The sequence below is a fragment of the Emys orbicularis genome, chromosome 2 (genome assembly GCF_028017835.1).
Source record: "Emys orbicularis isolate rEmyOrb1 chromosome 2, rEmyOrb1.hap1, whole genome shotgun sequence".
In the NCBI taxonomy this organism is placed as follows: domain Eukaryota; kingdom Metazoa; phylum Chordata; order Testudines; family Emydidae; genus Emys; species Emys orbicularis.
The window spans coordinates 256,579,191-256,650,620 of record NC_088684.1 but is presented as its reverse complement, the minus strand read 5'-3'; the positions used below and the strand labels follow the sequence as shown (position 1 = coordinate 256,650,620).

Here is a 71,430-nt window from a genome sequence, read left to right as displayed (position 1 = left end):
ACAGTGGACCAGGTCAATCAGCACTCCCAAGCTGACCTCTTATATGTCCCTGGACTCAGCAGGCTGGGTCGAGCAGCTCTTCCAAACTTTCACCCTTATATGCCATGGGCACCGCACCGGAATACAGTACCCTTTAACAGGCTGGGTCCAATTCCACATTTACAGCCATAATGCCAAACTCAGTACCATTTTGGCACTGCTTAAATTTTAAGAAAGTGAATGGAAGGGATTCACCAGTGACTTTGATGCTGTTGTAAGAAAGATCAAACCAATACCAGAAAATTATGACCAATGTGTCAATGCGGTGCATACTGTGTTGAAGAAGTATATTTCACGAGGCTGCAGAACAAATTACGTGCCAGGACTAACATCTGAGATATTGGATTGGGATGCAAACTTCAAAACAGACCCCTCCGGCAAAGAGCTGGTCTCTGCACTAAAGGAGGAAAAACAGAAAAACGAAGTCATGGAAGAATCTCATTGGGAGCGTGGACATGACCCACAGCAGTAAGAGAGCATGGATAATCAACTGGAAGCTTAACATCTTCCAAAAAAAGGCAGAGCAACACGACAATGTTACTGCAGATGAGGTCACACATTAATTCCTAGAAAATAGCAGAGGACTAATTCTTCCTCCGTTACATGGGGCCGAATCATTGATTGCCTGCATGGGAATTTGTCCTGCTATGGCTTGCAAAATCATTCCCATGATTACATTCTGGGTGAGAGCCTGAGCTTGCTCAGATGCTGAGGTCAATGAGACATTATTCTGGAGGGACTGTACACCAGACATCATTAACTCTTCATCTTTTTCTCTGAGTCTTTCGCACCCAGGAAATACCTTACTTATTAACTGCTGTTCCTCACTTAACTGTTTTAAAGATGCTGTTAATGGGGTTCCCATCTTTCCTATATTTTTGGTGGCATATGATAGTTTATTAGCCAGAACTTCTATGTTTGCAGCATCAACTAAAGAGATTCCTGTTCCTACAGGTGCAATCCAATCACTTAATTCCCTTTTTACTCTATTTACATGGTCGGCCCCTTGCCATATTCTTACCCATTCATCCCAACCCTTATGGCTAGTTCCAATCAAGGGAGTGCATACAGGTGCAATGTGAGAGATATTCATGCCTTCTAAGTGGATTTGAACCTCCTTCAGAGAAGTCTGAGGTTGAAGAGCCAAATGTTCTTGTTGATCCAATTTCAACACATGGGGACCTGAAATTGGGGTTCTTAAACGTCAGAGGGGAGCGAGATTTGTGATCAGAGGATCTGTCATAAACAGACAGTTAAGGGTTAACTCCTCTTTTACCTCTAAAGGGTTAAGAAGCTCACATAACCTAGCTGACACCTGACCAGATAAGAAGATAAGATATTTTAAAAGAGGGAGGAGGGAAATCAATCTGTTGTCTGTTCAGTAAATTTGTGCCGGAGTGAAGGATCCAGGAATCAGCCATCTAACATTTCTTAAAAGTAGTAAGTGTTTAGAGAAGGAATGTATTAGATTATGTTTATTTTCTTTTGTGACTTTTTGCATAGAGGGAGAATCAAATTGGGTTTCTTTGTGTAACTAAAGTTTTGCCCAGAGGGACATCCTCTGTGTTTTGAATCTGTTGTCTGTGAGATTATCTTGCATGCTAATCTCACAGAGGTATCCCTTTCACCCTTTTTCTTTAATTAAAAGTCTTCTTTTAAGAACCTGATTGATTTTTCCTTGTTTTAAGATCCAAGGGGTTTGGATCTGGACTCACCAGGGATTGGTGGGAGGTGAATCAGTCTCAATCCTGCCAGGAAAGGGGGGATAAAGACTGGGGAAATATTTGGGGGAAAGACAGAGTTTCCAAATAACTCTCCCATAAACGTTTGTTTAAACTATTTGGTGCTGGCAGCTACTAGATCTAAGGTGGTAAATAAGCTTAGGGGTTATCTCATGCAGGTCCCCACATCTGTACCCTAAAGTTCAGAGTGGGGGTGTGTAGAAGGGCTCGGCCGAGGCTCGTCCCTCCGCGGGGCTGTGGGGTATCCCACCGCCTCACAATAGTTCGCTATGAGCCCAGGCCCTGGGTCAGGGCAAGGCAGCAAACAAACAGTCAGGAGCTCAGGCCCTTAGGCAGGGGCTGAGCCAATACTGCAAAAGAAGCCCAGGCCCTGGGTCAGGCCGGGGCAGCAAACAAACAGTCAGGATCTCCTGGTTCTGAGCGTCTGGTGCGAGGGGGAGACTGCCACCCGTGAGTGGGGTGGCAGGGGGAACGCAGGCCCACCCACTCCACTGTGTCCCAGCCCGGGGCCCTAGCAGCGGCAGAAGACTCGCTGCTGTGTCAGTGGAGATCCTGACCGCAACACACTGACATTGGTTCTGGCAGTGCTGTGGCCAGACCAGGGTTGGCTGCCCCCGGGCTACTTCCAGACTCCCCCTCGTAAGGTAACTGGGTTAGGGCGGTGTCCTCGGAGGTTTCCAGTACCATCAGTTCCTTGGGGTAGCTAGCGAGGGGTAGGCTTGACTGCTCCTCGGGGTAGCCAGCAAGAGGCAGGCCCGACTGTTCCTCGGGGTAGCTGGCCAGGGGTAGGCTTGGCTAGCCCGGCCAGTCCTCGGGTCGGCCGCAGCCTGCCGGCGTCTCCCAACCCGGAGCTAGACCACAGGCATCTGGCCTCTCCACCAGCTGTCTTTCAAGTGAGCTCTGCAGTTGGGCTTTTATACTTCCTGTCCTGTGCCGTGACCTCTGGGGGGCGGGCGCAGGATCCACTGGCTCCGCCCACATTGGTGCTAGGGGAGGCTCGTCCCTCTGCGGGGCTGTGGGATATCCCACCGCCTCGCTACAGGGTGACACCTTGACAGAATCAAAATTTAAAACTGTTTTTTGTTGTTGGCCCAATTCCATTCTGTACAATCCGGGCTCATGGTATCCCTCCAAAATGGCAATGCGCCCATAGAATTTAAACCAAATTGTTGGCATGAGCTTGTCACAATGTGTACTCTTTAATGGAGCTACCCAGTCTGGGGGACCTTGCTGAATCAGGTCATGTCCAGCTAAAGTCCAGTTCAGCAGTTCCCAGTTTATGAGGAACCGTGTGACATTCTTGCCTGCTGGCGTGATCAGAGACAGCTGCAGTTCATCTCCGGGTAATGGAGGCATCTGGGTTCCGACGACAATGACACGTAGGGCCATGGTTGCTCCCCAAACAGCGGAGGAAACCAGGACTATCCTGCACCTTCTGCCTCCTGGGAGGCTGTCACTGGTTGTGTTTGATGGTGTACATTCCTTTCAAGACCACAACGGCTTACAGAAGAATGAGACCGAGTCTGGTGTGGTCTTAGTTTCATAACAAAGCTTGAGTGACTCCCTGTGGCACTCTGCGTGCAATTGGCAATGCTTTCCCAGGGGCAACCTGAAGAGTTGCCAACAGCATAGAACTGATAGTGACGCTGCAGGGCCAGGGGGTTGCTCTCATTCCCATAGAATCCATGCATGTGGCACAGCAATTTTACTTCCTGGGCGCCAGCTGGCAAGCACCTCCAGAGGTTCAGAGGGATCACAGGTACAGCATAGAGCCTGGACAACATCAGACTCCAGACACTTATGAACAGCAGGGTGCTGGTGCACGGTGGGATGTCATGGCTCATGTTTGGGACCTGTGAGGGAGCAGAGAAGAGAGAACAAACTCCCACACTCCTCCCATATATACTGGGAGAATCTGGGACCAATATTGCAAGGTGAACATGAAGCAGTGACCTACATGAGGGTGGCTATAATAAGTCGAGGACTTCTCTGTCCTTTTCCTGCCTCAACATTGGGATAGGCACTGACAATCTCACCCGACGCGTATTTTCCAATGGCCACAAGCCGTTCCTTCTTGCTAGCCAAGAAGAGTGGTTGGCAGGATGGAGAAGACAGTTTTACTATTCCTTGTGGGTCAGGTGCTTTACCCTTCCACTCTTTGAGCTGTGAGGAATGAAACCATTTCCGCCAGGGTTTCCCATTTTTTCCATTCAGGATTTCTACCTGATAAACACTGGGTCTGGCCCAATTCACAATAAAGCAGGGGCCATCCCAGGTGTGTGTCAAAGAGTGCTCCTTCACTGAAAACCTTCTGTACATTACTGGTTGGCCTAATTCCCATATTAAAGGAGGTTTTACCCAGCCTAGTTTTTTGTTCATGTTTTTCTGTACTATGCCTAGCTGTGCTGCCACTTGCTTGTGTAAAGCAGCTATCGTCTCTACTAAGGTTTGTACCCATGCATCTGTTACCACCTTCCCTTCCCAGGCACTAGGCAGTTCCACTCCCAACCACCAACTTTCAGGCATGCCCATTTGCCTTCCAGTCATAACTTCAAAGGGAGTGTACCCATGTATCGCCTTAGAGCCTCTTCGAGCCATTAAAATGATTGGTAGTTTTTCATCCCAATTCCTCCCTGAGCTCTTTACTTGTTTTTTCAAAGCTTCCGTTAGTGTGTGATTGGTTCGTTCAACTTGTCCTGAGGACTCAGGGTGTCCAGCTATGTGGAAACATTGCTTAATGCCTAAAGCCTTACATAGCTCTTGCATAACATCTCCCACAAAATGGGATCCCAAATCTGAATCAATTACTCTGAGAATTCCCATTCTTGAGAAAACTATGTTAAAGAGCTGCTTAGTGGTGACCAAGGCAGTGTTGGTTTTAGTAGGGATGGCTTCCACCCATTTGGAGAAGGGATCTACTATTACCAGGCAGAATTTATTCCCTCTACTGGTGGTGGGTAAAGGTACTATGTAATCTATCTGAATCTGGGACCAGGGACCCTCTTTCTTTGGTGCCCCAATGCATTTTTTTGAACCTGGCGATCAGCATTAACTATGGTGCACTACAGGCAATTATCACACCACTGATCTATATCCGTTTTCATGCCTGGCCACCACCCTGTATCTTTAACCCTATTTAAAGTACCCTGTTTTCCTCTATGCCCTTGCTCATGCACAAACTGAATCAGGTTCCCCCCACCCCCCCGCTCCCGTACCTGGCTGGGGACTATCCAGTGCCTTTGATCACCTGCATCCACTGCCCACTATATGTCTCCAACCTGCTCAATTCTGAATTTTCCTGTGGGATCTTTCCCTGTCTTGTTTAAGGACTGGATTTCTGTATCCCCATCTCGAAAGGTACTTAAATCCAAGGTATCTAATTCTTTTGCCTAAGGTTTTTCACTGGGTAGTTACTGCCTCTATTTGCTCTACCTGGTCTGTCTCTCTAGTGCGGTTTCTAGTAGCAGCAGCTTTGGCTAAGGCATCAGCTCTGTTGTTCCAGTGTGCTTCTTCTGAGTGATTTTTCTGATGCCCCTTTGTGTGAGTCACCCAGGTGTCCCCAGTTCTTTCCTTGATAACCTGTTTATCAGTAGGTCTCCCGCCGAAGATCCACCGAGGACTTAGAATGTTTGCTGATGCCCTGGTGTCCGCTAGCTATTGGGCTAATATCCCTGGGTTCCCTGCTGTAGCCCTCACAGTGGGTCTCCCCCATACGTCACACTGAAGTCTTGTGATCAGCTGGGGAGACCTGCGGGGAACCGGGCACCCCTACTGATTGGCTGACTCCCTCAAGTGCCTCCACTCAGAAGAGGGGGCACGGATCTGATTTTGACAGGGAGTGGGCGTGGGGGAGTACCGGGGCAGTGGGCCAAGGGGGGGGGGGGGCTCCCTGCATTAACTCGGTTCTCCGCATGACCTGAGACAAAGCATTAATCAGGATGCTGAGGAGCTGGCGATCATATTTTCCCATATCCTCCCCTAAATTCACCAGCTCCTCCCAAATCATGTTCCTAAGGGTTTCCTTGGGTCGGCGCTGTCCAGGGTTGTGGGAGGTAGGGGGATTATAATTCGGAGGGCGACTGGCAGGGTGAGGACCATTAGTCGCAAATGCGACAGCCTGTACTGGCTCTGAGGTAGTCTTTTTGCTGATTTGTCTTTTTAAGACACCAGTCTCTCTCAGCAAATCCCCTGCCTGTTTGATTTTTGCCACTAGTTCATTCCAGGTTAGGTGTTCTATATCCACAGCCCCCATGGTCATTTTTGTCTGAGAATTTAGTCCTGCATAAATGCTCTGTACTAATTCAGATCCCTGATAATGGGAAGTGATAATCCCATTCTCATCTGTCTGGGGTAATGAATCAGAGAGAGCTGCCAGCATCTTTTTTCGAATTAGGTAAGCTTCAGGGGCCACTCCTGGTTTCTGCTTTTCCATTATATATAGTTTCTTGAGGAAAGAAGTAGGCGGTAATATTTTGAGAGCAGCCAAGGTTTTTTTCCTCCAGCCATCTCTACTTCCCTTATCTCACTAATGATCCCTGCCAAAAGCCCTTTCACACAGTCACAGTATTGCTCTAAAATCTTTACGTTTAAGGCACAACTCTTAACTCCTTATTGCATGGTCCTACAGTTATTCTAAGCACGATTCTTAACTTAAAAGTTACAGGACGTTATCAAATATTCTGTGAGCGAGGGACTGTTAGCGGGCTTATTCCTTCACTCTCCCATTTCCCTGGTCCTTCTCGCGTGAACAGAGAGCAACAATACCCCAAGTCCAAAGGCGCAAACAATTCGATGTTTATTGGGGTGAACTTCCAGCAAGTTAAATCCAAGTTCCTTTTTCCTTATTTTTGAATCCCAACTTACTTCCTGTTTGCCCCTAATTTATATAGTAATATTCTCAGGTATACAGGGCCGTAGCAACAAAGAACGTGGCCCCCTCCGAACGGTGGCCCACTCCGAACATATGTCCGGGCGGGGCCCCTTACACTGCAGAAACTGGAATGCGGTATTTATTTTGCCACTTTTAGGGGCCCCCTTCCTTGCGGGGCCCCCTCCGGTCGGAGGGTACGGAGGGCGCTCGCTACGCCTCTGCAGCTATACCTTAACCAATCATTTTACTGAAATTTACCTAACCAATCCTAATATATTGTAACATGATTAGCTAATCAATTATATCCCACCACCTTAATTAGTTTACACCCAGCAAAATTAATTATACAGCAGACAGAAACAATCACAGAACCAGACAGAGACCATGCAAATAAACAATAGCAAAGTGGGAACTATAATGACAAAACAATACAGAAGTGAGGATTTCACAACTACATCTATAAAGACATAAGGGTTTCCCAACTATGTCTATTGATAAGTGAGTTCTTACCAAACAGAAAACTATCAAACTAAATTTCCTTTTACATCTTCTAGGCTCCTCCCTTTAGCTGGCGGTGATAGATCAGATCACCTTTCTAACAGCCCCAGATTGCCTTATTTCAATATGACTGGTTTGAAATATGTGATGACGTGACCGTACGCTTTCCAGCTTATGGCTGCTCCTACTGCTTAGCCAAATGCCTTAGCTTAAGAACAGGGCCTCAGACTGTCACAGTGAGAGAAGGCCCTTACACAGGCAGACAGTGATTTTGATTCTTTCTTTTATACCTCTATAACTAGCTAAATGATCAACATAGACTTTGCTAAAGGAGCTTAGTCTGAAAAAGGAAGGGAGAGTTTGCTCAGGTCTGTGCCTCAGTTTCCCCACTCCGCAGCAACTACTCAACAAGTACCATGTGATTAGGGTCACGTGCTGCTCACATTCTCCACCAGTTTCTTACCAGGTTTGCCCGTGACTTTGGGGTACACTCATTTATTAGGGTTACTCTTCGGGGCGGGGGGGTTTCTGTAATTCTATCAATGTACTGCTTGTGTCACTTATATGTTCTCATGCGGAGCTCTACTTCTCCCTGCTACAAGTTCCCTCCCAATGGAGCTATCCTGCAGGACCTAGGTTCCCCAGGGCTGGGGTCTTCCAGCCCCAGAATCAGATGAACACACACACTGCGCCCAGGTTCCCCAAGAACACATAGCTGATAGGTAACAACACCCCCAGCCTCGCTCATCCCACGGGGACCCCCCCGCGGACACGCCCTGGCCCCGCTGACCCCACGGGGACCCCCCCCGCACACATGCCCCAGTCTTGCTCACCCCATGGGGACTCCCAACACACACACAGACTCCCAGGCCTCGCTCACACCACGAGGACCCCCCCCACACACACACACTCCCAGGCCTTCATCACACCACAAGGACCCCCCACACACACTCCCAGGCCTCGCTCACCCCTCAGGGACCCCCTGCACACATGCCCTGGCCTCACTCACCCTATGGGGAACCCCCTGTACACACGCCCCAGCCTCACTCACCCCACGGGGACCCCCCCATACATGCCCAGGCCTCGCTCACCCCACAGGGACCCCCCACACACACCCAGGACTTGCTCACACCACAGGGACCACCCCCGCACAACTCCCTGGCCCCACTCACCATACGGGGACCCGTCCTGTACACACACCCTGGCCCCACACACATGCCCTGGCCCTGCTCACTCCACGGCAACCCCCTCCCCCACACACACCCAGGCCTTGCTCACACCACAGGGACCACGCCCGCACACACTCCCTGGCCCCGCTCACCGTACGGGGACCCGCCCTGTACACACACCCCGGCCCCACACACATGCCCTGGCCCCGTTCACCCCACAGGGACCTGCCTACACAAACGCCCCGGCCTTGCTCACCCCACGGGGACCCCCCCTGCACACACACCTGGCCGCATCCACCCCATGCGTATACTCCCACACCCCCACACAGCTCCGCTCACCCCACAGGAACCACTCCCCCCCACACACCCCAAACCCCATTTAGCTCATGGGGACCCTCCACACACACCTAGCCCCATTCACCCCGTGGGGATGCCCCTGCTCACACATTCTGGCTCACTCCTCCGCTCATGGTATGAGGATCTCGGCCTCCAGAAGGAGGCTGCAGTGGGTTCCTTATGCCCAGTTCCTTATTCAAAGGCCAAACTTATTTAAAAATACCTCAACATAAGATTAAAGTTTTCAAGATTTCATCAAATTAATGCAGTTGAACCTGATAAAAATTTAAATGACTAATTAATTATTTGTAAGCAGGGTACTTGTAGCCATGTCTGACCTGAAGAAGAGCTCTGTGTGGCTCAAAAGTTCTTCTCTCTCAGCAACAGAAGTTGGGCCAATAAAAGATATTACCTCACCCACCTTCTCTCTCTAATTAATTATTTGTTAATTAAATAATGAAATAATAGAATCATAGAATATTAGGGCTGGAAGAGACCTCAGGAGGTCATCTAGTCCAATCCTCTGCTCAAAGCAGGACCAACACTAACTAAATTATCCCAGCCAAGGCTTTGTCAAGCTGGGCCTTAAAAACCTCTAAGGATGGAGATTCCACCACCTTCCTATGTAACCCATTCCAGTGCTTCACCACCCTCCTAGTGAAATAGCTTTTCCTAATATCCAACCTAGACCTCCCCCACTGCAACGAGACCATTGCTTCTTATTGTGTCATCTGCCACCACTGAGAACAGCCTAGCTCCATCCTCTTTGGAACCCCCTTTCAGGTAGTTGAAGGCTGCTATCAAATCCCCCCTCACTCTCCTCTTTTGCAGACTAAATAACCCCAGTTCCCTCAGCCTCCCCTCATAAGTCATGTGTCACAGCCCCCTAATCATTTTCGTTGCCCTCCGCTGGACTCTCTCCAATTTGTCCACATCCCTTCTGTAGTGGGGGGCCCAAATCTGTACGCAGTACTCCAGGTGTGGCCTCACCAGTGTCGAATAGAGGGGAATAATCACTTCCCTCGATCTGCTGGCAATGCTCCTACTAATACAGCCCAATATGCCATTGGCTTTCCTGGCAAACAGGGTACACTGCTGATTTACATCCAGCTTCTCGTCCACTGTAATCCCCAGGTCCTTTTCTGAAGAACTGCTGCTTAGCCATTCGGTCCCCAGCCTGTAGCGATGCATGGGATTCTTCCTTCCTAAATGTAGGACTCTGCACTTGTCCTTGTTGAACTTCATCATCTTTTCGCCCAACCCTCCAATTTGTCTAGGTCCCTTTGGATCCTATCTCTACCCTCCAGCATATTTAGCTCTCCCCCCAGCTTAGTATCATCCGCAAACTTGCTGAGGGTGCAATTCATCCCATCATCCAGATCATTAATAAAGATATTGAACAAAACTGGCCCCAGGACCGACCCCTGGGGCACTCTGCTTGATACCAGCTGCCAACTAGACATTAAGCCGTTGATCACTACCCGTTGAGCCCGACAATCTAGCCAGTTTTCTATCCATCTTATAGTCCATTCATACAATCCATACTTTTTTAACTTGCTGGCAAGAATACTGTGGGAGACCGTATCAAAAGCTTTGCTAAAGTCAAGATATATCATGTCCACCGCTTGGCCCATATCCACAGAGCCAGTTATCTCATCATAGAAGGCAATCAGGTTGGTCAGGCATGACTTGCCCTTGCTGAATCCATGTTGACTGTTCCTGATCACCTTCCTCTCCTCCAAGTGCTTCAATATATATATAAAAAAATCAAGAGCAGGGTTTCGCCTGACTCTGCAACAAAATAAGACTGGGATTTCCCTAAATAAGAACATAAGAACGGCTGTACTGGGTCAGACCAAAGGTCCATCCAGCTCAGTATCCTGTCTACCGACAGTGGCCAATGCCAGGTGCCCCAGAGGGAGTGAACCTAACAGGTAATGATCAAGTGATCTCTCTCCTGCCATCCATCTCCACCCTCTGACAAACAGAGGCTAGGGATCTGCAACTGTCGGACTGTTTTGAAGGTGCTGGGACTCATTGACCTGAAGCTGTGTTCTTAAGCAATATGCTGTCTCATGTTCCAGCCCCACCCCACTTCCATATTGTACACAGGACTTGAATAAGGATCTGGGTTTTGACAGGCTGTATGTGACAAAATATACTGAGCAGAGGTGAAAGTAAGCCGGTACAGCATACTTGTAAGAAAGTGGCCGCCGGTGCGGGCCAGTACACAGCCGACGTTAAAGCGCTGTACCAGCAGGGCCGTTGATGGGGGGGGGGGGGGGAAGGGGCAGCTGCCCTGGGGCCTGGCGATTTAAAAGGGCCTGGCTGAAGCCCCGGGCCTTTTAAATCGCTGCTGGAGCCTGGGCAGCGCAGGCCGGGCAGTGCTGAAGGGCTGTCTGGGGGAGTCTGACCCCAGCCCCACTGCTTACGCCTGAGGCCCTGCCCCTTCCGGGGGCCCAGAGGCCCCCCCCCCCCGCTTGCCCAGGAGCCCAGCTGCCCTGCGTACCGGTAAGTCCTTTAGGTTACTTTCACCCCTGATATTGAGTCTCCCCAAATGATACATCCCTGCCACCTTTAGTTCATTATGAAGAAATGATAATATGCTCGCCCCAGAGGTTAACCTTTATTTTAGTCTCACAAATATTTTACCTCAGTTTTATGTTCTGTTTTCTTTATTACTTAACATGCAATATGCAATATTCATGTAAAAATCATCAGAAAGCAATATTCAATCAAATTGCAAGTCCAGCTGCAATGTTTTCACAGAAATTATATGATAGTTACAAATGAAGAAATCTATAGGAACTTTGGTTTCTTAGATTAATTAAGAACAGGAAAAATGGTGAAATTAATCAAAATTTGTTTAATTCTATTACAGATTTTAAAACATTTGGTATGATTAGAAGTGTGTGCTTTGCTTGTTACACAACAAAAAGACTAAGATGACACTTTCAGCATAGTTGGCTCCCGAATAATCATTTTTATTAATTATATGCAAACATATAAGGCTTAGCTTAATGCATACTGCTGCTCTGAATAGTTTCTGATGGCTTCTAAAATACAGAAAACTGAAAACCACTAGAGAGCTCACAAACTACTAGGAAAACTACCCTATTTCTAAACAGTACAATTAGTTGAAACAGCTAGTGTCTTTTGTGTTGCTGTGGGACTCGTACAGCAGCAATGTGGCTTGATATACTTTAATGGAATTTGGAGAACTGTATCTGTGGCTAGAGTATCTCCATCTCTGTTACCTTTTAATTCCAAAATTCCATCACAAAAATGCCAACCCTCAGTGGAAAATTACAAACTGGCTCCTAGTGTTGCCTATTATCTGGACATCTTTGTACCAATAATGACAGTACCTTTCTTTAATAAATTATACTGTATGCAAATCATTTTGATGACTTCCATTGAACTGATCAATATTTGAAACAGTATTAATGCTATATTCAAGTTACATGGAAAAGTGCTACAGAGAGGGCAGATGGAAGTTTTTTCCAGGATAGGGACATTTCAGTTTTGTCTGAATAGTCAGCAGATGGCAGTTGAGAAGACACAGGTCACTACTTTGAGATGCATCCACCAAAATGCATCTTGTTTTCTTTCAACTTATGTGCTATCATGCACAAAAATCTCTGATGGAAATAGCCAACAGTCAAATTTTTGAGTCTTTCTGTGATCAGACGTAACTGCATGTGTAATGAGTAAGATGCATGGTTCACCATTAATGAAATGATATGTACTCGATTGATGTAATCCATTACCCTTTTTCACTGTGATTCTGAAATTGTAAAATAAGTAAAGAAGGTGATATTTATTATAAAAACATTTTTAAAATTAATTGAGCAATTGTTGCTGTTGTTTGTGCTGATCACTAATGACACCTATATTTAAGCATTCCTAAGGATTTGTATAAGACTCTGTTTTCCACAGAATGGAAGTTTCTTCATAAATTTCTGCATAGAATTTCTGTATAAATTGGTGCTTTCTACCTCTCCATAAGCAAGGTTTATGATCTGTAATCCTGACATGACCAATTACTGCACCAAATATCCACACGGAGGGGAGAACTTTGATAAAGTGTGTGCAGAAGGGCCGGTAACAGGTTTCAGAGTTTTCAGGCCAGAAGAGTCTATTAAATCATCTAGTCTGACCTCCTGTATAACATCATAGAATTTCATCCAGTTACTCCTGAACTGAGTCCAGTAACAAGTTGTGTTTGACTAAAATATATCGTCCAGAATGGCATCCACTTTTGATTTTAAGACATTAAAAGAGGAAGAATACTTTACTTCCCTTAATAGTCTGTTCTGAAGGTTAATCACCCTCACTGTTAAAAAATTGTGTCTAATTTGAATTTGTCTGGCTTCAGCTTCCAGCCATTGCTTCTTGCTCTGCCTTTCTCTGCTAGATTAAAGAGCCCTCTAGTCCCCGTATTTTGTTCACATGAAGGTATTTATACACCACAACCAAGTCACATCTCAATCTTGTTTTTAATAAGCTAAACCGATTGAGCTTTTTAACTTTGTCACTGTAAAGTATTTTTTCTAGCCCTTGATTTAGTTTTGTGGCTCTTTTTCTGTGCATTCTCCAATTTTTCAACATCCTTTTAAAAATGTGGGCATCAGAACTGGATGCAGTATTCTAGCATCGATCTCACCAATGCCATAAAAAGAGGTAAAATCACCTCCCTACTTGTTTCTCCCATTTATACATCCAAGGATCTCATTAGCCCTTGATGCCAAAGCATTGCACTGTGAGCTCATGTTCGGTTGCTTGTTCACTTCATTAATTACTTGATTAATGGAGTGGGGGAGTATACTTGTAAAATTTGTGGTGACACCAAGCTCTTTGGCAGAGAGGGTTAGAATTCAAAATGAACTTGACAAATTGGAGAACTGGTCTGAAAGCAACAAAATGAAATACAATAAAGAGAAGTTCAAAGGACTACACTTAGGAAGGAAAAATCAAGTGAACAAATACAAAATGGGGAATAACTGACTAGGCAGCAGTACTACAGAAAAGAATCTGTGGGTTATAGTGTATCACAAATTGAAGATGAGCCACCAATGTGCTGCAGTAGCCAAAAGGCTAGTATAATTCTGGGGTGTAATAATTGGAATGTCATGTATAAGATTTGGGAGGTAATTGCTCTGCTCTGCTTGGCACTGCTGAGGCTTCAGCTGGAGTGCTGTGTCCAGTTTTGGGCACTATACTTTAAGAAAGACATGGTCTAATACAGACATGGGCAAACTACGGCCCGCAGGCCACATCCGGCCCATGGGACCGTCCTGCCCGGCCCCTGAGCTCCCGGACGGGGAGCCTAGTCCCCAGCCCCTCCCCCACTATCCCCCTTCCCCCGCAGCCACACGGGCCGCGCTCTGGCCCCCCGCTTCCACAGGGCAGCATGGGGAGCACAGCTGGCTCTAGCTGGGTGTTGCGGCTGCGAGCTCCTGCTGCTGGTAAGGGGACGGGGAGCGGGGGGGGGGTTGGGTAAGGGAGCAGGGGGTTCTAGGGGGCAGTCAGGGAGGAGGGGATGGTTGGATGGGGTGGAGGTTCTGGGGGGGCGGTCAGGGGATGGGGAACAGGGAGGGTTGGGACTGGGAGTCCTGGGGGGCCTGTAAGGGGACAGGGAGCAGGGGGGGTTGGATAAGGGGGTGGGATCCCGGGGTGCAGTTAGGGGCGGGGGGTCCCAGGAGGGGGTGGTCAGGGGACGAGGAGCAGAGGGCGGTTGGATAAGGGGTGGGAGTCCTGGGGGGGCTGTCAGCGGGTGGGGGTGTGGATAGGGGTTGGGGCAGTCAGGGGACAGGGAGCAGGGGGGTTGGATAGGGGGCGGGGGTTCTTGGAGGGGGCGGTCAGGGGACAAGGAGCGGGGAGTGTTGGATGGGTCGTGAGTTCTGAGGGGGGCAGTCAGGGGGCGGGAAGTGGGAGGGGGCAGATGGGGGCGGGGGCCAGGCTGTTTGGGGAGGCACAGCCTTCCCTACCTGGCCCTCCATACAGTTGTGCAACCCCAATATGGCCCTCGGGCCAAAAAGTTTGCCCACCCCTGGTCTGATAGGAGAGAGTCCAGAAAGAGCAACAAAATGATAAAAGGTTTAGAAAACCCAACCTGTGAGGAAAGATTTAAAAAACTGGGCGTATTTAGCGTGATGTATATGGCAACGCCCTGCCACAACCTTAAGGTGGGGGCATGCAAGGATTCTAAAAATTAATACTGGCCACTCCAGGCTTGTATTAAACTCCCAAGGTTACAGTTTCTCTCTGACCTTGGATGGGTAGATGCTGCCACCACCCAAATGCAGAACCCTTTAGAACCCAGGAAGGCGCACTTCGGAATTCCTTCCTGTGGGGTACCCTCAAGCCCCATCACTCCCTCTCCGGGGAAGAGCTGAGAAAGAAAACAAAGGGAATTAGCTGTTGCCTCCAGCTAATTAAACAACATATGCACAAATCTCTTAGGACACCAAAAATCCAATCCTGTTCTTAAAAAAGGTAGATTTTACTAAAATCAAAAAGAAAGAAAATACATCTGGAACTTAGGCTTTTGCTAGATTTAAAAAACCCACTTAAAAAAATTAAACATCAAAAATAACCTTCTTGAGGTCCAGCTTAAAGGTTACAAGCAAAACAAAAGGCATTTGGAGTTAGCACAGAGGAGTCTACAAGCCAATAAGAAATAAACAGAAATAAATCTAATCGCATCTTTCTAAACATTTCTGATCTACTTACATATCTGGGTTGTTAAATAAGTAGTTCTAGATATGATCTGATGATTTTCATATCTGGCCTTCAGCTTCTCACAGCATAACTGCTCCCTGTTCCCCTCTTTCCTGGAGAACAACAACACACAGACAAAGGGGAATCTTGTTTTCAATTTTAAAAAGTTCTAGCTGTCCCACTGGCTCTTTTGGTCAGGTGCCCACTCCTTTTCTTTTACGTATGCTCGGAGACTTTTTTAACCCTTTACAGGTAAAACAAGCAGAGAACAGCCACCAAGAGGGACTTTATATCTAACTCACTGGCTGGGTGTCCATAAAAGGGAGCTCCCCCCCACCCCCGCACCTCTTATTTATCACAATTGCGGGTCAGGATTGTATGTAACCTCTCTGGGCGGAGATGTGACAGATGTGAGGCCTGGGAGTTCAAAGGGCTATATTGAAAAAGTGCCGCAAAAGAATTGACTTTTGGGACAATAAATGTAAAGTGTATTTGCTGGGGAATACTCAGGGAGTGGTTAATATAAATTGCCCACCTCCAGTTATGCAAAAACCCAGCCTTTTGAAGCTAGAGGAGGAGAGGGTGATTGTCTGCATCTGTTCCTGGAAACTGGCAATCCCAAGATGCATAAAGAAATAGGTTGATCTGCCTAGCCTCTGTTCTGGTTCTGAATATGAGACAGTTAACCACTGGGAAAACCTTATTGTGTGTTTTGAAGGACTGACACCCATCAGACACCCCAGGTTGTAGTTGGGGGTGACTTCTGGTAAGCTTTTTTAGTGTGGGTGTAGGTCTTCTGTTGTTTTTCATATGCTTTCTCTATAATGCTTTCACTTTAAGAATAAATGTGCTTGCTTAGAAAGAGCCATGTAGTAACTTGTAACCGTGGGCAGTTACACAGTTCATAGCCTTCAGAGAGAAAGCAAAGTGCAGACACTAACCTGTTTAGGCAATCTGGGAGTATCACAGTGTAGGCAGGGATCTGTGCAGCCTGGAAATACACTGGTCAGGAGGGAGTGGAGACGCAGGTCTCTGCCATAGAGAGCTGATGACCAAGAGCCAGAAACTTAAAAGTGGGTGCCCTTCATGAACTACAGAGGGAGAATACAGGTGCCATAGCCCTGAAACTGTGACATTTAGTCTTGAGAAAAGAAGACTGAGAGGAGACTTAATAGCAGTCTTCAGATATGTTAAGGGCTGTTATAAAGAGGATGGTGATCAATTGTTCTCCATGTCCACTGAAGGTAGGACAAGAAGAAATTGGCTTAATCTGCCCAGCATGGGGCAGAGCGGTGTCTGCGGGTGGGGGGACCCCCTGCGTTGGTGGAGGGTCCTGCCGGAAAAGGGAAGAGTCCGTCCATCTGAGGCGGAAGGGCAGCCTGGGTCAGCCTTCCCTGGCATTAGTGGATGGGGGGCACTAGGACCCTGCGGCGGCAGTTGATGCTGGGAGCCGTCGGAGCAGAGTGCAGCATGAAGCTGCAGGGGACAGCCGCCCGCTGCCCAGGGTGCAGGCAGGGACGCTCAGGGGAGGCGTGCAGGGGCGGCAGGCGAGGCCGGGGGGAGAGACTCGGCCCTGAACATTGGTGGAGCCGGGCCCCCAGGCCCAGAATATTGCTGGAGCCCGGGCACCACGGGCCCATATAACTCACCGTCCCTGCAGGGCCGGCGCAACCCATTAGGCGACCTAGGCGGTCACCTAGGGCGCTGCGATTTGAGGGGCGGCGACCGCGGCGGTATTTCGGCGATGGGACCTTCCGCCGCCTCTGTGGGGGGGCGGCATTTCGGGGCGGGACCTTCCGTCGCCTAGGGCGGCGGAAAAGCTGGCAGCGCTCCTGCGTCCCTGGCAAGGGAGATTTAGTTTAGATATTAGGAAAACATTCTAACTATAAGGGTAAACTTCCAAGGGAGGTTATGGAATCCCCATCGTTGTTAAGACTAGATTAAACAAACATTTACCCAAGATGGTCTAGGTGTTCCTAGTCAGAGGGGCTGGCATAGATGACTCTTGAGGTCCCTTTCAGCTCTATATTTCTATGATTCTAAAAGGCAAAAATATCAAGAAAGCAGAACAGTTCACTTACCTGGGCAGCATCATACTAGTCAGTGGAGACATCAAGAAAGAAGTAACATCAAGGGTATGTCTACACTACGAGAGTAGTTCGATTTTACTTAAATCGAATATGTGGAATCGATATTACAAAGTCGAACGTGTGTGTCCACACTAAGGACAGTAATTCGACTTTGTGAGTCCACACTAACGGGGCAAGCGTCGACATTGGAAGCAGTGCACTGTGGGCAGCTATCCCACAGTTCCCGCAGTCCCCACTGCCCATTGGAATTCTGGGTCGAGCCCCCAATGCCTTCTGGGGGAAAAAATGTGTCGAGGGTGGTTTTGGGTAACTGTCGTCATCGAACCGTCACTCCCGCCCTCCCTCCCTGAAAGCGCCGGCGGGAAATCAGTTCACGCACTTTTCTGGTCAGTGACAGTGCGGACTCCACAGCACTGCGAGCATGGAGCCCGCTGCGACCATCGCTGCAGTTATGGCCGTTATCAACACCTCGCACCTTATCATCCACCTTTCCCAGAGGCAGATGCTGAGAAATCGGGCGAGGAGGCTACGGCAGCGCGGTGAGGACCTGAAGTCTGAGAGTGGCACAGACCTGTCACAAAGCACAGGACCCCGCACCGAGGACATCATGGGGGCAATGGGTCATGTTGATGTTGTGGAACGGCGATTCTGGGCCCGGGAAACAAGCACGGACTGGTGGGACCGCATAGTGCTGCAGGTCTGGGATGAATCCCAGTGGCTGCGAAACTTTCGCATGCGGAAGGGGACTTTCATGGAACTTTGTGAGTTGCTGTCCCCTGCCCTGAAGCGCAAGGACACCCGGATGCAAGCAGCCCTGACTGTCCAGAAGCGAGTGGCCATAGCCCTCTGGAAGCTTGCAACGCCGGACAGCTACCGGTCAGTCGCGAACCACTTTGGCGTGGGCAAATCTACCGTGGGGGTTGTTGTGATGCAAGTAGCCAACGCAATCGTTGAGCTACTGCTCTCAAAGGTAGTGACCCTGGGAAACGTGGAGGTCATCATAGATGGCTTCGCCGCGATGGGATTCCCAAACTGCGGTGGGGCTATAGATGGAACTCACATCCCTATCCTGGGACCGGACCACCAGGCCAGCCAGTACATTAACCGAAAGGGCTACTTTTCAATGGTGCTGCAAGCACTGGTGGACCATAGGGGCCGTTTTACAAACATCAATGTCGGATGGCCGGGCAAGGTTCATGACGCTCGTGTTTTCAGGAACTCTGGTCTGTTTAGACGGCTGCAGGAAGGTAACTCTTGGGGATGTGGAAATGCCTATAGTCATCCTCGGGGACCCAGCCTACCCGCTAATGCCCTGGCTCATGAAGCCCTATACAGGCGCCCTGGACAGTGAAAAAGAACTCTTCAACTACCGGCTGAGCAAGTGCAGAATGGTGGTGGAGTGTGCTTTTGGACGTCTCAAGGGGAGATGGAGAACCTTACTGACTCGCTCTGATCTCAGCGAAACCAATATCCCCATTGTTATTGCAGCTTGCTGTGTGCTCCACAATCTGTGTGAGAGCAAGGGGGAGACCTTTATGGCGGGGTGGGAGGTTGAGGCAAATAGCCTGGCTGCTGATTACGCCCAGCCAGACAGCCGTGCAATTAGAAGAGCCCAGCGGGACGCGCTGTGCATCCGGGAGGCTTTGAAAGCTAGGTTCCTGAGTGAGCAGGGTAACCTGTGACTATTAAGTTTGTTTACAGAGAAGCTGAACCTGCCCCCGTTTCTTTACCCAGTAAATGTTCACTATCCTCTCCACTTACATACCCCGTTCACCCCGTTCACCCCCTTCCAACACACGTTTAAAAATAAAATCACTTGAAATTTGTTAATGAAAACCGTTTTCTTTATTACTGTTTTCGCGGGAAAGTGTTGAACCTGGGACGCAGACTGTGGTGGGGAGCGGGTGTAGTGTAGTGATGCAAAGGACGCTTCTAAACTCCAGGAATGACAGGCTCCGCACTGGTGGACTGGTTGTTTCAACGGAGCCTGCCACCCCTCCTGTTCGGGACTCTGTGTGTGGGGGCTATGTGACTTTGTGGCAGGGGGAGGACGGTTACAGATCCCCTGCTGCGTGGCTCTGTGATCCAGGATAAGGACCGCTGCATAAGATCTCTAACCGCCCTCCCCTGCCACAAAGTCACATAGCCCCCCCTCCACACAGAACATGAAAACCACCTCCCAGACTGACCAGGGTAACTAGTGAATGCAATGTGTGTGTGCCCTGCTGCTGAACCTGCCCCCGCGTCTGTACCCTGGTAAAGGTGACTGTCCTGTCCAATTACCAACCCCCTTCCCCCCCTTCAAACAGACTCTCCTCTAAAAGAACATGATGGAAACAGTAATTAACAGAAACGTATTTTTTATTAGCAACTACACATGAAACTGGGGGATGAAACTGGGACGGGGGCTTGGGTGAGGCGGGAAGGAAAGGACTTATCAAATTTTGGGGAATGAGAGCCTTCTGGTACTTGAGCAGTCTGCAGGGGTGGAGTGAGAGTTTTCACGGACTCTGCCGCCCCTCCTTCTTGGGACTTTGGGTGAGGGGGGTATGGGACTTTGTGGCGGGGGAGGGCGGTTAGAGATAGACTGCAGCGGGGCTCTATCCTCCTGCCTCCGGTCCTGCAGAACATCCACAAGGCGCTGGAGCGTGTCCGTTTGCTCCCTCATTAGTCCAAGCAGCGTTTGAGTCGCCTGCTGGTCTTCCTGCCGCCACCTCTCCTCCTGTTCCATGTGTGATTGGTGCATTTGGGACAAGTTCTCCCTCCACTGGGTCTGCTGGGCTGCCTGGGCTCGGGAGCAGCCCATAAGTTCCGAGAACATGTCCTCCCGTGTCCTCTTCTTCCTACGCCTAATCTGCGCTAGCCTCTGGGAGTGTGATGCCAGGGTAGTTCGGGAGACAGTCGCAGCTGTGGGATGGGAAAAAGGGAGTGAATTCCTCTGAAAGATAAATTTTTGGGTGAACAAAGAACATAGTCTTTCTCTGTGAACAAGACCATGCACAGCACCTATCACATGCGCACTCAGGACAAGGTCGAATTTTCGGCCTTCGCATTCAGTGCCTGGGGTCTTGCAGTGCAGATCAGACAAGCGGGACAGGACAGCGGAATTTGGGTAACAGGCTGACATGGTAAGCCGTAGACTTGTGGCTGCTTAAAACTTTAATAATAGCACTGGTCTCCTTTCACGTTCAAAGCAATGCCAGTCCCTGCTGCCAGCAATCCGGCAAGCATGAACTCTGCCCCTGTCCCACCCCCTCGCGGCTGTCCCAGGGAAAGATCCCTGTATGCTGCTCCTCTCCCGCCTCCACCGCGTGGCTCTAAACCGCCGGTTACAGTTCTGTAAAGGAACAGGCAAGCAGTCCCAATACTAACATCCCCCTACCTAATTCAAAGCAGGTCACCATGAGCGACATCACTCTGATGAGGATTTCAGAGACGGAGAAAGAACGGATGCTTCGGGAAAGCCTGCAAAGACCAGGGCCGTATGCCGCCATGCTCTGCAAGGCAATGATACCCGAGTACTTGATTGTCTCCTGGCGCGGAAACGTTTCCTACCAAGGAGGACCCAATAAGGCCGCTCTCCACAGGAACCTGATGCAAAGGCTTTCCAATTACCTCCAGGAGAGCTTCGTGGAGATGTCCCAGGAGGATTTCTGCTCTATCCCCGGACATATAGACCGGATTTTACTGTAGCTGCACTGGCAGGGACTAAACAGTAGAGCGCCTAGGGCAAAACAATCATGCTAAACCGGACATTGTTAGATTTTTTTTCAGTAGTTGCACTGCCAAGGACTGAAACGTTAAGCGCCTAAGGCAAAGTAATTATGAAAAACCCATTGTTAATATTCCTGTTCTGTTAAAAATAAATGTTTACATGTTTAAAACACTTACTGACTGATCCTTCCCCTGATTCTGTGTCCGGGTTAACACCTGGGGACGGTTGGTAGGGGATCTCTGTAAGGGTGATGAAGAGATCCTGGCTGTCGGGGAAATCAGCGTTGTAAGCGCTGTCGACTGCCTCGTCCTCCTCATCTCCTTCATCTTCCCCGTCCGCTAACATGTTCGAGGAACCGGCCGTCGACAATATCCCATCCTCAGAGTCCACGGTCAGTGGTGGGGTAGTGGTGGCGGCCGCACCTAGGATGGAATGCAGTGCCTCATAGAAACGGGATGTCTGGGGCTGGGATCCGGAGGGTCCGTTTGCCTCTTTGGTCTTCTGGTAGCCTTGTCTCAGCTCCTTGATTTTCACGCGGCACTGCGTTGCATCCCGGCTGTATCCTCTCTCTGCCATGGCTTTAGAGATCTTCTCGTAGATCTTTGCATTCCGTCTTTTCGATCGCAGCTCGGAAAGCACGGACTCATCGCCCCACACAGCGATCAGATCCAAGACTTCCCGATCAGTCCATGCTGGGGCCCTCTTTCTATTCTGAGATTGCATGGCCATCTCTGCTGGAGAGCTCTGCATCGTTGCCAGTGCTGCTCAGCTCGCCACGATGTCCAAACAGGAAATGAGATTCAAACTGCCCAGACAGGAAAAGGAATTCAAATTTTCCCGGGGCTTTTCCTGTGTGGCTGGTCAGAGCATCCGAGCTCGGACTGCTGTCCAGAGCGTCAACAGAGTGGTGCACTGTGGGATAGCTCCCGGAGCTATTACTGTCAATTTCCATCCACACCTAGCCTAATTCGACATGGCCATGTCGAATTTAGAGCTACTCCCCTCGTTGGGGAGGAGTACAGAAGTCGAATTTAAGAGACCTCTATGTCGAACTAAATTGCTTCGTGGTGTGGACGGGTGCAGAGTTAATCCGATGTAACGGTGCTAAATTCGACATAAACTCCTAGTGTAGACCAGGCCCAAGGGTAGATAAGGCATTCACTGCATTTGCTAAGCTCCTCAACATATGGAAATCACAGATATACAATACCAAATAAAACTGAGAATTTTCAACTCAGTCGTAATCATAGTGCTAAGCATAATCTTAATGGAGATCTTATCAAATGTTAGATTACAAAACTAAATGCCTTTGAAAATAAATGCCTATGAAAAATTCTAGGCGTTGGATGCAAAAACTTTATTACAAACAAAGAAAGCTGAGAAATTACCAGCCAGCATCTTGGCTCCACTAGAAATAAATGGAAGCACTGGACAGATTTGGGGCATGTACTCTGGGAGCCAACATACCATCTGATTTTTAAATTAAAAAATGGGGAGGAGGATTTTAAGCTTATTAGTGTTCTTTGGTATTTATTTATTCATTCATTAATTTCTTTATTTGTTCAAACAATGCCCCAAAGCATGCTACTAAAACAGGTTCCTGCATGAGGGCCTTACAATCTGAGTAAATAATATACAAACGGAGGACTGGATTACGAAGCAACACTGCACCGCTTAATCCTATTATAGTTTGGTAAACCAGGCCTGACTGTCCCAACATACAGTACTTTACCCTTTAGTGTTTCCTACTTGGCCTGCTCTATCTTATTTTTCCACTGGTAATTCCAGACAACCCTTGTTCACTTACTCACTGTCTTATTCCAAACCTTGTCAACCCACTGATTTTAAGCCTTTCCTAAATTCAGTCCTTGCCCACTCTGTGAAACCCTAAAGGATAGGGTAATATTGGGGCAGTTAGGCATAGTTTCGGTAATTAATAAGGATAGCTGAGAGGCAATGTTGTTTCCTTCTTTATTTCTTTGTCTGGTTGCCCCACTCTACCTGCCCACATTGTTGCTTTTGCAGCACCTACTTCTTGGGTGGTATAGTCCCATGCTCTTCCCCTCCACCCCACTTGAATAACATCTTTGAAAAACTGAAGAAAACTTCAGTAAATTTGGATTGTCTGAGAGAGACCAATAAGGCTGAAGACTTACAGTATAAATCCTTTGATTTTGAGTAACATCCTTCTAGTACATTCATAAACTGCCCGATTATCAATTATAAGCAAGTAGGACTTCCCTTCACCATTTAAAGCACATTGGTCCCTACCTCCACCTTTCAAGTGCTGGGGTGTGGGTCACAGGCCTCTAATATAAGAGGCGCTATTCTCCGATATGAAGGGCACAACATGAAACTTCATTCTCATCACAGTAACCCTTGCCTCCATGATTCCTTTCCTGCTCTATTTTCCTCATTCCACATCCTAATCCCGGTTACCTGCTAGCTTCTTTAGGGGAAAATGTCTTGTATTCTAATTCCCATTTGGTGCTGGATCATTTGAATTTTGCTGCAATATACTGTGGCCCATTGTCTGAGCATAACGTGCCAGGTATGCTAGACCTTGCAAAATGACCGTTCAGTTTCCTGATCACAATGTCCTCCAGATAGTCTACCTCCCAGAAATTGGAGTAGTAATCTACTGTGACCTTGTAGTTCCTGTTATTGACAGTGAACACGTCTGTTCTGACCTTCTCTCAAGGCTGGGTGTCGATTTCATGGTGCTGTAAAGTCTCTTGAGTCTTCTGTTGTTGATCACTCTAATCTTTGCATATCTCACACTGTTCCATGTACGCTGTCAATTGGGCATTCATGCTTGGCCAGTAGATATATTTCCTGGCTCATCTCAGAAGTGCCTCTATATCTAGGTGTGAAGCATGGATCTGTTTCATGATGTCATCTCTTAAATCTGGGGGATTACTGCTCAGTCCACTTTAAACAAAATTCCATCTTGCACACAGAGCTCATCCCTCATGTGGTGGTAGGGTGTAACCTCCTGTGGCACTTGCTCCTAGCAGTCTGGTCAACTCTGGAGTATGAATCATTTTACTGCCTGTTGTGTCCCATCTTGTTCAGTGCTTTGTTGGATTGCCTGGCACCTCCTATCAGAGACATGAAGGCTTTGAAGCAGGTTGAGAGACTCTCTCTTGTTCTGCAGAGCCATCGGTCTTGTATAACAGCATGCTTTGTAGTCAGTTGGGTGCACTCAGCAGTGGCTTGTTCATGATGCTTTCTAATGGCTTGTGATCAGACTGCACATCCACCCTGCACCCAGAGATAAACTGATGGAATCGTTCCATTCCAAAGAGCATAGTCAGTAGCTCCTTTTCTAGCTAAGTATTTCCCCTTTCGGTGCCTGTCAAGGTTCTACTAGCAAATGGCTTTGCATCACTGCTGCTCCTAGGCCTCCTTCTGAGGCATCACACTGTAATTCTGTGTCACAGGGTTGTAGTACTTTAGGACCCGTGCCCCACTTATGATTTTTGTTACTCTTTCAAATGCCATTTCTTGGGTCTGTGACCATTCCCATGCTGAATCATTGAGTAATAACTGTCTCAAGAGTTCACAATCTTCTACTAGGTGTGTGCAGAATCTGAAAGGATAGTTGGCCATCCCTATAAATCACTGGACTCCCTTCAGATCCTTTGATCTGGGCATCTTTTTTAATGGCTCTCAATTTCTTGGTATCTGGCCAGAGCCCCTCAGGGGTAAACAGATGTCTGATGCAGGTGACCTCAGTTCTCCTTAGCTTCAGTTTGTCAGCATTCAGCCTAATATTCCAGTCATGGTACTTGTTTAGGAGTTGCTTCAGTTTGGTATCATGGTTGTGGATTGCCTCTTCCTTATCATTTCCATTTCCTCTAGTGCCCAGTTTAGTTTACCCTGGAACACCACTGAGGCTGGTATGATGCCCATAGGTATTAATACCCAGCAATATCTGCCAAAAAGTGTGGCAAAGGTTGTCAAATGGCTGGACGGCTCATCTAACTCAATATGCCAAAATTCATTCTTGATGTCACAAACACTGAACACTTTTGCCCTGGATTGATTGGTAGAAAGTCTTCAATCATTGGTAATGGGTAGTAACTCCTTTCCCATGCTTGGTTAAGTAGATCAATGCAGAAATGTTTACCAGTTTTCTTACCATTTCGATGCTACTGATCCACTGTGTGCTAGTTTCAGCAGATGTAATGATGCTTCTAATTTGCAGCTTGCCAGTTCCTTCTTCAATGGCTCCACTAGGGCTAATGGCTCTCTATGTGTCTGTAGTCTCATGGCTGCACATGCGGGGGTCTATTTCTAACTTCAACTTGGCCTCTAGGCATCCATTTTCTTGAAATATGGCCTTATACTCTGCTAGCATGCTGGACAGGGACCATGGTGACTGTTCTCCCTCCTCTCTTAGGTTGAGGATATTGTGGTCTTGCACTACCATGGTGCATAGCAGTGGATAATACTCCTGTATGTCAGCATTTATAAATTCCCAGAGATAGCATCTCTTGTTTCCTGGGTTTCTTATCAACACAACCTGCATTTGCCCACTAATCCTCAGAATGGTTTTATTGTACATCACCAGTACTTGGTCACATTTCTGTAGTCCAATCTTGATCTGTATTAGTGTAGCTGAGATTACATTGAAGCTGGCTCTGCAAGTCAGATGGAATTGAACTGGTCACTGATCCAACAACACAGCTATAAATATGGCAGTTGAATGGCAGGAAGTCGTCTTCTGCTAAAGTCACACTGCAGACATCCTTCTGTTCATTGGAAATCTCTACATCCCATCCTCAATCACTGTATGCGCTACTTATTTTTTTCTTATTGATGTACCAGTGGCATTAAGACATAAAGTGTGTGGCGACGACACAGGAAAGGAAATAGAACACCAGGTTTCTGGTAGCCAGAGAGCTTCAAAAGCCTCAAGCCAAAAAGCCTCCAGGAAAACTTTTCCTGGGGGTTTTATTTCTCTCCTTACTTTGTTTACAACACTTCTTAGTGGTTACATTCCTGCGCATAGAAAAGCCAGGCAGTATACAGGCACACAAGATAACAGACCCATCTCTTGAGCGCGTGAACACCAGCTGCGAGGGTAGGAATCAAATCAGCCAAAAGTTTCCCAAACACAGACACTGAGGCGAAGGTCACTCCTGCCTTGTGGCCATGGAAACAGTGTGCCGTAACCATGGCTAACAATTTGGGAGCTAGCATTCCTACAAAAGTGGTTTTATTTCCTATAGCTCTTGCACAGTTGCCCATAGGTGGGCATTTTTCTTTCTGACTCTTGGTAGGCGGAAAGGTATACACACCGAGCCATGGTGCCTGCATTCTCAGTCAGTCTGTGTCTGTCCTGCTTCCTGGGTTCCTTTAGCTTGAAACTGTGTACTTGTTCTGCACTAACGTTAGTCATTGTTTTGATTCTTTCCCTGGATAGTTCAGCTGCCCTTGCTATTTGGAGGCATTTCTCTAGGGTTAGATCTGTTTCTTTCAATGATCTCTCTTGTTAGCTGGAATCACATGCTTTATAAACTATCCTGTCTCTAATTAGTGAGTCATTTATGTCTCCAAAGTTACATTTAGATGCCAGATGTATAATATAAGTATCTATTCCCTATTCTGTTTCTTGGTTTCAGATTAAAAAATAAACCCAGTATCTCTCTACAGTCTCATTCTGTCTAGGGTCACAGTATTCCTCAGACACCTTGATTAGCTGTTCCAGTGTTTTGGGCATTGTTCCTGGCAATAGTGTCTCACTCAGTTCTATTCTTTTCCCCCAATGAGATAGTAAACAAGCTTTAACTTCATTGTTTTATCTTTATCCCCCATAGTCAGCTCTATATACAGAATCAATTTTTGCTTCCGTGCTTGTGCAAGGTATTTTGTCTGTAAATCCAAATTTCCCAGTGGTCCGAGTCCCTTTATGCCCCCTGCCTTGCTCTCTTTCTAGATGGTGCTTTGTATTCCTTTTAATCACATTCTTTGCCTTATTGTGGGTCTTACGAGACTGACTGCAACCACCATGTTTCTTGCACCACATGTTGTGTGATAACTTAGAAGACTGTGCTTGTAAAACTAAACTGGCTCTTTATTAAGAGAACTATTTAAAGAGGTACAAGGTAGAGCAACTACAGCTAGCATTCAAGCCATGTGTATACGGATCAACATCCTGGTGCCTCCCCCAAACTCTTCCTTCTGCAACCTGTGCTCCTCCCTCCAAGTTCCATGCAGGTTGCTACATCTGAGATCAAAGTGTATTCTTTAGAACCTATATTGTGGGATTTTGGTGGGACTCTTTCCTGAAATAAAATCACTGGAAAAGTGAACCTAAATTAAGGGTTATTTAATAATTGTGTGTGTTTCCAGGAAAATTAATATAAATTCAGTAAATCATATCTGCAGAATCCTCCCTTCTGCCTTGTCCCATACTATATCTGACATTTTCTGAAAGCGTGTGGCACTACAGTATTACATCCTGTAATATACATAAGTTGTATGTATAGGGACTTATTAATGTACATGCTAATGTTTGTTATTGTTTATACAAACATTTGCTTTACTCTCTAAAATTTGCAAAGTTTTATCTATCTAGAGTGGACAGGAACATTGGAAATCCTGTATGCTATAAATCAGTGCAGCGTGCATACAATTAAAATTACCATTACTTAGTACTGTGATGACCAACCTGCTATTATTTTTATTATTCATATCGTGGTAGTGCCCAGAGGCCTTCGTCAGGATCCAAGAGCCAGTACGCCGTGCCGGACTGGACCGGCTTCCGCGGCGGTGATTTAAAGGGCCCAGGGCTCCAGCCGCTGCGGGGAGCCCCGGGCCTTTAAAGCGCCGCTGGAGCTCCAGCAGCCGGGCTCCCACAGTGATTTAACGGGCCCAGAGCTCCTGCCACTGCGGGGAGCCCCAGGCCCTTTAAATCCCCGCCGGAGCTCCAGCAGCCGGGCTCCCACCGTGATTTAAAGGGCCTGGAGCTCCACGGCGGCCGGAGCCCTGGGCCCTTTAATTCGCCCCTGAGCCCCGGGGCTCCCAGCTGCCTCTGCAGCTGGTAGCTCCCGGGTGATTTAAAGGCCCTGGGGCTCCCAGCCACAGCCTGAGCCCCAGGGCCTTTAAATCTTGAAAGGCCCTGCCTCTTCCGGTTGAGGCCACGCCCCCACTCAGGACTCCGGCGTACCAGTAAGTTACTTTCACCGCTGCCCACTGCCCAGAGCATTGCGCTGGCGGCAGAGCGAGTGAGCTGAGGCTGCAGGGGAGGGGGGACAGCAGGGGAGGGGCCGGGGGCTAGCCTCCGAGGCCAGGAGCTCAGGGGCCGGGCAGGATGGTCCCGCGGGCCGGATGTGGCCCGCGGGCCGTAGTTTGCCCACCTCTGGAATAGATTCACTTGTGTTTTGGCTGGGTTGGTGTGCAATTGGCTCGTAGTGTAATAACTAGAGAGCCCAGACACCACCAATGTTAGCATTGCGTTGATCTGTGCAAAATTCTTGGCTTGAGCAGTGACGCACAGGTCATCAGCATAGATAAAACTTCTTGTGCAAAGATGGATTGGTTGATCATTCATGTAGATGATGAAGAATATTGGTGAGAGTACACTCACTTGTGGTAGGCCATTTTTCTGTTGCCGCCAGCAGCTCTGCTTCCTGTATAGTTCAATGTAAAAATGTTGGTTCTCTAGTAGAGATTGTATCAATCGTATGAGGTCGTGATCTTTCATCATGTTGTATAATTTAGTGAGGAGACTTAGATGATTCATTATGTCATATGCTGCTGATAGGTCGACAAACACAGTACCTTGTTACCATACTACTTCAAAGCCATCCTCGGTGTATTGAGTGATATTCAGCACATGACTGCTGAATTACTTGCCTGGCTGGAAACCAGCTTGCTCTGGGATTCGAGTGCTTTTCAACGAGTGGTGATAGGTGGTTAAGGATGAGACACTCATATAGTTTGTAGAGATGACATAGTCATGATATAGGTCTGAAGTTCTTTAACTCAATTGCATTCTTTCCCAGCTTCAGAAGTGCCATAACACGTGCTCATCACCAGATCTTGGGTACTTTGTATGTGGTTGAGCATGTGTTAAACAACTTGAGTAACCAGTTCTGTATTGCTGGTCCGAAGTACTTGATTTGTTCAGTATAAATGTAATCTAGACAGGCAATTTTGCCATTCTCAAAGGTGTTAATTCCAGAAGTTAATTTGGTCATTGTATACTGTGCCCCAAAGTTATATGTTTTCTGGTCTTCTTGACAGATAAGCCATATCTTGGTGGAGACTAGTTAACACTTTGTACAATCACCACCAGCAAAGCTTGCAGTTATTCCTAATAATTGTGGCAGGCAAAGAAATTAGAGTAATCCACCCAGTAGTCCCACTGGGATTACAGATTAATGGTAACTCAGTAATGTACTCCAGAGATCCTAACACTTGGGCCTGGCAGAAAGATAATGTGTGGAACACAGTAAATGTAAAAGGGTGTAGAAGAAAAGAAGGTTTGGGCTATATCTGTGAAGACCAAGCATTGGAGGAACATGATGAATGCATCTTCCCACAACCTGGGAATAAGTCTCACTGTTCCTTCGATGTTATTCAGGAAGAGAGGTCTGTTATTGTCTATGTTGGTAAAGCATGTGGGTGTGAGTAAGAATGAGATGTAATATTGTATTGATTAATGGACATTGCATTCAACCCATGGTACCTTACGTTAATCGCTGTTTCTGTAATGTAACCACTATTGTTAGTTGTGATATTAAGTTTACTGTGCCTATATGGACTGTAAAACATTTGAAAAACTATCCTGAGCTCTACAAGGAGGTTTTCCACCCTTTCACTGGGCCTGGGTCTCACTGCCATTAAGGTACTATTAACTCATCCCTTCTTACAAACTGAGCTGCAGAAGCTCCAAACTTTGGGGGAGAATAGCAAACTTGAGATTCAACACCACAACCAGGAGATCTCTAGGCTAGCAGCTACACTTAAAAACACAGGCCATCACTCCTGGTGGGAGACTTTGCTTGGGTGGAGCCCCAGTGCAACAGGTTTTTTCAATATCATGCTTCACCCCATTGTGGTGATCATCGGTTTCCAAATTATACTAGCAATTGGTCTGGTTCTACTGGCTTGCTGGATCCAACGACTGATGAGGTGGCTGCAATGGATTGAAGATCAGACCTCGTATCACGGAGTAAGGATGTGATGGGGATACTTGCTCAGCGCAAGCACCCCATCAACGTGGGAACTTGTTACCTACCAGCTCTGTGTTCTTGGGGAACCAGGGCGCAGTACCCAGCCTGTCTGACTCACGAAAGACCTTCTCCACCCCCAGCCTCTGCTTCAACCAAAGCCGATCAGAAGAAAGACTTACAAAAAGCAATGAAAAGGCAGTGAGAGACACACCTAAACCCATCAGGACAAAGTTGACAGAATTAAGGAAACTCCCCTAGCCTCATTTGCATCGAAGATGGGACACGGAGGCATCTCTATTAGCATACAGAATGGAGAACAGAGATTCCCAGGCAAGAACCGCACTGAACTCTGGGACCAGAAAAGCAGGGAAGCACTTGCATGATGGGGGATCTCTGCTCCAGATGTTAATGAACCCATGCCTGCACACACCCAGCTCAGTAGTTATCAGACCAATTCTAGTAATAAATCCTTTATTGGTATCCAAAATACTGAAGTTGCCTAATTGCATTGTGAGCTCCCTGAAAGGAACACCGCCCATAGCCAGGAATGATCAGTTCCTATTGTCTAGCCTGAACAAAACAATTTTGGTATACTCCCTTGAGCCATCAGTTTACCCATAAACAAATCTAGTGTTCTCCCTTGAACCATTGTTGTTTCCCTACAAAAACCCCTACCCATGCTCAAGTAAGTGTTCTGATGCCCGGATCTAAAATCTGCATCAGTTCCATTGGGACTTCATCTTCTCCTGACTGCGTGCTGGGGGCTCTGCCTGTCTCCAGCACTCTGGTCCCTCTGCTATCACGACCACCTGGGAACCCCAACTGGTTCAAGCTTCACGGAGTGGTGAGAACCCAACTCTCTCTCTCTAGGTATAGCCTTCTGACCCTGACTTGTGTGATCAGTTATAGTTCTCTAAACCTGACTTTTATAATCAAATGTATGTTAGATTTATTATAACCATTTTGTTTGTTTGGCTCCCCTTGTATGGTTATTACCTGGCAATAAATAACTTTCATGGTTAAGCTGGTTGCTTCTCTCTCTCCCTCTGCAGCAATGCTCCTTGTACCTAAGCTAAAAGATCCCTGCAGTGCCCAAAAATCCTGTGGGGTTTGCTCATCAAGTGGGTTACTACCATAACAATTGTAACGTGAAAGTGGGGATAAGAACGTGCTGAACCTGGGGCATAGGGGGTTGGCAGCTTGGAAGTGTTGCTCGACCCAGCCTGCTCAGGTGTACTCTATTCTGGTGCGGTGCCCACGGCATATGAGGGTGACAGCTTGGAGAACCTGCTGAGACCAAGGACATATAAGGAGTCAGCTTGGGAGTACTGATTAACCTGGTCCTCTCAGACGTGCTCTGTTAATGTGTGTGTTCGTCTGATTCTGGGGCTGGAAGATCCCAGCCCTGGGGAACCTAGGTCCTGCAGGATAGCTCCATTGGGAGGGAACTTGCAGAAGGGAGAAGTAGAGCTCCGCATGAGAACATGTAAGTGACACAAGCAGTACATTGATAGAATTACAGAACCACCCCCACCCCAGAAGAGTAACCCTAATAAATGAGCATACCCCAAAGTAACAGGCAAATCTGGTAACACTGTGGGGTGAGCGAGTCCAGGGTGTGTGTGTGTGGGGGGGGGCGTGGGGTGAGCAAGGCTGGGGCGTGTGTGTGTGGTGGTGTCCCCATGGGGTGAGCGAGGCCGCAGGGCTGGAGCATGTGTGGGGACAACCCCCGCAGGGTGAGCAGGGATGGATGTGTGTGTGCGGGCGGGGTCCCCATGCGGTTAGCGGGGCTGGGGCATGTGTGTGGGGAGGGGTCCCAGTGGGGTGAGCCAGACCAGGGTGTGTGTGCGGGCATGGTCCCTGTGGGGTGAGCGGTGCTGGGGGATGTGTGTGTGGTGGTGGTGGGGGGGTCCCCGCAGCTGCAGGGTGAGCGGAGATGGGGCATGTGTGCAGGGAGTGTCCCCGTGGGGTGAACGGGGCCGGGGCGTGTGTGTGTGGGGGGTCCCACTCCCCATGGGGTGAACGGGGTCCGGGCGTGTGTGTGTGCGGGGGGGTTCTGGTGGGGTGAGCGGGGCCGGGGTGTGTGTGCGCGGGGGGGGGGGTTCCTGTGGGCTGAGCGGGATTGGGGTGTGGGTGTGCGCGCGCCCGGGTGGGGGACTTCTGGGGGGCTGAGCGGGGCCAGCAGCGACTGGGGCTGTGACACATTCCCGCCGGCTAGCGGAGAGCGGCTTTGGGGAGCGGCGGCGTTTCAGGGAAGCGTGTCTCAAGTCCCTACACAGGGCGCGGCACACTGCCTCCCGCCGCCCCGCCTAGTCTGAACAAGGCGAGGCCTCGGCGGCGCTTGCCGCTACTGTGCTCCACGTCACTGTGCGGCTGCGGGGCGGCCGGAGCTGGCGGCGGCGGGCGCGCAGGGGCGAGGTGAGCTCGGCGGAGGGCCCGCTGTGGGGGGGATAGTCCTCTTGCCCGGGGCCTGCAGCGCGAACCGGGCAGCGCCCGAGCCCCGTTCGCTGTTCCCGCCGGCAGGGCTGCCCCGAGCTGGCGGCTGCTGCAGGGGGGCGAGGCCAGACCCCCTCGGGCACGGCTGCCCCTGCAGCGCGGGATGGGCCCCGGGGAGGGAGCCTGAGTGCCCGAAAGGCCAGGGCCGGGGCATAGCGAGCTGCCTGCACGTACTCACCCGTCAGCGCCGTGTGCCTCGGCCGGGGAACCGGGCCCCAAACAACCCCTGGGGCAGAGCTCTTAGAAACTCCAGCACCTTGCCCACAGCTGACCCCGCTAAACTACCCCAGGGCCGCTCGTCTGGCTAGCCACAGGCCCAGGAACAAACTGAGTAAGGCTAATGTCCGCTCCCCGCTGCCAGTCTGCATACCCCTGTCCTGTGCCCAGGCTAGGCTGAGGCCCCGTTGAGTATGTTCCTTATTTGTTCCATGCTTAGGTGTGCCTGGCGTTTACAGACTAATGCAAGGGGCAGGCCACAGCCTGTCTAAGGTCTTGTCTGCAGTTAAAAGGCTGCAGCTGCGTGGCTGTAGTACTTTAGTGAAGTATCCGGGTAGCCTGATGAGAATGCCTGCATTTGTAGTTTTCACTCCATGCATCTGAAGAAGTGGTTTTTTTTACCCACGAAAGCTTATGCCCAAATAAATCCGTTAGTCTTTAAGGTGCCACCAGAGTCCTCGTTGTTTTCACTTTAGTGAAGACGCTACTTATGCCCATGGGAGGGCATCTCCCATCCACATAGGTAATCCACCCCCACCTTCCCAGAGTGGGTAGCTATGTCCATGGGTGAAGCCCTCCTGTTGGCATAGTGCTCTCTGCACCTAGAGTTAGGTTGTTATAACTCCATCACGCAGGTGTGGAAAATCCTAAGCGATGTAGCTATATCAACATAATTTGATAGTGTCGACCAAGCCTAAGTGTGACGTAACACTATAATAAAGGAATTACAGTAGTACAAAGGTTATAGAAAAGCAGTATTTGTTATGTGCACATTTAAAAAACAATATCTTGGTTTTAAAAAATCAAATATAAAATGTTATGGATGGTGTTTAGACTGTAAAACTGCAAAAACCAGTAATGAACAATTAATATCTGACTGTAAACAAACTAATATGAATTACGAACACAAAGGGTAAGTGCTAGATGCTTTCCATCTTTCCCAAAATATATTTCTAGCTCTAAAATTTTACTGCTTACATATTTCATTACTGGAGCACCCACTGGACCGGGATGGCCAACCTGTGGCTCCGGAGCCGCATGCGGCTCTCATAGGTTAATATGCGGCTTCTTGCATAGGCACTGACTCCGGGGCTGGAGCTATAGATGCTAAGTTTCCAATGTGCCGGGGAGTGTTCAGTGCTCAACCCCCTGCTCTGCCCCAGGCCCTGCCCTCACTCCACCCCTTCCCCATAGCCTGTCATGCCCTTACTCTTCCCCCCCGCCCATGCAGAGCCTCCTGTGCACCGCGTAACAGCTGATCGCAGCAGGCGGGAGGCACTGATTGGTGGGGCTGCCGGTGGGCAAGGATTGCTGCAGGTTGGAGTCGGGGGAGCGGATGGGGGGCTGCTGACATATTACTGTGGCTCTTTGGCAATGTACATTGGTAAATTCTGGCTCCTTCTCAGGCTCAGGTTGGCCGCCCCTGCACTGGACAATTCAGTACCCCTGAGATGTTACCAGAGGAACTGTAAACAGCCTCTAAGTAATAGATTCCCCATCTTGTTTTGGGCATCCCTCCCCCATTCTGAGTGTTGTGCCACCAAGAGACTTTTCTGGCCCTGTTACCGTTGTGTTGTTTGGTTTCTCTATTAGATATGTCCTTCCTTAGCGCAGGGGGCTGGGCTTAATGACCTTTTCTAGGTCCCTACACAGGGGCGGCTCCAGGCACTAGCGCACCAAGCGCGTGCCTGGGGCGGCAAGCCGCAGGGGGCGGCCTGCCGGTCGCTGTGAGGGTGGCAGGCAGGCGGCTTTCAGCGGCATGCCTGCGGGAGGTCCGCCGGTCCCGCGGCTTCGGTGGCAATTCGGCGGTGGGGACGCCGATGGTGCGGCACCGGCGGACCTCCCGCAGGCAAGCCGCCGAATCCGCGTTACCAGCGGATCGCCCGCAGGCGCGCCGCCGAAAGCCGCCTGCCTGCCGTGCTTGGGGCGGCAAAAAACATAGAGCCGCCCCTGTCCCTACATTTCTGTAATTCTGTGTTTTACAATATAAGAGGCAGAAATCCAAGCAAAATAGTTAAAAGTGGAGTGGGGATATGTAAGCGTTCTATCTAATTCAGGCTTCATAATTACTATTTTGCTTCAGATCCACATCATGGAAAACCAAGTGTTTGAATCCTCTGAAGAGAGAACCTTCCAGTACCAGAATTCTCTTCCTTCACTGCCAGTGCCTACTCTTGATGAATCTTTAAAGAGATACCTCAATGCAGGTATAGCTGTTATAATCACTTAATAAACTTTTCTCTTTTAAAAAGAACAGGAGTACTTGTGGCACCTTAGAGACGAACAAATTTATTAGAGCATAAGCTTTTGTGGGCTACAGCCCACTTCTTCGGATGCATATAGAGTGGATTCTGCACTCTATATGCATCCGAAGAAGTGGGCTGTAGCCCACAAAAGCTTATGCTCTAATAAATTTGTTAGTCTCTAAGGTGCCACAAGTACTCCTGTTCTTTTTGCGGATACAGACTAACACGGCTGCTACTCTGAAACTTTTCTCTTTTAGAGAGGTAAAAAAATTGTTGGAAATAGGTGTTTGTTTGCTTGTGGCTGCCTTTGTTTGTCCAGCATCCCCATATAAACAAAGATTTCAAGGCACTTTTCACATTTGTAATACATTTTTTTGTTACTGTTATTTATACAGCTCCAAAAGTCTGCTTGAGTCTTTTGAGAAATCTCACTTGGCAAGGCTCCTGCCCTAAAGAATTTACCATCTAGTAAACAAAATATCACAAAGGAAAAGATGACAGGGAGAACACACATATGAATGTGCTCTTCTTCTGTTTTATGCCAGATGGAATTGGCTGATGCATAAATCATAGGCCTCTATTCTGTCAGACTCTTATACAGTAACTCCTCGCTTAACGTTGTAGTTATGTTCCTGAAAAATGCTACTTTAAGCGAAACGATGTTAAGCGAATCCAATTTCCCCATAAGAATTAATGTAAATGGAGGGGTTTAGGTTCCACGGAAATTTTTTTTCGCCAGACAAAAGTCTGTGTGTGTATATACACACACACACACACACACACACAGAGTGTCAAGTATCAGAGGGGTAGCCGTGTTAGTCTGAATCTGTAAAAAGCAACAGAGGGTCCTGTGGCACCTTTAAGACTAACAGAAGTATTGGGAGCATAAGCTTTCGTGGGTAAGAACCTCACTTCTTCAGATGCAAGTCATCTGAAGAAGTGAGGTTCTTACCCACGAAAGCTTATGCTCCCAATACTTCTGTTAGTCTTAAAGGTGCCACAGGACCCTCTGTTGCTCTGCACACACAGAGTATAAGTTTTAAACAAACAATTTAATACTGTACACAGCAATGATGATTATGAAGCTTGGTTGAGGTGGTGAAGTCAGAGGGTGAAAGAGGGTAGGATATTTCCCAGGGAATGCCTTACTGCTAAATGATGAACTAGCACTCAGCTGAGCACTCAAGAGTTAACACGTTGTGAATGTAGCCTCACACTCTACAAGGCAGCCTGAATGGCAGAGAGAGACAGACACACACACTGTGTGTGTGTGAGAGAGATGCACACCAGTGGCGTAGCCAGGTTCTAAGTGTAGGGGGAGCAAACATAAAAAAGGCACCCCTCCTTGGCTCCTCCTCTGGCCACGCCCCCCCTGGCTCCTCCCGTTTCCCCCCCAGATTAACCCTGGGGCCCGGCTCAGGACCCCCGCGGTCCCGGGAGAGTCTCTCCTGCCCAGCCCGCTCTGCAGGTGTCCCCCGCCGGGCTGCGCCGCCCAGCCCCACCCGCAGGGTCCCGTCCCCCCCGCCCCAGGCTCCTGCGCCGCGCCAGGGCCCCCGTCCAGACAGCGCGGCCTGCACCCCTGCCCTGCGGGCCCAGCCCCGGGGAGCCCCTCGCCCAGATCCCCCAGTGCAAGGCACCAGACCCCCGCCGCTCACCTTCCGTCCTGCGCCGCCGCCTGTCCCTGGCTGATCCTAGCCCCGGCTCGTGAGTCGCTGGCTGAGCCTCACTCCATGGCGCATTAGCAAGGGGCGGGGAGCGCTTGGCCGCCGAGTCCTGAGCTGCCGCAGGAGGTGGCTGCGGCGATGTTGGGGCTGCGCTGAGCGTGGGGCGCGATGGCCGAGGAGCCAGCCCCCTCGCTCCTCCGGCCGCGCCTGCCGCCCCCCTCCCCCCTCCATGGCTCCTCCAGCCATGCTTCCCCCAGCGCAGGCCCGGCAGGTGCTGCTTTTGGAAAATGTGCTGAGGGGAAGCGGCTGCTTCCCCTGCACCCCGCTAGCTACGCTACTGCCGCACACACACCCCATGTGTATGAGAGAGAGAGACGTGCATTGCCTCTTTAAATACTCTGGCCCCACTCTAAGTACACTGCCTTTTTAAGTAGATCAGCAAGTTGAGACTGCAGCTGCTGCCAGCAAACTCCCTCCTCCTGAGCCCTGTCCTGTCTCTCCCTCTCCCCTTCCCGCTCTGTGGAGTTGAGGTACAGGAGCAGGGGGAGAGGGACACTTTGACATTAGCTCCCCTTTTTTCTCCCTGCCCCCCGCAGAGCAAGCAGGAGGTTCCCAGGAGCAGCTCCAAGGCAGAGGGCAGGAACAGCACATAGTAGTGGTGGGAGGGACACCTAAACTGCCCGGCAATTGATAGCCTGCTGGGCAGCTGCCACACAAGGAACTTAGGGGAGCGGGGAGCTGATTGGGGGGGATGCTGGTCCATCCTGATTTCAAGCCCCCACCAGCTAGCTCCAACGGGCTGCTCTTTCTGCAAGTGGTGGACAAAGCAGGCAGCTGCCAAACAACATTATAAGGGAGCATTGCGCAACTTTAAACAAGCACATTCTGTAATTAATCAGCAATGAAGCAACATCCCCCAGGATGATGTTAAGTGAGGAGTTATTGCATAGTAAACAGGTCACAGATATAGGAATGAGCTGTCTATATGTGGTTTCTTTCTAAAGAATTCTGTCCTTCCTTAAATCACACCCAGAATTCTGAGACTTCTGAATTTTTCTTTGCAACTACTGCAATTTCTCCTGCTAACCCACCTGTAATGGAAAAACTTTACTTGAGCAACTGCCTTGGAGGTGGGGCTCTGACAGCCCTACCCAGCTAGAAACAAACATTATGCCATAATTCCTAGATCCACAGAGGGATCAAGTACTGTGGCACTAAGCATTGCAAAGCCTAACTTTTAGACACCTAAGAAAAATCACAGGAACTACAGTGCAATTCACAGAGCCTGAGTTAGGTGGCTAGGTTTTCTATAAAATGAATTGAGAGAGAGAGACACCTTGGAATGGGATCCACAAAAACTAGCTAACAGGAGATGCCCCTCCCCTCTCAGGAAATAGGTGACTCTCTGCAGCTTGGACTTAGTTAACAATCTCTGCTTGCAATCCATGGCTGGGAACACTTCTCTTCAAGTCAGGTGGCTTAAGAGTCTAAGCCATTTCTTGTGAGAATGAGTAGGATGTAGGAGAAACAGGTGGTTCAGCTTCCCCTCTGCTTGATGGAGAGAAAGGATTTGAACAGGGATCTCCCACACTTAGCTATGATATATACTGGTATGGGTCTCCTTCAGTGTCTCCTGTTGAAGCTGTTCCACTTTGGATAAATTATTAGAGTCATTGGGCGAGAGAGAGAGAAAGAGAATGACATTCTAGTGGGGGGGGGACGACCCAGAGTCCATTTCCCCTGCTCCATTCACTCTTTCATTATTTATATACAGTAGAACAGCTGCAAAATAATGAGAGCAGTTGGAGTGGACCCTGGGTCTCCCACCACCCAAGCAGCTGCACTAACCACCATGGCTATAGAGTCATTCATTCTCTCTCTCTCCCCCCTCACCTCCCTAACTCTAAGTATTTATCCAAAATGAAACCGCTTCAATAGGAAAAAGAACAGGAGTACTTGTGGCTTCAATAGGAGACATTGAGAGAAACCTATATTAGAATATCCCATAGCCCAGTGGTTAGAACACTCTCCTGAGAAGTTTGGGAGGTCTTTGTTCAAATCCTCTTTCTCTCTCTCTCTGTCTGAGATGGCTGTTGAACCTGGGACTCCCTCATCCCAGGTGAACACTGTATCCAGTGGGCTAAAAGTTGTAAGGTGGGTGGTGATGGCACCACCTCCTCTGGTGGCTGGATTTGGAGTGGGACCTGATCTGGTAGGCGTCTTCTGAGCACACCTACTGGATTGGGGCCCTCGGATGAGATAGGCTGAAGCCTCTCTCACCCCCAGATCATAGATTGCACTGAGGCTTTGGGAGGAGATAAGCATCTGCATGCCTAGAGTGATGCAGCAGTGTATGTGCTCAGAGGCAGAACATAGGCACCTAGGGAACTTTTACAGCAGAAATGTAGGCACCGAGCAAGGTTAGATAGTAGCTGAACAAGAGTTTTGTGGATTGCAGTGGTGCCTAAAACTCAGACTTAGGCCTCCATGTATCTTTGTGGATCTGTGCCCAAATCCCCAAACTCACTTTGCATCCAATTCTGCTCCTATTGAAATCAGTGGAAAAGTCCCAGTTGGCTTTGTGGTTGCAGGATCTTGCCCCTTATGGGTGTGTCTTTCCTGCATTGTTAGCTCAAGCTATGAGTTTTGTCCCTAACCTGACTCCCATCCATATAAACACACAAGTTTCTAGCTCAACTAAAGCAGTGCTTTAAGCCTGAGCTTGCCAGCCTGTTGGGGTATGTTTACATTGCGTTGTAAACCCGAGACACTGGGACCCAGGCTTGTGGACTCGTTGTTTCCAAACTTGTGCTTGAGTGTTCATACTGCATTGTAACCCTGGTTTTACAATTGCTGGACCTGTGTCTTTTAGCCATGCTGATACATCCAGACTGCACTACACAGACTTTCTGACGCAGGTCTGCGGCTTAAGCTACATCCACACTACAAAATGATAGGGCTTGGACCTGAGTCACAGCGGGACTCAGACTCTGACGTAGTTCTCTAGCAAGGGTCCTAGGACCCGAGCCAGATTGATTTGCGTGTGAATAGAAGTGGGCTTGGGATCAAACCTGAGTCAGAGCCTGGGCTTAGTATGCAGTGTAGAGACACTCACAAGGTATGTCTACACTGCAATAAAGCACCTGTGGCTAGCCCGTTAGCTGATTCAGGCTTACCCTCCCCCTTCGGAGTCCCAGAGCCTGGGCTTTGAGCCTAAACCTCTACACTGAAATTTTATAGCCCCGCCAGCCTGAGTCAGCTGACTTGGGGCAGCCACAAGTGTTTTATTGCAATATAAACATACTCTCAGAAGGTGGGCTGAAGTCATAGTGCTACTGATGCTCTAGCTTGTAAAGCAGTGGGAGTGCTGCTGCTCAAGTTACAATTCGTCAGCTGCTATTGCAATCATTCTACTAATCAAATCACTCTGTGTAGCTCAAATGTTGTTTTGCTGTGTGGTCACCTTCACTTGAGCTAGAGTATCTTGAGTGAAGTAACTTGAGTATACTAACTCAAGCTGACTGTTGCAATGAAGACAAGCCCTCGGTTGCTACGGTTAATTGAGGGTATATCTGTACTACAAATGCTACAGCTGCAGTGCTCCAGCTACACCACTGTAGTGTAGGTAGACACTACTGCAAAGGAAGGCTTTTGCCTGTCACTGTAGTAAATCTACCCTATCGAGAGGTGATATTAGGTCGACAGAAGATTTCTTCCATCAACCTAGCTTAGTCTACAGAGGGGGTTAGATCAGCTTAACTACATCACGTAGGGCGTGATTTTTCACAGCCCTGAGTGATGTAGCTGGGCCTACGTAAGGTTTAAGTTTAAGGCTATTATGTCACTCTTTTTGATGCAGAGCGCTAAATTAATGGGTATATTGTTTAAAAAGAAATTGAAGTGTCTCAAACATTTGTTTGTGTCTCAAAAATAACCCCACTTTAATTCTAGTGAACTGCACTACAGGGAGAAAATAAAGATGTGCTGTGATTGTGGGCAAATTGTAACATAGAAGAATTGCATACTAAAACTGAATTTTGGAAATCAAATCTGCCTCTCCAAATTAATAAATAAACTGTATCTGAATGAATTAAAGCTCTCTCAGAGAGTTTGCACACTTTTGCTCTTGAACTGTATATGCAGTTTAACTTGACAGGTCTCAACATTATTAATGAGGTTAGTTCAACTATTTACCCTCACACCCACAGAAATCCCAAAAGGTCAAACAGCATAGGTATATTTATCAATCTAGTATGATAAGACTTTGAGAGAAAGATGCAGCTTATGGTCCTAATCCTGCAATGAACTCCATGCAGGTATAGACCATTGGTCTCGGTCAGTATGTGTAGTGTCCCTTTCTATGCTTGAGCCGCACAAGATGTGTGTCTGTTACAGCTCTCAGCTTGCAATCCTGTCTCTTTAGCTCAACTGTAGCTCAGCCTTGTCTTTCAGGTCTGGAGGCAGGGTAGATAAAACAAATTATAATTAAAAAAAAATACTTACATTTTATTTTTTTTATTTATTTTTTTCTTTTTAACAATAAACCTGTTTAAAATGAAATCTAAATTTAATACAAAATGTTAACGCCTACGATACTTATAATCTCTTAAAACATTTTAAATAAAAAATATACGCTGAATCCATAAGCCTCTATCAAAAACTTTGCTTTAAAGGCTCAAGGTTAAAGGCTGTTTTTCTATATAAAGAAAGAATCGGGGAAAATATCTAACTTTTGAGGTCAAGCTTTATGAATATGACACAACAGGTCATGTGCTGCATTAGGAGCTTGTTTTGTTTAATAAAAATAAATTTTATGCTGTGTTGCATATTTAATTAAATTCCAGTTGCCATCTTAATGCAGCTTGACACAAATCATGAGCAAAAAGTTATCTAGTAAATAAGTAATCTTTCATTTTCCATTTTCTAACATACTAAAAACGTACAATTTATCAGAATCTGAAAATATTAAGCTATATCTTTACTTCAGTAAATGTATATAGTTATTGTGTACCCTCCTAGGTAGCAAAAGGATATACCAAATCTAGTGTAAAGGCTCTATTTCTTTGTAAACCAACATGTTTAATGGTTAGATTAACCAGTGAGAATGCATCTTTCTTTAAAAAATACCTGAAGCCACACTGATGTTTTTATTAAGCAAAATTATGTTGGTGTAAAAAATGTGCTGTTGGACTATACAAGGAATCAAACTCAAATATGTTCATAAATAGTCATAAAATAAAAGGTAAGAGTGATTGGGGGGGGGAAATTCCATGTTTCTGGGTGTGTTATGTATATTCATCACAAAACCAGAGAGGAAAAAAGGAGCTTTAATCTCAGGCTATGTCTACACTAGCACTTTTGTCAGTAAAACTTTTGTTGGTTACGGATGTGAAAAAATACCTCCCTGACGGACATAAATTTCACCGACAGAAGTGCTGGTGTGGACAGCGCTATGTAGGTAGGAGACACTCTTCTGCCGACATAGCCACCGCCGCTCATTGGGGGTGGTTTCTCCTGCTGGCATAGAGTGGCTACATGAGGTCTGTAGTGTAGACATAGCCTTTGTAAACAAGAAGTTACTTTGGCAACCCCATAAGAAGTATATACATACACACAACAGCACAGGCTCCTGGTTAGCCAAATGGGATACCCAAGGCTTGTGTAGTGTAGAACATCTAGTTTCTCTGAAAAACGTTGTCCATGCTGCATTAATGAAAAATCACCTTCTTAGATGTAGGGATAATTACTAAGGAGAGATCAGTTGTTACATTGGAAATCTGTCAGATCCCATGCTACCCAGTACAAATTCCAAGATACCCAAAATATGATGATTGAGAAATATGATTCAGCAACCCATATGGATAGATGTTTGGAGAAAGACTCCATTAGACCAAAATCCTGCCTTCTACTCCCACACAAGGATTGACCTTTTTTCCCTGCTGCTAGGAACATAGTAGAAAATGCAGTCTAATCACACAAATAGATAAGTGTCAGCAGAGCATACACCACTGTTCTGTGCTCTAGAATAACTTGTACGTGAGACTATGAAGCATGAGCACTATGTTTGTCAAATGACAAACCAGATAAAGGAATATATTGTATAAAATATAAGTGAGGGTGTTACACTTCTGGGGTGAAAAGCCTACAAAACAGAAATATATAAAGTTTTATATGAAGCCATAATAATCTTTCCACACACACATTGAAATTTTGAAAGCACCAAAAAAATAAAATAAAATGGAGACTAAATTATACAAAACTGAAAAAGAATGCCAGAAAAATACATTGGACCCGACCATTATAGCTATATTTTCATTAAACATGTCTTATGAACATACAAGTAAACTTGGAAGAGTATTAGCCAGTATAAATGGTCATGCAATCTCAAGGGTAATATAGGGATCTTACTTACAAAAGCAGCAGCCTTGCCCAAAGTATTTCAGAAGTATTGAGCTACTAAATCAGGATAGCAGAGTTGGACATCCACTTTGTACTCACTTCCCTCAGGTGTAAATGGCTACAAAAGGTGTAAAACATTGGAGAATCAGGCCCCTAGATTTTAACCAAGGAGGTTTTGTGATGAGAAGGAGACTATCAGGAACCTAAAGAGGTTATCTAATTTGATTAATTATAAAGCCTATCTATGGCTGCTAAGAGAGTATGAACAAAAAAGATGGTCCTTGCCCCAGAGAGCTTTCCAGCCTGAGTATAATATCCAACAGATGATACAATACAGATGGAGGAGTACAGGAAAACAATGAGACGGTATTGGTCAGCATGATAGGCAGTGGTCTTAGCACACCTGTTATCAAGTTTTTGTAGGCATCATGGCAAAGGAGAGTTTGAAGGAGGAATTTGAAGCAGGATAATGAGGTAACTTTGCAGATGTTTACAGGGCGCTTCCAGGGCCGGCTCTGACTTTTTTGCCGCCCCAGGCAAAAAAGCCTCTCGCCGCCCCCCGGCGGGGAGCGCAGCAGGGGAGGGCGGTGAGCCCGGCCGCGGCCCCGCTCTCCCCGACCGGCCGGAGCGCCGGGAGGAGGGCGGTGAGCCCAGCCGGGGCCCCGCTCTCCCCAACCGGCCGGAGCGCCGGGAGAACGGCGGAGAGTCCGGCCGGGGCCCCGCTCTCCCCGACCGGCTGGAGCGCCGGGGGAGGGCGGCCCCGCTCTTCCCTGCCGGCCGGAGCGCCGGGGGGAGGGCGGCGAGCCCGGCCGCGGCCCCGCTCTCCCCAGGCGGCCAGAGCACCGGTGGGAGGGCGGCCCCGCTCTCCCCGACCGGCTGGAGCGCCGGGAGGAGGGCGGAGAGCCCGGCCGGGGCCCCACTCTCCCCGACCGGCTAGAGCACCGGGGGAGGGCGGCCCCGCTCTTCCCTGCCGGCCGGAGCGCCGGGGGAGGGCGGCCCCGCTCTTCCCTGCTGGCCGGAGCGCCGGGGGGAGGGCGGCGAGCCCGGCCGCGGCCCTGCTCTCCCCAGCCGGCCGGAGCACCGGGGGAGGGTGGCCCCGCTCTCCCCGGCGGTCGGAGCGCCGGGGGAGGGCGGCGAGCCCGGCCATGGCCCCGCTCTCCCCAGGTGAGCACCGCCCCCCTCCAGGTGCCGCCCCAAGCACATGCTTGGAGGGCTGGTGCCTGGAGCCGGCCCTGGGCGCTTCTCCCAAGCATGAGGGGCAGCAGTGGAGAAAGCACTAAGGTGCTTGTTTGAAAGTTTAACAAGGGGGCAATGGAGGTTGGCATCAGTGCCCAATTGGAGGCAAGTATCTATCTAGAAAGTGAATAGAGATGACAGGTTGGTTGGGGCTAGACCAGTGGTGGGCAACCTGCGGCCCGCAGGCTACACAGGGTGATCCGTTGGCGGGCCACAAGACAGTTTGTTTACATTGACCATCCGCAGGCATGGCCGCCCACAGCTCCCAGTGGCCGCGGTGTGCCGTTCCCGGCCAATGGGAGCTGCGGGAAGTGGCCAGCGGATTATCCTGACGGGCTGCGCGCGGGCCGCAGGTTGCCCACCACTGGGCTAGACCATGAAGGGCCTTGAAGGTGAAGACAAGTAGCTTATGTTTGATGCAATAATGTGATAGCTGTGTGTTTCTTAGCTGTGTGGCCTCACCCAGTGTATTAGGCTGGTACTGTGCCCACAAACAAAGTAGAGACAAGTTTAATTAGTGAACGAGTTTCATGGGAGCTGCAGAGTCACAGAACTCCATAGTATCTACCAGCTTAGGTCCTAAATATTTCTGTTTTCAGTCTCTGATTTGATTTAATCTCTTATTTGATATAGTGGGCCTTTTGTATCCACTCTTATTTGAGAAGAGCGATAGTCTTATTTAACTTACATTTTTTTTAAATGTATTTTTACATTAAGATTTCCTAGAACTTACTCTGGCCTTTTTAAAATATATTTTTCTTCCAACAAAGACCTCTGTATTTATTTATATTAAAAATTTCTCTTGGGGCCTGTCAGCTTCAGGGTCTTCATGGTGGGGAGTTGATATGGATCTGTATTTATATACATTTTCCTTTTTTATAGTAAAACCATTCCTAAATCAAGAAGAATATCAAAGAACTGAGGACGTAGTAAAAAAGTTTGAACATGGGATTGGAAAACTGTTGCAGCATAAGTTACTGGAAAGGGCTAAAGAGAAGAAGAATTGGGTATGTTTTGAATTATGATTTATTTAAGGTTGTAAAATATTTCCTATGTGTTTCTCATACATCTTGATACATCTAGTTTTCGGAGTATAAGACATCAGTATTTTTGCAGAGAACAGTCAGAAAGTGAGATAGTTAGGGGCTGATCTTGTGAAGTGCTGAGCTTTAGGCTCAACCCTTCCTTATTCTTGTTACATAACCCTATTCACATAATAAAGTTATTTACAAGAATAATGTTTTCAGGGTCAGGCCAAACCTTTGCATATGAGACCCAGTACTAGTGTTTATTGACTGAGCAAAGACTACATATTTTAATAGCTAAACAAACTGGAAAAGGAGGAGGAATCTATGAAAATAGAGTGTTTTGTTGAACATTTTTTTATTTATGAATTGTTAGAGGCCAGTTTTATTACTTGTTTTGTTATGGCTGGCTCAGTAAACAATCACATAAATAAGATTACAGCAAATAAGAACTTAGATTTAACTCAGTTATCTTGAGGTATCATATTCTGCCATATTGCACAGGCTGAAGATGACTCAGTATTTGTATTGTGATAGTGCTCAAAAGCCCAAATGTGCTAGACGCTGAAGAATACATCAGACAACACAGAGTAAAATTTTCAAAAGCAGCCAGGTGACTGAGGATCCTAAGTCCCATTGACTTGCAATGATTCTTAAGGCTTCTTTACATGGCCAGTTACTGCATGACAAGTCATGGTGTGAATCTACAATGCACCACCTTTCCACTCAGAAATAGCCTGTGTGGACACTTTCCAATGAAAGTCCTGGAGCATGTGACAAGCAGGAGCACTGTAGATTCACACCCTGGCTAGCCACATAGTAACTTGCTGTGTAGATGAGCCCTTAGGCCCCTAATTGTCTAAGTCATGTTTGAAAGAGGAATTTAGGCTCCTAAGTCATTTAGAAACTTTTGAAAATTTTACCCATGGTCTGTGCCCCAGAGAGCATACATTCTAGACTCTTTCTTTTTGTGAAGAGCAGTAATACATGTGATGGCAATCTGACAGTCAGGTGGCCTTGCAAAAAAGAAAGAGAAAAAGGAACTACTAGTAAATTTCAAACACTCTTTGGTATTCATGAGACCGTCATCAATGCCAACATGTCTATACTTACATTATCTCAGAGCAGGTATTCTGAAGAATTTTCATAGTGTGGAACACTCTGAACAGAGAAATTATATTTTGGACCGTTTCCCCCATCACTAATAATCCCACCTCTCCTCCTATTCATGATTCATAGATTAGAAAACCAGAAGGTACCTAGTCTGACCTCCTGTGTAACACAGGCCATAGAACTTCCCTGAATTAAATCCTGTTTGAACTAGATCATATCTTTTAGAAAAATATCAAGTCTTGATTTAAAAATGCCAGTGATGGAGAATCCATCCATAATTTTGGTAAATTGTCCCAATTGTTAGTTACCCCCACTGCTAAAAATCTGTGTTGTATTTCCAGTCTGAATTGGTCTAGCTCAGTGGTTTTCAAACGTATTTGATCACGCTCCCCCCCCTCCCTTCTGTGTATCCGTAGTAGTTTACACCCTCCTCCCCCCCGCCACACAAGTACATGCAGTAGAACCTCAGAATTACGAATGCCTCAGGAATGGAGGTTGTTTGTAACTCTGTAATGTTCATAACTCTGAACAAAACGTTATGGTTGTTTTTTCAAAAGTTTACAACTGAACTTGACTTAATATAGCTTTGAAACTTTACTATGCAGAAGAAAAATGCTGCTTTTAACCATTTTAATTTAAATGAAACAAGCACAGAAACAGTTTCCTTACCATGTCAAATCTTTTTTTAAACTTTCCCTTTATTTATTTATTTTACATTTAACACAGTACTGTACAGTATTTTTTTTTTTGTCTCTGCTGCCTGATTGCGTACTTCCGGTTCCAAATGAGGTGTGTGGTTAACTAGTCCGTTTGTAAATCTGGTGTTCGTAACTCTGAGGTTCTACTGTATACCGATATATGTGGCTGCAGTGCTTCACTTGAATCAGTTTCAGCTTCTATGCTTTTCACTTATTTTTTTTCTGTTGCACGAATGAGCCAACGATACATTTGTAATAAAAGCAAAAGCAAAACTGCAATTGTGGTCCATGCGTACAATTAAGTGTGCACACCACACGGATTAATGTGCAGATGACAACAACTTTGTATAATGCTATGCAAGTTTAACAGAAATCTGTCAGAATGCACAGTGCCATCAGAGGACCTCAGAGGTCTGTAGGAAGCAGCTTTGTTATTTATTCATTGCTGTGGGTAAAATGTGCGCATTAAGTTTATTCCCCCCCCCCCCAAAGCTTCTCATGCCCCAGCAGAATACATTCTGCACCGCCCGGGGGGCCCATCCCCCAGTTTGAGAACCTCAGGTCTAGCTTCATCTTTCAGCCACTCGATTAAACTTTCTCTGCTAGATTGAAAAGTCCATTATCAAATTTTTGTTCCCCGTGTAGCTACTTATAGATTGTTACCCCCTTAACCTTCTCTTTGTTGAGCTAAAGAGATTGCGCTCCTTTAATCTTTGACTATAGGGCATGCTTTCAGTCCTTTAATCAATCTCGTGGCTCTTCTTGGAGCCCTCTTCAATTTATCAGCATCCTTCTTGAAGTATGGACGCTAGAACTGGACACAGTATTCTAGTAGCTGTCGTACCTGTGCCAAATACAGAGGTAATACATTCTCCCTACTCCTACTCAGGGTTCCCCTGTTTATTCATCCATTGCATTAGCCCTTTAATATCACACTGGGAGCTCATGTTCAGCTAATTATCCACTGTGACCCACAAGTCTTTTTCAGAGTCAATGTTTCCCAGGATGTAGTCCCCCATCCTGTAACTAAAGCTTATATTCTTTGTTCCTAGAGGTATAAATTTATATTTGGCCTTATTAAAATGCATATTATTTACTCATGCCCAGCTTACCAGGCGATCGAGATTGCTCTGTATTAGTGACCTGCCCTCTGCATTATTTACCATACCCCCTGCAAACTGTTTTCTTCCTGGTCATTGATAAAAAAGTTAAATAGTGTAGAGCAGTGGCCCCCAAACTTTTTAAGTCATGCCCCCCTTGCCGCTAACGTAATTTGCCTGTGACCCCCAGGAGCCGCTGTCGGGGACTGAAGCTGCGGTCGGGGGCCGGAGGCCCAGGCCATGGCCATGGATGGTGCTGCAGCTGGGGCAGAGCCAGGGGCCAAGGCCCCGGCTGGGCCGGGGCCAGGGTTGGGGGCCGAGGCCATGCCCGGGCTGGGGGCCAGGGCAGAGGCCAGGGCCAGGAGCAGAGCTGCGGTTGGGGCCAGGGCTGGAGCAGAGCAGGGCTGGGTGGCTCTCCCTCCCCGCACCCTGTAGGGACTGGCCTAGGTCCCACCGCGCCTCCGCTGAACATTCCTCCGTGCCCCCATAGGGGGTGCACCTCATTGTTTCGGGACCACTGGTGCAGAGCCAAGAACTGATCCCTGAGGGACCCCACTAGAAACACACTTGCTCAATGATTATTGCCCATTCACAATTGTATGTTGAGAGCTAGATAGAAAAGGTGGGTTAGGTAATATGTCTTTTATTGACCAATGTCTGTTGGTGAGAGAGACAAGCTTTCAAGCTTACACAAAGCTCGTCTTTAGGTTTTCTTGAGACCTGTCAGTTAGCCAGGTTTTAATCCATATAATTTGTGCCATGTTAATATTGTATTCTAGTGTTTTTAATCAAAATATTTTGCAGTACCAAATCAGATCTCTTACAGAAGGCTATTACATTAACACTTAGCTTTGTCAGCTAAATTTGTAATCTCATCAGAAAATAATCTCTGGCAAATGCAGCAGTCAACAGCTACAACTGGTTACAAAGAAAATTAATATTAAGAAAGTAATTAACGTAGCACCTGAAAATGTAATGTAGCTGTCTCAGTACTATCAGTAAGTGCTTCATGGATCACTGGTCTGCCTTTCACAGTTCAGGAACTATTTCAGAGTATTAAAAAGTAACAAAAAATTAGATAGGTACAATAGAACAATCAAGTGATTATTATAGAGCTATGCCTAAAATATATTGTGATGCTAATCTCTGTTCCTTTTCAGCTGGAAGAATGGTGGCTGAATGTGGCTTATCTTGATGCTCGCATACCAACACAAATATATTACAACTTTGGAGGCGCAGGCCCTTATCTTGAACACTACTGGCCACCAAAAGAAGGAACTCAAATAGAAAGAGGATGCATAGCTATATGGCATACCTTGAAATACTGGGAAATAATAAGAACGTAAGACATTTAAAAAAAATATAATTGCTTCTAAATATCATTGTACTGTGCATGCTTACAGTCATGAACAATATGGGACAAGTTCTTCCTTGGTGTAACTCCACTGTACTCAGGGATGAATTTTGCCATATTTTATTTGTTGATGTATTTTTCACCTCATGCTTAAAAGTTAATCGGAACCTATGCTTTTGTATATTCTGTTTACTGCAGGGAAAAATTGGTTGTGCATAGACATGGAAATATGCCTCTGGACATGAACCAATTCCGAATGCTGTTCTGCACTTGCAAGATTCCAGGAATTACTAGAGATTCTTTAGGCAACTATTTTAGAACTGGTAAACATATGCAACTTTCCTAGGGTAACAGACAACTGATTTTATGTTACAGGACTAAAGTGTGGCCATGTTAATCATGAAACAAACACTATATTTTTGTCTGTTTTAAAAACCTGCTGTAGCTGAAGAGCATTTTGATTAGCTATACATTGGTGTTATAGGGTAGCTAGTCTATGCACTCTGTACAGCCCACAGCTGAGGTGATGCCTCTGTTGCACCTTGTAAACTGGTATTTATCTTTATAATTGGGTTGGATACAGACAATATAAAGGAATCAGGCCAGATACAAATAAAGGGTTAGAGCATCAGGAATGGACTAACTTACTTTAGCCCTCATGCCCCTTTTGGTACAATATTTAGTGCTTCCTTCTTGCTGTTGAATGAAAGGGGTTATTTCAAATTATTTGTTTGCAGCTTAGTCACACTTACATATGCCAGTAGTAAATATGCGTGCCGTGTATTGTAAAATTACAATATGGAGTTGTAATTCCCTCCCTATCCCTGTCTCCATAGTCCCCTTTTCAGGGACATACTCCCCATATGTTCTGATATGTTTCCCCCTCCTCCCAATTCTCAGCTTCCCATCCAACTCTCACTTCTGTCTTTTGTAGAAGTCTACCTGCCCCAGTGGTCCCGTAATCCATCCTGCTAAACTCCTACTGCTTTTGTGGAACCTACAAGCATAAGAGCCATGGGAAGACTGGGGCGGGAGGTGGCACCTAACAAGCCTTGTAAAGATTGGGGATTCCCTGACAGATCTCATAAGGCTCAGCAAGATGTTGATGCACTTACCTCAGTACACTCCTGTATATCTCCTAAGGTTCTCAGAGGTGGAGCCCCCCACCCCCATAGACCTTAGGAGGTGTGGATTGGTGAGGTGCCTCTCCTCCAGAGCTCAGGAAGTCAAGAGGAAATGGGAAGCCTTCCCTATTCTCCTTCCCTCCCCGATCCCTTGTTAGGACTGTAATGAACTTTTGTGTATGGGAATTTCTTTAATTTTTAAAGAAAAATTAAGGTTGCAGGCACATAACAATGGTTTGAGGGTGCATGACCTTTCAAGAACATTGGTTTAAAAATAAAACATAGAAGAAAATCCAAACAATAGAAACTCAGGGAATGCAGAATTATGGTTGCAGTTCTTAAAGCACTCAAAGAACCTCAGCTGTGTCCCTGTGAAGATGAAAGCCTATTATCTCCCTTCTTGGCGTGTAGTATATTTCAGATGTTCACGACAGCACCTTGTTTTTGTAAGTTTTCATACATGTGCTAATTTGTTACCCCACTAGTTTTTGCTCTTTTCACATAAGTGCTGTAATTTCATGCTCTCTGTAGATGACATTTACATGTGGAGACATTCCAAAGGGGGAATGATTTCCTTAATTTTGCTATTTATCTAAATCAGGAACTTATAAATTTTGTTGTGTACGTTACAATATGATCATGAAGAAAGACGTAAAGCAACAAAATTACTATATGAATAAGATTAAAGCATTTTTATGGGCATTTGTTAAATGGAGCTCTATGGATATAGTATACATTTCTCATTTTTTCAAGGCAGAGCTATGGGGCAGAGTTCAGGTTGTGTAGAGGCCTATTTTGAGAAGTGCAATGTTAGCTCTGTGTTCCTTGCATTCCTAACGTCTTTTTGGTCTTAACATTCTTGAACTTGGTCAAACCTTAACTTTATGGTAATACATTTTTGTGTGTGGCATAACTAATAAGATTGTATAGGCAATTATGGGCAAGACTTCCAGTGGTGAGTGCAACAACTGCATCTCTCCATAATGTTAAACATTCGTGTATCAGTGCACAAATGCTCAGATTTGCATATGCAAATTGGGTACTAGCTGATCCATTTGTGCATTAACTCCTGATTTGCATAGACAAAAATTTGTAGAATGTGTTGTCAAGTGTTTTTGCTTATCTTTGAAGCCACTTTCTATGCCAACCTTCTGAAACTTCACCCAGTGTCATCTTTTCTTTCATCAGTATGTGGGTGAATTTCCATGTCGCATTTCTGCTTCCTGATGTAAGAATAGCCTCCCCACTTACAAATTTGTTAAAGTTATGAACATGGCAGTAAACATTGGTGGGGGTTAATAATAATCAAGGTTACATGCATCTATGGATTCTGTCAGTTAATCTTGCAAATGCTGACTTTGAGACTTATTTCCAAACTGCAGAAAAAAACCCATAGAATTGCTCTCTGAAAGTAGATGACGAGTTTGGTCTTGGTTGCTGTTTTTAAATGTACAAAGTCTTAAATGTTAAAGCCAAAATAATGTGCTGTATTTGTACACGTGCATTTTTGTACCTGGTCACTTAAGTGTGTCTATAACTTATCTCCCCCCTCTCTCTCATTCACATTATAACTTTATCCAAAAAGTGTTGTGTTCTCATGTTTGTTTTATCTTCCTTTCAGAGAGTGAAGGTGAATGCCCATCCCACTTAATAGTCCTGTGTCGAGGTCGAGTGTTTGCTTTTGATGCTGTACATGAAGGTCATATACTGAGCCCTCCAGAGATTTTCAGGTTTTTAAATTACTTCATATTAATTGAGCTGCACAGTGAAATACATTGGGCCTTGTTTGCAAAAGAACAGTACTCCCTGAAAGTCCAGACTGTACAAAATTGGAATGCTTAACATGGCAGGATGCTGGTCTCCCATTGTGTTACTTGTAAACTGTAGTAGGTGCCTGTTTTTCAGATAAAAATGTGATTTTTCAGGCCGAGCAAATCCCTTTAAACATTTTCTGTTGAAGTTTGGAGGGACTGGAATTTTCCCTCCATTACAGTATTTTGATAGTCTGTGCGACTAAGTAACTTTAGCTGAACAGCTTATACATTTAAAGTGAAGGAAAGCTTGTAATAGGCATGAAACATGAACCTGCACTTAGCACTGCAAAATATGGCAAGGTGCCTGGAACAACAAGCAAATGTAGGATGCTAAAAGTATACCATGAAGGTGTTTGGGTAGCAAATATCAATTACATGTTGGGGTTCATGGCATGAAACTGTATCAGGATTATCTGATACATCTTTTTTTGAGAACCAATCCATGTAGCAATGAGATATTCATCATAATCATTAACAAAAAGCCAACCAAACAAAACCCACCACCACACTTTCCCTTTGCTCCCTCTTGACCACATTTTAAACATAATCAAACTTGTGCATGTGAAGTCACATTTTGGCAGTGATATATTGGCCATATTTCCTGCTGCTGAGCTCCACAGAGGCAGGATTGAGCCATAACATGTGTTGTCTGGTAACACGTTTAAGAGCCTTTTATGCCAGCTGGGGATTACTGGAACACAGTAGCACTCCAGCCACATATCTCACCCCTACACCAGGGCCTGGAAAGTCTGACCTGCTTTTTGGACTTTTGTGCCACTAAGGGAGTGCAAAGGACTGGGAAGAGGAGTGGAGAGAGACAGAGAGAATATGGCCCTCTATATTGTAGACCTCAGTGTTAGAGCACACTGCTAGGTGTTCATTGTCACAACAGATGCTCTCTCTCCAAGGAGCTGCCATATGTATACTTCCTCTTAGCACATGAAATTTCTGAATTTCCTCAATAATTATTAATGATTATCACTAATATAATCATTACACACTTCCCAGAACTGTTTTGAGTAATCTGAAAAATAGGTGAAGATGCTAACTTTCCAGACTGGTAATATTATTAGACTGTGCACATGCTGGTTTACTCTACGGGCCAAATTCTGCTGGTGTAGATCTAGAGTAACTCCTCTCAAGTCAATCCAAGCCATTCCTGGTCCTTATCCAAGTCATTACTGGCCAAATTTAAAATTCTGTTTCTAGGAACAAAGTATAGAGACCATATTTACAGGATGAGGGACTCTGTGACTATGAAAAAACTTGGGCGTCACAGTGGATAATCAGTTGAATATGAGCTGCCAGTGTGATGCTGTTGCCAAAAGGGTTAATATGATCCTTGGATGTACAAACGGAAATGCTGAATAGGGAGATTATATTACCTCTGTATTTGGCATTGGTCCGACTGCTGCTGGAATACTGTGTCCAGTTCTGGAGTCCACAATTCAAAAAGGATGTCGATGATAAATTGGAGAGAGTTCAGTAAAGAGACACAAGAATGATTAAAAGATTGGAAAACGTGCCTTACATGGGTAGATTCCAAGAGCTCAATCTATTTAGTTTAACAAAGAGAAGGTTGAAGGGGGACTTGATCACAGACTATAAGTACCTACATGTAGAACAAACAATTGATAATGGCCTCTTCAGTCTAGAGACAAATGGCTGCAAGCTAAAGCTAGACAAAGTCAGACTTGAAATAAGGCACAAGTTTTTAGTAGTGAGGGTAATTAGCTATTGGAACAACTTACTGAGAGTTGTGGTGGATCAGGCAAACACCAAAGAAAGGAACAAATAGAAATCAAACAAGTTTCTAACAAGAAATGCCAGACACAAATTAATTTATGATGCACAAAAACCTGCTGCTACCTACGGTTATTGCAGTTCTGCTTTACAGGTAACCTGATCTCGAGGGTGGTGTATCTGGTTCGCCTCGCTTGCTATATATGAATACATCTGTATGAATGTTGTTTACATTCTGATTAGTACTAGTGTTTAATAGGTGGAAGTGCCAAATAACTGCATATGAATTCTTAAAAATTCAGAGAGGGTTTTTTTAAAAGGGGTAACAAGGTAGACAGAGAACACCAAGTACAGTATGTGCAGAGTCACGTTTACAGGTAAAACTGTCAGAGTACAAAGCTTTGAATAAAGTTTTTTGAAGTGCTGGTGCAAGCAAAGGTTAAGAAGAGAAACACTGTTACATTGTTTAAGATTTGGTGCATAATACAATCTCAGCTGGGTGGGATGGAGTATGATTCCCTCCTATGATTCTCAGGCCTTGTGTGGATTGGAGATTTGCCCTTATTTCAGCCATTGGTAGCTAGTCACCTATATAACTGTACCTGTGCAAACTCCTAGTATGGATATGGAAATTGTGACTTGCACCATTAGAGGTGTCCCATGTTTGAAACTGTGTCCTGAGCAGAGTTGATACACTTCTTGAAAGTTCACTTAATCTGATGATTAGATATGGAATAAGAAATATTAACCAGACTACTGGCCTACTAAAGTGAACAATTTTAATCCAGTCACTGTCTTCATTCTGTTTTACTAATTTTAAAAATCTTCTTAAAGGCAACTTGCTTACATCCAAAAGAGGTGCCATAATGAACCTGATGGACCAGGGCTGGCGGCTTTAACAAGTGGGGAGAGAACCCAATGGGCAGAGGTTGGAAAATTTCAGTGGTCTTTCAGAAAAATGTTGATTGACTGGATTTGCAACATTTCAATTATTTAACCACTTTTTCATTGTCTTCTAGACACGTGAATATTTAACTAATCTCGATCCAAAGAACTTATGTCTACTGGAAAAAATTCAGAGCAGTTTGTTTGTGATCTCCCTGGATGATTCCAGTCCCCATGGAACCCCTGAGGATTATGCTCCGGTAGTTACAGATTTCAAAATAATTTTACTCCTCTTTTTAAACAACTTTTGTCTCTCATTGTGTATGTGATTTATTTGTATAAAATATTCTGGAAAGGCAGCTTAAGCATCTGCCTGAAGATTCCCTTAGCAATCTAACAGGTCTAACACCATTGTGACCTGGCCCCTCTAGCATAGGAAAATGGGCATGGCCATGATTCATTGTCTCCTGTTGATGGCCAGGACTGGACCAATGCCTGCCACATCTAGGATCTTGGAGGTGTAAATGTGGTGTAAATTTACCCTCACCCCTCTGCACCCCCCTGAATTTCACAAGCCACAGAAGCCCTGACCACCAGGATCTGGCCTTTTATTTTTAAACACCAAACACCAGGCTTGTACAGATGGTTTTTCTTCAGATGGATATATTTGTTCCATTTTTGGCATGTCTGCTGTCATGCAGAGAGCCTTCTTAGTCATGGGTCATCTAATTAGGGCAGGGACTTTGTCTTGTCCAGTGCAGTAAGTCATAGCTGCTTTCGAGTGCGGAGGTTGGTACTCATTAAAAAAGTATCCAAATACTTCTAGTGTAATGTGACAGGACTCTGGCGCACATTCTGATATTTCTAAACCCCATGATATTAATTCTTGATTTAGATCACCAAGTTGGCTCTAACAGGAGATCCAACCATACGCTGGGGAGACAAATCCTACAACTGCATACTATTTTCCAATGGGACATTTGGTTCAAACTGTGATGTAAGTAAAATACGATTCCCTTTTTCCTAGCATATTTACAGTGGGCTCCTTTGTCAGTTTTTCCCCTTCCACAATGGAATATTTTTTTTTACTGTTTTAAACTTGTTTTTCTTTTAGTGCATTTTCACGTATAGGGTACCTTATCTGGCAAACATCCCAGGACAGGTGCTGTACATTTCTAAAGGGGAGATTATGGAGTGCATGTGTTGACTAAAAAGATTTAGAAGTCTAAATTTTACTTTCAGAAATATTTTAATGAGGGAGTTTCTTGAATTTGATCAATAGGAAGTTCAAAGAGAAGGGGAATATCATGCAAAAAAAAATTGTAAGTTAGTAGCTTTATTATTTGCTTGTATCACAGTAGTGCCCAAAACATGTAAGCACTGCTCTCTCACATAGGAAGACATTGTTTCTGCCCAGATCTGTGCCTCATCCTGGTGCCATATTTTGCCTGTCTACCTGGCTGCAGAGCTAACGAGAGAGTAGATAAATACTGTATGGGGCTCTATCTGTACAGGTAGAAAGGCTAGAAGTGTAATCTCCTAAAGAATTCTACACATCACAGGAAAACCTTCAGCATAATTAAGAAGGAATGGGGGTGGAAATAAGGAGGCTTGATCAACTTTTAGCTATGCAACCATCATGGTATATTGTCTCGTGTGTTGTAGCATTCTCCTTGTGATGCCATGGTTTTGGTAGTCCTGTGCTCTTATATTGATCAGAAGATTATTGAAAGTGAGGGAAGGTGGAAGGTATGTATCCATTACGTTTCCATCCTTATTAATTAGCATTTCCTCTCTTACGGATATTGATTCCTCTTTTATTTAAAAAACAAAACAGGGATCAGATAAAGTGCGGGACATCCCCTGGCCAGAAGAACTTGTTTTCACGTTGAACCAGAACGTGCTAAATGACATTGAACGTGCTAAAGAACGGTATTCTCAGCAGGTGAAGTTTCTCTATCTCTTTGTTAGTGATCACTGAGGCTTTCATTTTTTCTAAACATTAGTAGCTGGCCTCGCTCCAGGCCAGAGAACAAAGACCAGTGGGACAGATTCAATCCTGAGGTAGCTCCACTGAAGCCAGGGGAGTTACACCGGGGTAAACCTGATCCATTGTTTTGTGAGGTGAATGCACAGTTCATTATATTTGAACTGAAGCAGGTTGTGATTAGAGCAGTTGCTGAATTCTCCTATGGTAACAAATTCTTTATTTGTCAGGTATCTGACTTGCAGCTAGTGAATTATGCCTTTACATCCTTTGGCAAAGCACTGACCAAGAAGAAGGGACTTCATCCTGATACATTTGTTCAGCTTGGCCTCCAGCTGGCCTATTATAAACTTCATGGACAGTAAGAAAAGTTTATTACCCAGGCTAGCAATTAAATGTATAGTTGAACAAACTGACAAATCTGGGCAAATACAAAGGGCTTTGCATTCCATTTTATATTTTGCTGCAGTCATAGAAGAATGAAGAAATATGTCATAATGTTTTATTTAGTTATACAGGACCTGATCCTCTGCCACTGAAGTCAGCAGGACTTCTGCCATTGACTTCAAAAGGTGCAGGAGCAAGTCTTTTATGTCACAGTGTGGTAGGTGCTATACTACAGGTACTGTAAGATGAAGTGCAGCCAGCCAGAACTTTATTAACATTCCATAAAACATACACATGGACAGTACTGGTTAAATGATAAGGCAAGGACTTGGCCCACAAGGATCTATATTACCTCACTAACTGAGAGACAGTGTGGGTGAAGTAATATCTTTTATTGGACCAACTTCTACTGGTGAGAGAGACAAGTTTTTTAACCCACATAGTTTTTTAACTCACATAACTCTTCTTCAGGTCTGTGTAAGCTCAAAAGCATGTCTCTCTCACCAACAGAGAAGTTAGTCCAGTAAAAGATATTACCTCACCCACCTTGTCTCTCTAATATCCTGCGACCAACACAGCATACCTCACTAATTGCTCGTTCCTATATAAGGGGATTTGGCCCAGGTACAGATGAAAGTCTCATCTGTAGTCTATAATTAAACATTATTCTGTGGTGATAAATCTCTCTCTCCCAAAATCCCAACCCTGTAAAAAGCCTTAGCAGACTCACTATTGTCATCCTGTCCCCATCACCAACAAAGTCTACCTGTAAAAGTTATAACAACATAACAAAAAGATAGTGTACAACCAAGTTCCTGTCCTTGCACACTGGGCAGGTGGCTGAGGCAGGTTTTATTTTGTACTCCCAGCCAAAAGTTATTGGAGACTCTCTCTTTGTTGGTGATTATGTCCCTCCTTTACATGTGCCTTTACTACCATCTGTTAGTATTTAAAATAGTTTAAATATGAGTCATCACAGAGCTGGCAAATAGTTGCCTGAGGGTGTCATCTGCAAAAAGGCCACATTCCTGGCAAAGGTCATTGAACACTGGGTTATATTAATTGCCCAACAAAAACAATCTGGGTAAGGACCCTTCTTAAACTTGTTTGTAGATGCCCCCTGTTACTAGTGGATTCCCCAGATCTGTGGGTCTTGTGTGGGGCAGATGCCTTCTCTCCTTTATCCTTGATGGAAGAATACATAGGAAATTGAAGCTTGCTTACTTTCCACTCACCTACATAAGGGGGTATGGAAGCCTTAGCATTTGCAAAAAGCAGCTCATGAAACAGTCCAGATTTTTTTCTGACTTTATAATGGCATCTGAATTTCCTTAGTCCTAACTTGCCTCTTGAAAACTTTCTTATCGTTGAGTAATCTGTATTACATTTCAGAGACTTAAAAGAAAATGAGTGGCTTACTCTTGCTTGTAATTGAGTGTAATGGGATAGAATATCTTTTATATGACATTTTTCCTTTAGAGAGGAGAAAAGATTTATCTTTGTAGTGAGACACTTTGTCCTAATTTTCCTTCTTAGCCCAGGCTGCTGTTATGAAACTGCTATGACCAGACGTTTCTACCACGGACGCACTGAGACTATGAGACCATGTACGGTGGAAGCAGTGGAGTGGTGCAAATCCATGTTGGATCCATCTTGCAGTGTAAGTATTGAAAATCTGCTTTAGTTGTAATGTATTTAAAAGACCTGCCATCCGATCTACTTTAGATAAGAGAATATGCCATTAATTGTGTCAGTAACTGGAGAAGAAGTCATCTTCAGCTAGTTAATTCAAGTGGGTATGTCACCACCAGGGCTGGCTCTCAGAATTTTGCTATCTTAGGTGAAGTGCAGTATATGACCCCACTCTCTTTTTTTATTTTAACTTTATTTTTGTTTTTAACTCTGCTTTATGTCGTACACTCCCCACACATGCACCTCACCCCTCCCAATTAAGAGTGGTCAGTGCTGTGCCAATGGCAGACTCATCGCTATGAGGCATGGAATCTGGGAGGTGCACGTGCTCATCTGTGTTTGTGAAATCTGCATGGGGAAGTTGCTGACAGTAAGACTGATTCCAAAGTCTAAGAGTCTTTCATCTCCTGAATACTTGAGCTGGGGAGCTGACCTCTCTTCTGTTTCCCCCACCTCCCCTCCCCTCCCCAAGTTTCAAAAGGTTTAGCTTACCAGCAGAACCTGCTTCTCTCTCTCCCCAGGCACTGGCTGCTGCTGAAAGTTTCTTCCTCTGCTTCTCCCTCTGCACCTGTCTGGGAGCCTGAGGAGATGAAAGGAAAGGGAAAGGATCTTGCAGGATATGTTTACATATCTTCTTAGAGAAAATCCAAAGCTTCTCTTCATGTTCTTCATCTTGGATACTGGGCTTACACAGCACTGTGCCACCAAACCACATCTGTTTGATGCTTTGCTTTACTGTCCTTATTTCTTCTCTCCTCTTCACTTCATTGGCTTCTTATTCATTTGTGCTGCTGCTTTAAAACTCTGACGTTTAATACCATCACTCAAATCTGACTTCCCCTTGTTTTCTTATCTTCCTCCCTGCTTTTCCGTTTGCTGTCTTTATTTATCTTCTTACAGTCAGACTCATACAGTCAATTAATATTGAACTTTGCTGTTTCTAGCACTGATCCCTTGGGATCTCTCTTCCTCTCCATTTTTCTGATTCCCTTCATCATTTTAAATTTCATCCTAACTGCTCTCTCTTCCATTTCTGAATGCTGTTGCTTCTGATGAACTTCAAGCACATGCTTACCTGCTTTGCTGAATAGGATGCACTTGAATAGGTGCTTAAAAGTTAAGCATGTGCTTAAGAGCTTTGCAAAAACAGAGCCTTACTATCTCATCACTTCTTTTTCTTTCCTTAGAATCATAGAATATCAGGGTTGGAAGGGACCTCAGGAGGTCATCAGTCCAACCCCCTGTTCAAAGCAGGACTAATCCCCAACTAAATCATCCCAGCCAGGGCTTTGTCAAGCCTGACCTTAAAAACCTCTAAGGAAGGAGATTCCACCACCTCCCTAGGTAACCCATTCCAGTGCTTCACCATGCTCCTAGTGAGAAAGTTTTTCCTAATATCCAACCTAAACCTCCCCCACTGCAACTTGAGACCATTACTCCTTGTTCTTTCATCTGCTACCACTGAGAACAGTCTCAATCCATCCTCTTTGGAATCCCCTTTCAGGTAGTTGAAAGCAGCTATCAAATCCCCCCTCATTCTTCTTGTAAGCTTAATAGTTTGTTGTTGCTAAGAACCCATCAGTTATTGACCGTTTCAGTTTGTGTCCTTCTGTTACCATTATCCACCATTTTTGGTCAAAGGGGCTTCATAAATAAATAAATGGAATGTAGTGTCAGAGCAGAGACAGATCTTGGGCTTAGTGTTTGGAGCAATTTGCTGACAACCATGCCATCTCTAACCTATATTTGTGCTTACATTGCCAGGAGAATAGACTAACTAGTAGGACTTATTTCTCTCTAAAATCTATGGTTAAATGTAATCACAAAACTCTTATACTTTTAAAACCATGATGGTGGGCAACAACACTAATTGGCAAATAAACCTATAGCTAGCTAAAGGAAGGAGAGAGCATGATCAATGAAAAATTCCTTCCTGACCCTGAGAGAGACTGGCTGGCTTAACTCTACCCTTACACTTATTATCCAACCCATGAGAGAGTGCAGTAGGAAAGAAAAAACGGGGATAAAAAATAACATGTACTTACCAACTGAATAACAGAAAGCTGCAGCAGCCATTTGCAAACTAACCCTGTCAGGACTACAGCTGTTTGCCTCTGCCAAATTTAAAGGGCCAGCTTCAGAGAATGCATGCTGGGGGAAAAGTTCTTACAAATGGGCAATTCTGCACTGGGGAGAGCAAGTAAAGACCAGAGAATTGAAGTTGGGGTACTTATCACTACAGTCAAACAGCATTTACAGTGTTTTTGCAATTGCTCACCCCATCGCATTGTCAAAAGCTTTCAGAAAGTCCTGGTATACCGACCCTAATTTTTCTCATCTGTCTAAACCAAAAGTTGTTAGAAAAGTAATTAGATTATTCTGAAGTTATTCTCCTCTCACAAATCCGTGCTAGCTCACTTCTGAACTGTACTTTTCCAAATGCATTTTTGAAGTGTAATTTCTAGCTTTTCTTTATATAGCTGTTAAATGTACGGCTCTGTCATTTTCAGTCTCTTTCCTAGAACCCTCTCTTACATTTGAGCTATACATGAACTGTTTTCCAGTCACATGGCACCTGTCCTGTATGAAAAGACTTTTTAAAAATAACTGAACAGTTCCAGCTCCTTGACTTACCCCTAATTTCATATCATCCACAAAAGTAGCCCCCTCATTTTACATGACGGCTAAATAGCTGTTTCCATTGTTTAAATAAACTCAGTTTTTTCCAGTCTTTCCTCATTAATACTCACAAGTACATCAGTCAGCAGATTTAAAATAAGCAAAAGGAAGTACTTCTTCACACAATGCACAGTCAACCTGTGAAACTAGATAAGTTCCTGGAGGATAGGTGCATCAATGGATATTAGCCAGGATGGGCAGAGATGCAACCCAATGCACTGAATGTTCCTAGCCTCTGTTTGCCAAGAGCTGGAAGTGGACAACAGAGGATGGATCACTTGATTGCATGTTCTTTTTATTCCGTCTGAAGCACCTGGCATTGGCCACTGTCGGAAGACAGGATACTGGGCTAGATGGACCATTGGTCTGACCCAGTATGGCCATTCTTATGGATGCATTGCCAATATTCTACTGATGCAAATAAGTCATTATTTTTCAATAACCAAGTTATCCTTGCTTTGCTATCATGTTAATAGGCCCATTGTTCTCTTATTTTTCTGTCCTCTGATATAATTTGATAGTATACTTTTTAAAATCTCTAGCTATTTGTTCCTACTCCTCTCTGTTCTTCTTTCAGTACATTCCTTCTACTAGTGCTGTTGTCTTTTGCCCCCTGTATTTTATTATATTTCTGTATTTACTCATCGTTAACTACAACAGCTTAGGCCTGGATCCTGCAATCTGATCCTCCCTTGAAGTTAATAGAGCTTTGCCCAGGCAGATCGAGTTGGGACCTAGCAGTGAGCCAGTCTATCTGAGAATCTTTAATAACATAATAAAGCTAAGAGCTTCCCTAGTGTTCATCCATTTAAAAACTCAATCTGCTTCCCTTTTAATCTGTTGCACTCAGCTTTATGGCAGCTCTTTTCAGTGTTTCACTGACCTGGACAGCAGCACCTCTGGGCTAGATTCACAAGGGGGACTAGAGCACTGCAATGCTCCAAACTCCAAATTAGGCACCCAGGCTCCCTCTACAGAGTATGGGGAGAGCTAGGTGCCTAAAAACGTGATTCACAGATGCTAGCATGCTGAGCTGAGCACTGCATAAGCAAGTCAGTAGGAAATGCTGAGGAGGGCTGGGGCCTATACATCACTCCTCAAAGGGAGTTGGGTACCAGTCTGTGCTTGGGATTCACAGACATGAACCCTCTCCTGGAGTTAGGCACATAGGCTAGGTCAGTCCTTTCTGAAGAACAGAGGTGGTGCCCCTCTTCCCCCATGCCCAGTGGTTAAAGCATTCACCAGGATGTGGATTTGGATCGTGGGTTTGTATCCCTGCTGTGCCTGACTTGAACCCAGTTTTCCCATCTCCTAGGTGAGTGCTTTTAGCACTGGGCTATGGCTCTCTCCTGTTGAAGCTATTCCACTTTGTATGAAAGACCTAAATATTCAGTGGAGCAGGGACTGGAACGTGAAACCACCAGGCTGTAGAATCATTCTCTGTCTCTCAGGCCCAATGATAGTGGAACAGCTTCAACAGCGGTTTCCCATGTGCTGGATGAGTACTCTAACTATGGGGGGGCACCATCATTGTCATTTTGTGCGAGGACAGCTACAGTAGTTGTGCTATAAGGTGATCTCTGAGCCCAGGCGATATAAGCAAGGGAATGCATAGTCAGGGCCATACAGAGGTTTTGGGGGCCCGAGGCAAAATCTGAAACTGAGACCTCCCCACCCTTCCAAAAAAAATGACCACTTCGAGTGGTGGTTGTGAGGGGTTTGGAGACCAACCACTCCCCCACAGTGGCAACTTGGCTCCTATCCCACGGGGTTGGGCCCGGCACCTCTCTATGGGCACTGCAACCTGGCACATGGGGTCACAGCACTGCTCAGGTTTGGCCAGGCTGTCCCTCCGTCTAAGGACTTTACTGATGGAAATTTAGGTGCTTATAGGATTAGGCTGCAGCTGAACAGTGGTTTTGTGAATGCCAGTGGTAGCCATATATTGGACTTAGCTGCCTAATTGACACTTTGGTGCTTAAGCCCTCCTTGTGCATCTAGTTGCTACGTGTGTTTAATTTAAGAGCAATGAAGTGAGACGCTTTGCTATTTCCGTATGGCTTTCTCTTTTCACTTTTGTGATTTCCACATGCAGTTCCGTGTCTGTGAAATGCAGTCATGTGCGCTAGTGTCTGATGTATTTCTAAGTCGGTGCTAGTGTAGGAAAGCCATTGTATTCAATCTCTTTAGTTTAAAGTGACCATTTTCAATTCCTTCAGTTTCTGTCATTAGTGGGGGGAAAAAAGAGAAAGGGCTTAAGGTTTAGAAAACTGTTCTGCACAGAAGGTAATTGGCTAAGACCTAGGAAACAAATTATCAAGAGCTCCTGTGCAAAAAACAGGGTTCAGGAGAAAAAAAAAATCACAGGAATTTGAAAAAATGAGAGAGACATAAGGCACAAATGTAGCTTTTCCATGCTCCTAAATTTTCGTCTCTTCTTAAGCTCTAAAGCTTGTGAAAGGAAGGAACTTGCATATCTGTGTCTCTTGTAATATTCAACTGGGTTGGTTTTGTTTTTCTTATTTAACACAGTCTCATAAACGGCAGCAACAGATGCTAAAGGCATTTGCAAAGCACAACAAGATGATGAAAGAGTGCGAGAATGGAAAAGGTATTTTCTTTTTAACGACTAATTTTCTCTTGTGCCTGAAAAAGGAGATTTACTTTGTGCTAATATGATTTCTCCGGCTCCTTACTAGGTCAGTCTGAGTAATCTAAGACCACCCAGGGGAACAGAAATATTATGAATTTCTGCTGGGAGCCCCTGCCTTTTTATACCCCTTGGCATTTCCTTCTAGCTTATGTGTTGCCTCTCTTCTTCCTGCAGGGGGGAGGGTGGAGGAGAGTGGGAGCGAGGGTCCTAACCATGGACGTTTAAGTAATTTCAGTCCCCTGGGGCTAGATCCACAAAGGGACTTAAGCATCTAACTGCCACGTAGGTGCCTAAGTCCAAGATTTAGATCCTCAAAACCCAGCTCAGCTGCTGCCTAACCCTGTAAGTGCCTAAGTTCTGCAGTAAACTCTTCTGGGTGCCTAAAAATCCACTGCTGGGCATGCACACACTGCCTAAATCTTGACGCCATCAGCCTGCTCAGCACCTAAGCCCCAGCAGAATGCTCAAACTAGCTGTGCCCCCGGCCTAGCTCATGGCCTGATCTGGTTGGCGTGCTCAGAGGCCACCTTAGAGCATGCCTATCATCTCAAGCCCCACACAAAATATAGAAGAGGAGGAGCTGATGGTGCTGGCCTGAGGCTAGGCACCTAACTTACTTTAAGGGGCAGGGCTTGGGCAACACCCTTCTCCTCACCATTTCCTACTGGTTAGCTCAGGGATCTGTGCCCTCGATCATTTGGGCCCATTCCCAGACGGTGCTGGTTGCCTCCTAGCGTGAAAGGGGAGATGTTTCTCACTGGAGTTGGAGGGGGCTAGTAATGAGGTAAACTCTTTGTATTTTTATCTCCGTTGTAGGCTGAATGCAAAGGCCTCTTTGGACACCACGTTTTGCTTCAGGGTGCTTCAGTCTGGATCCCTCTTTCTTTTTAGGGCTCTCCCATGATCTGTTCTGGGTCCAGCATTTGAACTTCCCATTGTCCAGACCAGGAAGAACTAGATATTTCTCTCAGTGATGAGGTTTCTTGTTTGTTTGACAGGATTTGACCGTCATCTTCTGGGTCTCCTACTCATAGCAAAAGAGGAAGGACTCCCTGTGCCAGAACTCTTCACAGACCCTGCATTCACTAGAAGGTAATTATTAGTCTTGTCCTATACGCAAGTCAAACCTCTGGGTGTTGATGGGTTTATCACATTTGCCTTCAGCTTGCCAATCTCTTGATCCCAATAATTTTGTATTTCTTAGCTCCACTTTTTAATACTAATTTAAATCAAACAATTTGCTTTTTTTACTTCACAGTGGGGGAGGTGGAAATTTTGTGCTTTCCACTAGCCTGGTTGGCTACACTAAAATTGGTGGAGCTGCAGTCCCCATGATACATCATGGTTATGGCATTTTCTATAGAATCAGCGATGACAGGTAAGGGTATATTCTCACCTTCTTGGGCCTGGCATCACTCAGAAGAAAACTATAAAGCTGTTATCAGAACTTCTTCCCCGTTTTTACGTTGCCCGATTGTATCAATGTCACGAAGGTAAAGGAAGTTCACAGCTAATAGGAGGGAAAGAGAGAGAATATCCAGAATCTTAAAGCTAGTTGCAGTAAAGGAAGATATGGACAACACTTTCAAATGTAAGTGACTAAAGTTAGGTACCTAAATCCATCTCGGCATCTAAACTACAGTGGCCTGAGTTTCAGAATTGCTGAGCACCTACATGTCCTACTGAAGTCAATGGGAGCTCTGGATGTTTAGCTTCTTTGAAAATCAAGACAATGTTATTTAGGTGCCCAATTTAGACACCCATGTTTCAAAATTCAGCGAATAATTTTACAGTTTGTGTGGGGATGTGCTTAAAGTTCATGATCTAAAATAACTAGTTAACCTTTATACTGATAGAATTGTTGTGACCTGCACTGCCTGGAAATCATGCCCAGAGACCGATGCAGAAATGCTGTGTAAGAACTTGTTCCAGTCTCTTCAGGACATGATACAACTAATGGCCACAGCCCATCTGTAGAGTTGATAGTGACATTACTGTGCCTTCACATATTGTGCATTATTGTATCTGGCACTTGCTAAATGAAATGCTTGTCACGAAGAGCGTTAAACTCTATGTAAAACACTTAATGATACTTCAGCATAGACGTTAAGCAGAACTAATGCAAAACCTGTCCATTTTAAGAGATTTACTGCAGCAGCAATGCAAGTTTCTTTTAAGAATAATATATCCATTTGCACCAACAATGCAAACGATCAGCGTAGAACTATGCAATATTAAACTATGCCTCAACAATGCAAATGTATCAGACTATCGTGATTTTTGGAAAATGGAGAATTTGTGATGGCTTGTTTTTATAACCTTCCTAATGGTAGCTGATAGAGTATGTGATAATCCGGTGAAGTTTATTTCTATGGTGCACTTATTCTTTAGTTCAGAGTAACCATTCCAGTGCTAATACATTATGGTGCTTTTGCAATGGACATTGGTGACAGTTTTTATGATTTTTCATTTGTGAAAGAATCAAGGAGAAATATTAGAACAACAGACTCTTCAAGTTATATATGATTTTTATTATTAGCTGTCTTCCATTTTCACCATTGGGGTGATTTCAAATCAAGAGCTTATTTGTGAATAGAGATTAGTTTCTCAGGTGAAGGCTGAGGTCACTATAGTTTGAAAAATACTTTTAAATTCAAGATGGTTCCTTTTCAAAATAAAGAGATGAAACTAGGATGGCTACTTGCAAGTTTCCAAAGGATGACATACTTGTGATGAAATAACTACAAATATCACTGCTGCTCCACAGAAATTAAGTGCAAATTTAAAACTGGCATTAAGTATAGTCTGATAAAACTCTCAGGATTTTAAGCTTTCTTTGGATTTTAAAGAAGACTTTTGTTTGATAAGCTTTGTAATTTCTTCTTAGAAATAAAACAATCCAAAAAGTTTGTTTCATGTTGGTTGATTGGTTTATATCTATACTGCTTGATGCATAGCAACCAAACTTTCCAAAAGGGGAGATTCTTGTGTACAGATGATGAAACTGACTTAACACAGATTCTAAAATCCCCACTGTTTGCCCTTCTGGAGGTATTGGGGCCCCTGGAGAAGTCAGGAATTATTATTGTTTGTATTACAGTAGAGCAACTAGAATTCTCACTGAGATCAAAACCTCATTGTGGTAGGTACCATGTTATAATGGTGCAGTTAGCATCACTTTAGTTAACATTGACACTTACTCTTTAATAGCCAACTTTCCTAAGTGCTCTAAAATAAACATAAGAAGAGACTATCCCTGCTCTGAGGAGTTAATCAAAACAGACAAAATGTTTGAGTTGAAAGAGAGGTGTACGACTTGCCAAAGTTTATACAGCAGATCAACAATCAGGCAGGAGCAGAACCCAAGTCCTTCTTACTTGCAGTTCAGTGCCCTATTCGTTAGACCACCGTGATATGTTCATACCCATGTGTTGTGTGCAAGCAGACACTACAATTGCTAGAATACTAGGTGTAACAGATTGAGTGTTTATCCTGGCCAAATTGTAAACTTCATGTTTTGTGAATCTATTTTGTGATTGTAACCTTTACTGCATTGTAACCTCCATATTGGGTTAAATCCAGGTGGTGTTGAAAACCAATCTAATCTTGACAAGATCAGGCTGTTGTAGACATTCTGTGCTCATGCTAGGTTATGGGACACCTCAAAAGAGTAAACAGTGTGAGCCATCAATGTTGAATGACTTTTCCTTTCTGGAAAAATGGATTTTTACCAGCAAGGCCATTGACTATCTACACAAGTTGGGGGAGGAGTGGGGAATGAAGCTGGGAACTTCATCAGCCAAAACACCTGGATAGAAATGGGATAGAGACTATTTTGAAAAGGTGGCTGCTTTGCTAACAGAGGACCCATACCATTGGCACCTGTAAGCAGAACTTGCTGGAGAGAGTGACGGCAGGAGAGTATCTGCTTGAGGACACTGACCAGAACCAGGACTCCCAGACAGGGTGAGATTGGACCAGCGGGATTACATTCAGGACTGTTTGTTGATTTCCATAGATCTGTAATTTGCTTGTGCTTTAAGAATAAAGTGGTTGTGGTTAAGAATTCTTTTGCTAAGCCTGTGTTCATTGCTTTGCTGCCAGGTTGTCCCTGAAGTGCATAACTAGAAAACCAGAGCACTCAGAGAAGGCAACAGGGGGCTTGGGAGAGCTGGGGCATTGGTTCTGGGTTTAGGTGGCCAGATTGCAGTCCCCCTGCCAAGGAAGGGTGACCTGTACAAGGTCTGTACCAGGCAGTGTGCCTGAGCGATCCAGAGCTGGGCACAGTGATCAGTCACTACCCAACCCAGGGGGACTTAGAAGCACATGGGATTTAGGAGTGGGGTCCATTCACAACAAACTTGTGTCCATCCAGAGGGAAACAGGGCCAAGTTGTGACAACAGGTTAAGACAGTGACAGAGCTAGTAACAGAACTCTTAGTGGCTGGAGCTGCGGGCCTAAATGTTTAGATTATGAAATAATTGAGGACTTTGGTATATGCTTGGCTCAGTGTTTCTTGGCTTTCCAGGGTTTAACAGGACCTCTTGTTTATAGTCCTTTCCTGAAAACAGAGGTAATAAGATTGATTGGTAATACTGTCGTTTGTAAAGTACTGAACCAAATGCACCATCACACTTCAGAAATATGGCACTGCCTTTAATTCAAGTTTCATGGTCCAGCTTGAACATTAACTAGAGCAGTGTTTTTCAAAGTTCGGGTTGCGATTCAGTCGTGGCATGTAAGGCACTGGGCCGCCTTGCTGCGGCTGTGGTCAGCATTGCTGACCGGGATGTTACAAGTCCCGTCGGCGGTGCTGCCCAGCTGAAGCAGGCTAGTGCCTACCTGCTCTGACACCACGCTGTGCCGCAGAAGCAGCCAGATGGGGAGCCATGGGGAGCTGCGTGCTGCCCCCGCCCCTGAGCAATGGGAGCTGGAGGGGGGGGGGTGCCTGCGGGCGAAAGCCGTGCAGAGCCGCTTGCGCACCTCCACCTAGGAGCCAGACCTGCTGCTGGCCGCTTCCGGGGTGCAGCGCAGTCTGCAGTGCCAGGACATGGGGGAAGCCTGCCTCTCACCCCGACTACGCCGCTGGAGGTAAGCCCATGCCCCAATCCCCAGCCCTGAGCCCACCCAAACCCAGAACCCCTTCCTACACCCCAAACTCCTCATCCCCAGCCCCACCCCAGAGCCTGCAATCCCAGCCCAGACCCCCTCCTGTACCCCTTATTCCTGGCCCCACCCCACAGCCTGCACCCCAACACTCTGCTGCAGCCTTGAGCCCTTCCCACACCCCAAACCCCTCATCCCCAGCTCTTTTGGGTCACGGGCATCAATAATTTTCTTCAGCTGGGTCTCCAGAAAAAAAGTTTGAAAACCACTGAACTAGAAAATAGTAGACACCTCTTTCAACCAAGAGTTGCTGATGGGTTCCTTGTTCTACAATCCTTCCATTCTGGATTACTGCTATCTTGTCAGCATTCTGGACAGGTGATAAGCTATTACAATACAGGTGCGACCTTGTCTTGCTTTATCCAGTGCTTCTTGGACAACCTGTTCAATTACCAAAGCAGGAGATACTTGCCAAATAAGTTAAAAATGTAGTGCAGAGAAACCCCTTACAGCTGTCGGTAAGTGAGGTATCTAATCTGATATCTTATAATTTAATTAAAATATGCCAGTGAGAAATGTGGGGCTGGACGGCTCAATGGGATGAATGTGTAGCTTCCTGGTTTAAATCTAGTCTGTGCTGACAATGAGTGAGAGGAGTTAATATTGATGAATGTTTGGGTTGCATATTTGAATTAAGGTGGTTGTCTCAGGCCAATTGCTAGTGCATAGGCGTCCATGTCACCAAAATCATCATCACAACTTGCACCCTTGTTGGCAGTCTTGGCAGAGTGACCAAGTATTGTAGGGGCCAATGCTCTGCAATCACATCTGCCAACTCCTTTAGCACCCTCGGATGCAGTGCATCCGGCCCCATGGACTTGTGCTCGTCCAGCTTTTCTAAATAGTCCTGAAACACTTCTTTCTCCACTGAGGGCTGGTCATCTCCTCCCCATCCTGTGTTGCCCAGTGCAGTAGTCTGGGAGCTGACCTTGTTCATGAAGATAGGCAAAAAAAGCATTGAGTACATTAGGTTTTTCCACATCCTCCGTCTCTAGGTTGCCTCCCCCATTCAGTAAGGGGCCCAAACTTTCCTTGACCACCGTCTTATTGCTAACATACCTGTAGAAACCCTTCTTGTTACTCTTAACGTCCCTGGCTAGCGGCAACTCCAAGTGTTATTTGGCCTTCCTGATTTCACTCCTGCATACCTGAGCAATATTTTTATACTCCTCCCTGGTCATTTGTCCAATCTTCCACTTCTTGTAGGCTTCTTTTGTGTTTAAGATCAGCAAGGATTTCACTGTTAAGCCAAGCTGGTCGCCTGCCATATTTACTATTCTTTCTACACATCAGGATGGTTTGTTCCTGCAACCTCAATAAGGATTCTTTAAAATACAGCCAGCTCTCCTGGACTCCTTTCCCCCTCATGTTATTCTCCCAGG

General features: G+C 45.9%; 1 protein-coding gene across 2 annotated transcripts; it reads left to right on the top strand.

Annotated features, from left to right (window-relative positions):
• Positions 1-35,174: 35,174 nt before the first annotated feature.
• Positions 35,175-66,858, top strand: CROT (carnitine O-octanoyltransferase). Of its 2 annotated transcripts, XM_065399347.1 has the most exons (21): positions 35,175-35,289; positions 39,332-39,345; positions 39,937-39,962; positions 40,725-40,736; positions 41,736-41,757; positions 45,010-45,019; positions 45,510-45,634; positions 49,724-49,905; positions 50,116-50,240; positions 52,663-52,771; positions 55,433-55,526; positions 55,618-55,743; positions 56,379-56,480; positions 57,149-57,232; positions 57,321-57,428; positions 57,701-57,831; positions 59,394-59,517; positions 64,761-64,839; positions 65,880-65,973; positions 66,140-66,259; positions 66,738-66,858. In XM_065399347.1, the coding sequence occupies exons 1-21, from the start codon at positions 35,175-35,177 to the stop codon at positions 66,856-66,858; spliced, it is 1,923 nt and encodes a 640-aa protein (XP_065255419.1). The 2 variants fall into 2 exon arrangements, with proteins under 2 accessions (XP_065255419.1, XP_065255418.1); XM_065399346.1 differs by lacking the exons at positions 39,332-39,345; positions 39,937-39,962; positions 40,725-40,736; positions 41,736-41,757; positions 45,010-45,019.
• The last annotated feature ends 4,572 nt before the right edge of the window (positions 66,859-71,430 follow it).

Coding starts and splice junctions, on each gene's coding strand:
- CROT (XM_065399347.1), top strand. CDS start 35,175: ATGGAAAACCAAGTGTTTGAATCCTCTGAAGAGAGAACCTTCCAGTAC. Junction 45,635..49,723: donor CTAAAGAGAAGAAGAATTGG/GTATGTTTTGAA, acceptor GTTCCTTTTCAG/CTGGAAGAATGGTGGCTGAA. Junction 56,481..57,148: donor CATTTGGTTCAAACTGTGAT/GTAAGTAAAATA, acceptor CGTGTGTTGTAG/CATTCTCCTTGTGATGCCAT.